General features: G+C 37.9%; 4 protein-coding genes across 5 annotated transcripts; 3 read left to right on the top strand and 1 right to left on the bottom strand.

Annotated features, from left to right (window-relative positions):
- Positions 1-2,311: 2,311 nt before the first annotated feature.
- On the top strand, positions 2,312-8,764 carry LOC140328308 (putative nuclease HARBI1). 2 transcript variants are annotated; one of them, XM_072407809.1, is made up of 4 exons: positions 2,312-3,295; positions 5,068-5,868; positions 7,494-7,856; positions 8,558-8,764. In XM_072407809.1, the coding sequence occupies exons 2-4, from the start codon at positions 5,088-5,090 to the stop codon at positions 8,560-8,562; spliced, it is 1,149 nt and encodes a 382-aa protein (XP_072263910.1). In that variant the 5' UTR covers positions 2,312-3,295; positions 5,068-5,087; the 3' UTR covers positions 8,563-8,764. The 2 variants fall into 2 exon arrangements, with proteins under 2 accessions (XP_072263910.1, XP_072263909.1); XM_072407808.1 differs by having other exon boundaries at positions 2,313-3,302.
- Positions 8,765-15,551: 6,787 nt separating this feature from the next.
- PPP1R7 (protein phosphatase 1 regulatory subunit 7) lies at positions 15,552-24,313 on the bottom strand. The gene is made up of 10 exons (XM_072407810.1): positions 24,179-24,313; positions 23,247-23,345; positions 21,598-21,653; positions 20,740-20,805; positions 20,331-20,461; positions 19,238-19,400; positions 18,427-18,543; positions 16,862-16,966; positions 16,639-16,725; positions 15,552-16,072 (listed from the first exon to the last, which is right to left on the bottom strand). The coding sequence occupies exons 1-10, from the start codon at positions 24,213-24,215 to the stop codon at positions 15,896-15,898; spliced, it is 1,038 nt and encodes a 345-aa protein (XP_072263911.1). The 5' UTR covers positions 24,216-24,313; the 3' UTR covers positions 15,552-15,895.
- Positions 24,314-28,975: 4,662 nt separating this feature from the next.
- On the top strand, positions 28,976-64,445 carry PASK (PAS domain containing serine/threonine kinase). The gene is made up of 20 exons (XM_072410120.1): positions 28,976-29,017; positions 30,030-30,211; positions 32,674-32,838; positions 33,400-33,572; positions 42,484-42,612; positions 43,306-43,437; positions 45,225-45,467; positions 46,537-46,669; positions 47,640-47,648; positions 47,768-47,923; positions 49,002-49,107; positions 50,108-51,144; positions 51,816-51,994; positions 54,631-54,798; positions 55,041-55,166; positions 55,425-55,559; positions 56,318-56,517; positions 57,493-57,626; positions 58,450-58,602; positions 59,350-64,445. The coding sequence occupies exons 3-20, from the start codon at positions 32,691-32,693 to the stop codon at positions 59,421-59,423; spliced, it is 3,435 nt and encodes a 1,144-aa protein (XP_072266221.1). The 5' UTR covers positions 28,976-29,017; positions 30,030-30,211; positions 32,674-32,690; the 3' UTR covers positions 59,424-64,445.
- A 2,276-nt stretch (positions 64,446-66,721) lies between these two features.
- On the top strand, positions 66,722-71,731 carry MTERF4 (mitochondrial transcription termination factor 4). Its single transcript, XM_072407807.1, has 4 exons — positions 66,722-66,849; positions 69,739-70,045; positions 70,402-70,586; positions 71,284-71,731. The coding sequence occupies exons 1-4, from the start codon at positions 66,847-66,849 to the stop codon at positions 71,713-71,715; spliced, it is 927 nt and encodes a 308-aa protein (XP_072263908.1). The 5' UTR covers positions 66,722-66,846; the 3' UTR covers positions 71,716-71,731.
- Positions 71,732-72,089: the final 358 nt, after the last annotated feature.

Below are 72,089 nucleotides of genomic sequence, written 5' to 3'. Positions count from 1 at the left end.
GGAGGAATGCTGCCCCCAAGAACACCATCCCCACTGTCAAACAAGGAGGTGGACACATTATGCTTTGGGGGTGTTTTTCTGTTAAGGAGACAGGACACCTTCACTGCATCGAAGGGACAATGGACGGGCCATGTACTATCAAATCTTGGGTGAGCATCTCTTTCCCTCCACAAAGGCATTGAAAATGGGTTGTGGATGGGTATTCCAGCATGACAATAACCCAAAACACACAGCCAAGGCAACAAAAGAGTGGCTTAAGAAGAAGCACATGAAGGTCCTGGGGTGGCCTAGCCAGTCGATAGGGGATCAAATACTTATTTCAGTCATTATAATGCACATCAAGCTCTGACTTTTGAGTACTGGGTTTTTGAGGGTTCTTTTGTTGTTATTTTGTCTCTGACACCTATAATAAACCTACTATTACAATTGGTCATTTCTTTGTCAGAGGGAAAACGTACAAAATCAGCAGGGGATCAAATACTTCTTTCCCTCACTGTAACTTATACATGCTTCTGTACAGGTATATTACGAGTTTCAGTATTTTTTGCACCCTTGTTTTAACAGATTTTTGTGTTTTTTTTATTTAAAGTTTATTAATAAATTTATTAAATATTGGACATATTTCGGCGAGTCATGCCTAAGAAATATAGGCCTACAATGTAAAATGCAAAACAATGTACTGCTTTTGTCATAAAAATACTGACACAAATAGACCACCAGGGAGGTTAATATTAAAATGGGTGGGCTCCGAGTTTTCTCTGAATTTAAATTTTTCTACTGCCTGCACCCCACTTATCACAAAATAATGTAATAATGCAATGAAATGCAACCTTTGTTTGCATTGTGCATACCATTGACAGGTTCTCTTTAAAGTATAAATAAAATCAATCTTTTATAAGATTATAAATGTAGTTTTCAGTCTTTTGAAATCTGAAGCTTTCATTAAAATACTACATGGGGTTCCTGCCATGAAAGCCCAATTCCTTTTGTAGGGTGACAACACCCCATGGTGTGGTTATTAAGGTCTGGTGTGAGGTTTCCTCACTATGGGCCTGATTTATTAAAGCTCTCCAAGACTGGAGAAGATACACTTTCATCAGTGATGCTGGGTAACACAGCAAACCTGGAATTAATCCAGTCCAGGGTTGAAAACATTTGCTAACAAATAGCAAATGACGTTTAAGAAATCCATTTGAGGTTTGCTGGCTCACCCAGCTTTATTGATGAAAGTGTATCCTCTACAGCCTTGGAGAGCTATAATACATCAGGCCCAATCTGATTACATCACAATCATTCTGAAATATCACTGGGACTGTCTGGCCAGGGCATGGTAGCAGGTTTTTAACACTGAACGTGCTTGCAGAAAAAAAGAATTATTAATATTACACTGTTTTTTTTTAGCACCATCATATTACACCGCGCGGAACAAAGTCCATAGTCATGTCACTAGCTGTCCCTCAAAGGGGCTCACAATCAATGTCTATGATCGAATGTCCCTACCAATGCGATATGTCCTTATTAGTCTAAGGACAATTTTGGGGGGTAGACAAATAACCTAACTGCATGTTTTTGGAATGTGGGAGGAAACCAGAGTACCCAGAGGAAACCCACACAAACACAGGGAGAAGCCACAAACTCCATGCAGATAGTGTCGGCAGTGTTGCATAGGCTAGACACTGAGCCGCCGTGCTGCTCATAAAAAGAATCATTTCATTCCCCCACCACTCTGGCTTTGATGAATGAAGAGTTCCTGGATGTTTTAGGTACTGACGACCTCATGTCCCAGTGCTAGCTTATGGGAACAGAGCTGAAGTCCTCAGCCCTGTGTAAGCTGCAGTAAAGGGCTACATTCTGGGCTTTCAATGCAGAACTTCTTGCAGCTGGAAAAAATACCAAGTTCTGGTGGAAATCAGCTTGTTATATTAAAATTTTTAGATGGAAAGCAACACATGAGAAACAACACAATGGGTTTGTTGAAAGGGTACATGGACTACAATTTAGTAGGTTGGACCTCGCTGTAAAGGTTGATGTTGTTGTTAATATTATTATTATTATTATTGTTTTTATTATTATTATTATTAATAATAAACAGGATTTATAAAGCACCAACATAGCATGCAGCGCTGTACTTTAAATAGGGGTTGCAAATGACAGATGAATACAGACAGTGACAGTGAAGAGGAGAGGACCCTGCCCCAAAGTTTACAATCTAGGATTTTTTATGCATTTAATCCATACCTATGACTTCAGTGATAATCTTACATATTTCAATAAATTAACTTGTTTTGTTAAAACAAATTGCAACCAAATAGCTTGTAAATTACTTTTTTGCCGGGGGCTAATCTACTGTCCCCAGGCAAAGCATCTCAAGTGCTGTCTGCAACAAGCATCCTGTGACAATGTCCTCTGACCCTGGCATATTCAAAAGTAATTCTTTTCCCATGCTTTTTTTATTTTTATTTTTTTTCCCCTATGATCTGTAATTAGGTGGTGTTGCCTCTCAAAAATAAACCCGCAGTCTAGTTATTTTTATTTTTTTTTTTATCCAGACAAAGTTGCCCCTGCCAGTTTCCACTCTCTTTGTCCCACTAAGAAATGGTGCATTAGTTGCACAAGATGTCTCCAAAAATCTGCTCATGCAGCTGAACAAAGTCGAGGAAATATGTCCTTAAAAGTGACTTCTTGAAGTACAAGGCTAAACCATGTGACTTTAACACTGCATTAACTGATGCCAAACAATAATTCTCATAAGCATCCAGACAGACAGATACAGACAGTGACACAGGGAGAGGAGAGGACCCTGGCCCGAAGAGCTTACAATCTAGGCAGTGGGAGGTAGCACACAATAGGAGGGGAGATATGGAATGGTGGGGAGTATTGAGGGTTTAAGAGACAGAAGAAGACAGGTAGGCAAGTTTGGAGTAACCACCTGGCTGTTTTTGGTGGTTACTAAAAAGCTAGGACACAATACAGGGGCACTGGACAGTTGGGAAATAATAGAAAGACGATGAAAAACTGGGACATACTAAGAGGTCGGGGTATAAGAAAAGTTGAACAAAATATAACTGGGGGGGGGGGAACACTGCTTGTTTTCAATAATTTTCTCTGCATTCCAGAAAAGAAAGCTGTTTTACCTAATAATGATGAGTATATTGGGATATTACTAATGATGTTGTTTCTGTGTCTTTAGATGGTCGGTCATCGCTAAATTTGTAAATATTGACTTTAAATCCCCCCTCAGTAACCGAAGCTTTCTCCAGTGTAATGCAACACAGAGACTCTCATCAGCATATATGTAAGTGGTAAGTCATTTACATTATACCATCTACTTTTTTCTATTCCTTTCTGTTGTATACAGTTATAGTACCTTACAAATGGTTTAGCCTATGGATTAGCCTATTTTTTTTTTTTTTATATAAAATAAATTTCCAGTATCAGAGTAGTTCTAATAATAATTATCTCTATTTAGGGCATTAGTGCAATCAGTGAGTTAAGATAAAAGAATAAATAAAAGAAAATAAGGAATGACAAGCTTGTATTTTTCTTGCATTGATGATCACTTGGGAAGTCAGTGTTTCAGTCTTTGGATTGGAGTTGTGCTTTGTTCTGGCAATGCTTCCAGTTATATTCCTCAATAGCCACAAGGACTATAAGTCCGCCGTGTATTCACCAAAACTCTTTTGATAACCAAGGTATCTCCTAAAAATAGCAGTGACACCATCATGTGTTCCACGTAGCCTGTGTAGAAAGCAGATTTGTGTTAGAGACCCAGCAGGCCCACTTACTGAAGGTTCCCTTATTTGTTTAAAGCAATGGTCGCCAACCTTTCAGACCTCACGGGCTACTAAATTTATTATTTTAAATCCCGCGGCCCATTAATATGAATTTTTTTTAAAAAAGATAAATACATTTGTAAAATAATGATCTTCCTAATGGTGCCTGACAAGGACTATGGAGGCTCTGGTTTATTGATCAGCTTACGGTTAAGTGAAATATTACTATTGTTACTATTATCATTAGTTGCATTATCTTTGGTATTACTAAAGAAATATTCGGTATTCGCAGAGCTGGGTGACTGTTGTAATGGTGGAAACAATACTGAAGCGTACGGCTCGGAAACAGTTGCCTCATACAATTTAAGACTACACTGACGTCTTGCTGCGCCTCCCTTGTTTTTTCTAAAAATTGGAAATAATGACCACCAAAATTTTATTGTGGACCATTGGTTGGCAACTGCTGGTTTAAAGCGACAGAGAAGGATATCTGACAGGTCTGCATAAAGAGAATGCAGCAGATAGGCTTTAGTAATCTCCATTCAAACTTTCACATTGGATCATTGCACAGATCTGGAAAAATGCACATAAACCCAGGTTAAAGCAGAACTATTGTCAACATTTACTTTAGAATTGCTGCACTCCAAGAAAGGGTTTTTTTCACTAAAAACTAAAAAAAAAGCACCTAAATTCTCATTTTTGGAGGATGTAAGAAAAAATAACTGTATATATAAATGTGAAGGGATGTAAAGGGGTTCACAGTTGTTCTCAAGTAAAATAGTCTCAATAAATTTATATATTGTGGACATTATTTTACAACATAGTGATATCTAGGGCTACACTTTCAATATTTGTTGGAAAGGATCTTTCACGATCCTTTCCAACGACAAAAGACAGAATGAGTGCTGTTCATACAGCTATATTGTGCTCTATGAAGAGCTGGATCTGCAAGGACGAATCCATGAATGTCAAGCACTTTACACAAGCCAGATTATTGTCCAATATCAGCCCTGAGGCGATAATCGAATTAGAATCATCCGACATATGTACATATCTTAACAAACACTTGTTTTTGCAGTAGTAGTGCACCTTTCATATATGCAAATATTGTTTGACTTTAGCACACATTTGTTTTTTCTTTTATAATGCAAAGCAAGTCTGCTCTGAAGAATGAGATAAATTCGCTTCTAGGCAGAGCTGGTGCATACCCCATTCCTGCAGCAGATGGCATTGTTTGTGTTTTTTAGCAATGTGTATCTTTTCTTTGATATTATTTGTGATTTTTTTTCTCCAGTTTCTGCTCTGTAGTGCGTCATGTTCTGGGAGGTGCCATACTTGATACTGCGGAGACTGAGAGCCCAGCGTGAGCATTTAGAAGAAGAAGAAGATGATGATCATTATGAGTCACCACCACGTCAGAGAAGAGAAGTTAAAAATAACATCATTAGTAGAAGGCAGTTCTTAAGACGACGGAGACGAAGAAGAATATTTCCAGCCAGAATTAATCTTTCTGAGATTGATGAGCGTGATATTCAAGAACGCTATCGTCTTAGTTCTGATTTTATAATGTCCCTCTATGAACTCATTAAAAAAGACTTAATCTCTACTACAAAAAGAAGTAATGCGGTTCCTGGAATTGTAAAATTACTCTGCGCCCTCCATTATTTCACCAGCGGTTCATTGCAAAGTACTGTAGCTGAGGCTGGCGGTATAACGCAAAGCACATTCAGCCGTGCTCTCTCTGAGGTTATATCTGCAATATTGAAGCTGCAAGATCAATTTATAGCCTTCCCCAAAAACCCAGCAGGGCAGCAGCTGAATAAAGCAGGATTCCGCTGCATCGATGGGTTTCCAAATGTCCTTGGCGTTTTGGGCTGTACGCACATTGCAATCTCTCCTCCCTCAGAAATGGAACAAATGTATCGCAATAGTAGGCACTACCATTCCATCAATGTACAGCTCGTCTGTGCACCAGATATGAGGATTCTGGACGTGGTAGCAGAGTTTCCTGGTTCAACACACAATGCAAATGTACTAAAACAATCCAAGATACATGAAAGATTTGAGAACGGAGAATTTAATGGCTGGCTTTTGGGTATGTGGTAGCTGGTCAGATGAATTCCTGCAACTATGAGCATTACATGTACACTAAGAGCATCTCTGCAGTAAAATGTGTATAGCCTAGTTTACCTTAATATGCATTAATTGATGTGAATATGGTTGGCTCCTCATGATTCAGTGTCATTCCCAGTTTGTTGACTGGACAGTGTGGGCTTATACATTATATATAAATATATAAATCCATCGTTGATCTTTTGAAAAAAGTAGATAACACTGTGCACTTAAAGCGGAACTAAACTGAAAAAAAAATCACTCTTGCCTTTAATCCCGGAAATTCCTCTATAGCGCTCCGATCTGGTCCTTCGTGGTCTTAGAATTGCTCTTCAACCTGGCACGGAGGAAGTGCTCGGCGCCGACATCTTCAATCTTCTATTCTATCTTCTTCACTGTGGTGATCAAGACAGAAAGGGGCAGTGCTGCATACATAAATAAATAATATATATATATATATATATATAAACATTTTTCCTTTACATATAAGGGTTATCTATCCTTTCATTTCAGTTGTTTCTCCTGGCCATTTCCTAATGACTGCCTAACTCAAGTAATGGGGCCCAAGTTGTCATACTGAAACAAAAGTAAATTGCTTGGAGGAATTGTGCAAGCGTCATATAAATACTTTGTGATTTTACAACTCAGCCAAGTGCTGACTGTTATTTGAGTTGGTGTCTTCATACACATTGTACATGACAGATGGAATGGCTAATGCAATCACATATGGTCAACCTAAACCACAAATTAGATTGATAGATCAGGCAGTTTTTAGCTTTCCAATTTATGGCATGATAAAATAAGATCTTATTTTTAAAATAATGTTATATAAATAATTTGACAGTCATCATTTGATACATTTGAATAATGGTCACAAAAGTTCTGTTTAGCAGTACAACAGAAACAAGGAAGGTGCAGTCTTTATCTGTCCTTAAAGGATTCCTATACCAAGGGAAATGTGGGGGCTTCCAATATTGATCTTCCAATATTGCTGATTGCCTTAGGCTTCAGTGCACAGTCCGTGTGATCGAACCTAAATTTTTCATTTACATAAAAGGGTGGACAACCTTTGTATAAAGTAAAATTTGTGTTTATTTATTTTAAATGCAACACTCTTAAAAAAAAAAAAAAAAAAGAGAAAGTGTGCAGTACCTCCCCTTTTCTAGAGCCTCCCGGGATACCTACATAGCACCTAATCTTGGGAATGTGCAGAAGAAGCTCTTTCTTTAATAGTATAAAAAAAATTGCCAATCTTATGCATGTGTAGTGAGATCAGCAATCTTTTTCCTAATTTACGTCACTCGATTTTGCGCCTGCGCAGTGCGAGATTGGGTGATGGATTGACAGATATACGGGATTAAAGGTAAGTGTGCTTTTTTATATTTTGACTACCGCTTTAAGTATGCACAGTCAGAGTAATTTATAAAGCATCAAAGTCTCCAGATTCAGTTTGGCAACCAGGGAACAAGCATCATAATAGCTGGAAATCAGCTGCTTTCTGTATGAACATATAGTCCGAAAACTTAAGAAAATAAAAGTATATGACTAGAAACAAATCACAGAGCCTATGTTCTGAGATGTTGTTTCACATGGTTGTGTCTTTTGTAGGTGATGAAGGTTATGGCGTTAAACCTTGGCTTCTAACTCCTTTTGACAAACCGGTTACAAAGGCCGAAGTTCGGTACAACATATCACACAGTTCAACCTATTCTTTTCTGGAGCGAGCTGTCGAGGTGCTTAAAAGTCGCTTCCGCTGTTTGGATAATCCTAATGGAGTTCTACTTTACAACCCCGAGAAGGTCTGTAAAATTATCCTGGTGTGCTGCATAATCCATAACATAGCAATCATGAAATGTCTAGATGTGGACATTGCACTGGATCTGAGATCACCAATCAAAGAGGAGTCTATAGAGGACGACACAAAGGAAGGCACAATACAGCGTGACACAATTGTAGCCGAGTACTTTTCTGGTAAGTTTGCCTCTCTTTCTGACTATTACTTACGGCGAAAACCTGCAGCAGAACCTACATATTGTACAATATGTTTAGTGCAGCTAACAATATACAAGCTACAATCTGATTAGTTACACAATTATTATTTATCCTTTTCTTTTCTGCAGTATATAAATGTAGTAAGGAGAAGGCCCTCGAGGCATCAGGATTCTGATTTGAATGAAAATATTTTGATTCAATGGGGATATTGATAATATGGGGAATGTAGAATATTTTTGTACTTGTTTTAGTTCTTTTTAATATATTCCAGGGTATATACAAGGGGTCTTCAAAAAGTTTCTGAACTTTTAGTAGTAAACTTTCTATTAATTGGTCTGAGATTGTCATGTGACTAGGAAAAAGTAAGGTGACTATGTAGAAAAGTGATGTCATTTGTTTTTGAAATTCTTAGTAAACAGAGTAAAAAGTACCTTTCCCTAGTATAGTGGAACAGGATTTCTGGTTAGATTGAGAAAGCCAACAAATATACAGGCAGTGCTGTGCTTTCATCATTTTTTTGCCGTCCTTGTTCCCAGTTGAGGAGATACACACACTTTTCCATTTCAGATTTCAGACAGACAGGTTGGACAGAACAGGCACTTCTGTGATATTTTAACAACCAGGCAGCAAGATACAGATTCTTTACAGCTTTTGTCACAATTTTTGTTTTTACATTACAGGTTGAAGGGACTGCAATCCTGTTCAAGTCTCAGATGCTGCTGCAAGTTTTTCATTTTCAATCCACAACTTTTTTGTAGGTTCAAAGGTTTTTTTTATAGCTTGCTCTATATATATAGGGTTGTATAGTTCAGTATTGTGGCGTACATCATCATGTTTTATCCTATTATTTGGTGTATTTGTTGGAATAAATATCTTGTTTTCCTGTACATTCATAATGAAGTAAAATTTAATTCTGTATATCATTTACATACTCAACAACTAATGACCACAGGAACAAGTTCAGCCCATTTTTATCTGAATACCAGAGAAGGAGAAATATTCCCTTGGGGATCAGACTGCACCTTTTCAGTTCTCTGTATCTAAATGAAGGTTAGTCATAGAACAGCAAGTACTTTCACAATTTTACACACAGTTCCTGTGGAATTCATTCAAAGCATATCTAAAGAATGAGACCTTCAGGTCAACAAGTTCTCTCTGCTGCTGCCAATAAAAAGGTAGGCTGAACAGAATGCCCTTTTTAATATGGGTTTCCAATTGGCTCCCCACCTCTCAGATGTGGCCAAGAATGGTTTCAGTATTTGTGTTAATCATGATTATACCTGGCAGACCTAAACACACAAGAAAAAGTAAGTGAATTCATCTACAGTGATATGCTAAAATACTTTGAGAAAAAAACTGAGAACTTCAGCATCTCATCCCAAATATATTGTACCAGACAGTATATAGACCCCATCAGGATTTTCAGTCTAATGCAACCAAAAGACTTTCTTAGCTCATTGGTTTGCAAAACACCGAGTGATTGAGAATCCTGGTTGAGTCTGTGTACTATGTTGGATGTCAAACTTATCTGTGTTTTACATTCTTTAATGGTACATTAGAAGGAATATAGGTGAACTACGGGCCACTGCACCCACAATTCATAGGTAGGCATTGGGCTTCACTAACTATTATTAATTATGGTAATATATAATAACAGACAGAAGAGAATAATTTTCAGTAAAAGTGGAGTTACACCTATAACATATCATGATTTTACAGATTTTAATGCACTTTTAGATTTAGCCTGAACATTTCATGGCCATGGATCATTTTTCCCTCACCCCTCTCTGCAGAACAAGTGTTAAGAAATATTCTTCCATCATTTGGCATACATTACACATTTGAAAAGTTCCCCAGACTTTGAAAAGTTATATATTTTTTTCAGCATTTTATTTCAAGATTTTTCCCATGCAAAAATCATATTGTTTAATGAAATGAACAGACTATTAGAGCATTGCAAAGCCATTTACACAAGGTGATTTTTTAAAACAAATCTGTATCGCTATGAAACCCAACAAAAGCAAATTAAATTGGCAAATAAACTGGCTAAGGTGAGGGACTGAAGTAATTTGGGCTGATTAAGTACTAACTTGGAGGTTAGATTTCACTTTGGATAAATTTGCTCCCTTTTGAGTATCCTAAGCAGGAAGATAAATGTGTTGATTCCTCAGTCTGATTACTCTTAAATAGATCCTACTTCCCCTAAAATTTAGATCTGAACTTTTATCCACTTTAAAATGTAGAAAATTCAAACAGTCGAAAGGAGACATATTTTCACATTAAACCCTTGCTGGGGAACATTTCATTTTACTTGAAGTTTTGTCCTTCGAAGGCTTTGATTCTCGTACCATAGGTAAGTTTTACAGCAGTGTTTCTCAACCAGGGTTTGCAGAGATTGCTATGGGTTCCTTTAGCAATGAGTAATTTGTGCTTCTCAGGTCAGTTACCAATGACAGACATTATCTTTTTGGCTATCTGTAAGTGTGACATTCTCCCCACTGACCACCATTGTAAGAGGCATTCTTCCCACTGACCACCACACGAATACACTGTGAGCTGTGGACATAGTAAATATAATAGGGGTTCCCTGAAAGTTATTTCAAGGGTTTCCTGTTAACAAGGTTGAGAGGCTAATTCATAGCAAGGAACCTACTTCAAGTCGTTTAGATGAGGGAACACAATTCATATTATTTTATGGGAAGGATTTTTAATCCTGCATTATATAAGTAATAGGTGGACTCTTATTTAGGGTTTAGAATGGTTATATTATATATTGGGGGAAAAGCTCATGTTATAATCCAGCAAGGCTGTGCTAGGTCTCATTTACAGAATTTTCTCTTTGGCAAAAGACATTTGTGTTGTGAGCACAATAATTGGTTTCGTGCAGGGCAAACCCTCAGCTTTGGAAGGTATAATTAATTACCTCTTTTTTATTATACATTTTTCAGCATGTATGCCAGCAACAATATCATGTAGATCACTAGCACCCTGCATATAATAAAATATCAGCACTTGAAATTTGTTGAAAGCCTGCTGGCACATTATTCAAGGTGAAAGCGAGTGTTCCAAATATTATCAATGTTTATTATAGATATTCACCTTCACCCACACTGAAAATAAACGTTGCCTTATATCCTTCCTAGAAGGCTGCATAAAGCTTGCTGAAAGCTCTATAATTGTTGCGGTACACCCTGCTCCTAAACGGGCTGTATGTACAAGTCATAATGGTAATATCTTCTGAGCAATATTAAAGTATATTTAAAGCCAAAATGATTTTTTGTGTTCTGTGGACATAACAAGATTTCACTTTTTTAGTTCTTTGGACATAACAAGAAATAAATGAAAATGATACAAAGTGTTGTACGTTTTCATATTGTTGTCTCCAGAACAGCTGTCTTCCTTGGAAAATGACCTTTTAATGCCTATCCTGGTAACAACTCAAAAGTCTTATCATCATAGTGGTTACTAGGACAGGCAGGGAGAATGAACCTCCATAGAAAAGACATAGTCAACAACCTGACTGACCTGAATGAACTATAGAATAGACATAGTCAACAACCTAATTTGGCTTGTCACCCTGGTGGTGCTACTTCTATTTTACTTAATGGTGAACTCCAGGCTATTAAATATTCTCTAATTTTTTGTCTTCTTAGTTTGCAGGAAAAAATAACTTTGTAAACGCTTGTCACTATGATTGCTTGTTGCTATGATTGCTTTAGGCAAAGTATGCCCGGGCACTATTGGGGGGAACTAATGATGCTCCCACATGTTTTTGATGTTTTTACTGCACTCCTGTAATTAACAATTACCCTGATGTAATAGGAATTGCAATGAGTGCGATTGCAGGTAGGTGTGTATATACTTATTAGCTTGTGTCCGACATGGAAGACAAAGGGAAGTGTTGGCCAGTGGCAGAAAATGAAGGTTGACTATAGGCAGGACAAGTGGGGTGATTGTTATCATCCCAGATATCCCATTCTCCACATTGTACTGAATTATGATTGTTTTCGGGAGAATGCTGTTTTGGGATCTACTGTAATTTGTACTCCATAATTAATAGGAATTTAGGTCCTTACATGGACTGATGTTGTTGTAGGCACATATTAAGTAATAATTGGACCACCTTAGATTTAACTCAAATAAGCTCTTAAAATTTCTACAACAGATACTTTTAATATGAGGGATAAAGCTTGGCCATAATAGGTTATTTAAAGGCTCTTTGCAGGAGTTTTCCAAATAAGGTTTATGGAAAGCCACATTTTTGACAATACATAGTTAAATTTTGATTTCCAACCAGGGTTCAGCTTATGCTGTGCATGCTTGTTTCACAACAATGCCATTCATTTTCATATGCTATTAAATGCTATTGAACTGTCCATACCAATAGACTGCCAGCTGGACAGACTGTCACATATAGAGATTGTTAGTCTCGTAGAGAACATTCTGTATCATTGGGACCTATTGCAGAGCCATACACAGAAGACTGCTAGATAGATACTGGAGAGTTTAGGTTCAGAATTTAATAAATGTTTGGCAAAGCTGTGTAGACAGAATATCGTGCAGGGAATGTGTGCTGAATAGAGCAATACAATCTTATTTGTCCTTCAAGGTCCCAACCTCCGGCATCAGAACTTTTTTTAGACAAAAATAAAGTGAGAACCAGATTTCCAAATGTAGGAAAAAAAACATCAAGGCATTTATTTTATTCTTGTACTTCACATCCTTAATTTTCATTTTGCATAATCTGCAAACTACAGGCCAATTGGCAATCCATCTTCACACATTTGTGGCTGTCAAAATGTAAATTGCAAAGCCTACAAATATATTTAGATGTTGGCAGTTTGGTTAAAGTAAACAGCATTCACAACATATTTAGTGCAGCTCATTTAGAAAACCTGGAGAGAAGCAATGTCTATGTGCCAGTAATCATTCATCCAATTTCAAATGCCAAGTTTTTGATGCGGGACAGAAAACATTTCAAGGAAAATTATACAGAGAGATCTGCACAAGATGCCATTACTGATCCCTATAAAAAATGCCTGGTTGTCATACCAATCCTGTAGCCTAATTATTTATTCATGAGTCGAAAACAAATATAATGATCAGGAGAAGGGATGAGGTGTGTGATTTTATGGATTGGAGTGGAACTTCACTGTTCAATGTTTGCTATTTCTGCAAACCTATATCATTAAACTTTAAAGGACCAATAATGCCCTGCCTGTTCTTCAATTGTGATCAGCAGTATTAGAATGGCCAATAATGAAGTCTTTGGTGTGTGCCACCCCCCTCTTAAAAATATCCTGGAACCAGCCCTTTGTCAGTGTGTTGGAGCAATGTAGGAAAAGTTACTGACAAGAATTAAAAAGAACCACCTTTAGCAGCAATAACTTGCTTATTATTATTATCATTTTTTGTATGACCTTCTTAGTCTTTTACATGATTGTGGAGGAATTTTATAGCTTTTGAATGCCTACAGCTGTCAATGAACTGAAGCAATGTTGCATTTAAGTCCAGTTCTCTTTACATCCCACCACAGTATTTTGAACAGGTGGAAGCCTGGACTTTGCCATTTCAAAACTTTGATTCTTCTTTTTTCAGGAATTCTGCTGTAGATTTGCCGGTGTGCCTAGGATCATTGTCCTGTTGCATGACTAAATTTAGTATTAAGATATGTGTGTTTTTAATATGTCAGCAGAACTTGCAGCAAATACATGCACAGTTAAAACTGCACTACAATTTGTAGCATGTCTGCATGGCCACAACTATAGATGTGTGGTGTGGTTATAATAGTAGTTGCAAACTTCACAATGTATAATGCAAGTAACTTTACCTTTGTAGTGCTGCTGATCAATGAATTCAATGCTGGAGTAAGCCAAGGAATTGCAGCTGATGGTAGCTAGAAAAAAAAAAAACTATGACAGTAGGGTGCCAATACTGCTGCTTACTTCTAGTTTTCTGAAGAATGGAAATGTATTTTGGATTGGGTGAATGGTATCTGCGTGTATTTTACTTTAGACAGGTAAGCTCTGGAATGTTCCTAATTGATCTCTTAAGTATCTACAATATAAGTCACTGCTACATACTCCCTTAACATATCTTTTACTGCTCTGTAACATGGCACTTGTGTTTGGCCTGGCAGTGGTTGGTTAATTTGCCACAATCACAGGTTTACAAAACTACCAAACAGTTTGCATCTTTCTGCATATTAATATAAAAAACCGTTACTGTTGTGAATTCCATCCAAAACAGTGTAATGTTAGGGAGGCTGATAAGTGACTCCAGCTTCAGGTTTGCACCTCTGGTACTGCAATGCTCAACTCATCACAACTGGAGGTAAGGAAAGCAAAGAGCTTGGCCATCTTCCCCAGTTTTAAGTTGCCTGCCTCTCTGAATACAGGAAGCAAAACAGGATGAAAGTAGGAGAAAGATACAGCTATATGGCAGAAGAGGGATTAGGGTAAATCAACTGTTCTGTTCTCTGTGGCAATTTGCCAACCATGGAACTGTGTGGTAGAGTTTTGTGTGTCTTATCAGGCACATGGTACCAAAGTGAACATCCATGTCCAGTTTTGTGTTTTGCTGGGAGATGTTGTGGATTTCACATGGTTTTGTAGAAGGTGAGTCTAGAAATACATGTGCAAAGATCAAAATCACCCCCCCCTTTTTTTATTATACATAAACCTTAGATTTTTTTTTTTTTTTGGGGGGGGGGGGGGGGGGGGATGTCCAAGTTCAATATTAATGTAATTGGCATTAGAAACCTTTAAAAAAAAAGTACTCTCCCCCCCCCCGACACAAATGTTGTTCAGAAGCACCAAACAGCAGTTATAATGAACAGGGGAATGGTCCAGCAACAATATTCCTTAGTAAATACCATAGTCCTATGTTTAGGAGACTAAAAAAAACAGTAAAAAATAATAATACATGTTAATTTTGAGTTCAGTCTCCAAGATTTTTAAAGCAATAAAAACTCAATCCAAAATAGTATTTTCATAACTGTATCTCCACTTTCCATTTACTTGGTGTGTTCTATGATGCCTTCAGGGTGTACATCACCACACTACCAGGGGTAGAACCAAGCCAGATAATTGTCGGTTACAGAAAAAAAGGGGAAACAGAACCAGGACTTTTCCCTTCTTTCCAAAGGCAGTTTATGAATAGTTCTTTAAAGGATAAGTACACCTAGGCGAAGCATTTTGGCCATTTGCACACCTATTACCTTCCACAATATATAGCATACCAGGCCTTAGATTAGATGAGAACTTGCTTCTTATGTTTAAGCCCATTCCAAGAGCTACTTCTGTCCTTTATCACAGTCTACCAAAGAAGAGCACATCTCTATTGGATGGTAACCTCTTCACTGAGAGAACAGAATGCAAGCTTAGAATTGCATCTCCCAGGAGAGAAGCAACACCTAGAATTTACTTTAATAATGATAGCAAGTCAGGACCTCATCACAAGATGTTTATCTAAAACAGTGAAGGTACTGTGACCAATGTAGGTGAAATAAAGACAGGATAAAATAAAGTGCAGGATACAGATAAAAAGCAACTTTTGTAAACAATATTCTAAGAGAACATTTTATCAAAATGTTACCCTGTGGAATATTACAAGAACAATTCTGTATGACATGTCAGATGAAGCCATAATGAACTTACATGGGATGGACAGGTGTGGAGGATAAAAACTTTATTAACCAGAAGACTACCGTCCAGAAATAAATACTGTAATGTGACACCGTCATAAAAGAGGTGATCTCAACTCATTCTGTAAATGTTTGTCTTGCAGGAAGACAGTCCAGTGACAAGCAGTATTATGGTTTTGGGAGGTAACAGAATGAGCAACGGACAGATTTTGATGAGAAAGAAACATGCAATGCACAGGGAAATAAGAGTGTGATGGGAGTGATTAGATGGCATACAATATAAATTCACACAAAAGATAGTTGTTTTATGACAGAATATTTTGTACTGTGCTGCTACAGTAGGAAGGAGACATCCTAATTCCCTCAAATCAACTCAGAACCGGACAAACGTTGCATCAATCTGGCGGACGCAGGGCAGCGCCAGCATGATTTTGCGCCTGTATTGGTTGTCTTTCTGTATAGGGTTCCTTTCTAGATACACGGTCTGCAAACCCTGGGCATTGCTTAATTCTTCTAAGTCTGCCCAGTTATCCACCAAATTGTCATTCATCTACAATAGGAAAAAAAATATATATAGTATAGTCAAATTGTCAAAATAGTAAAAGTCATTTAGGTTCTTTAAAGTTCTTTTACTAAACACAGCCAAAATTAGACTATTAAGACAACCAGCACTTTCAGAACAAGGTCAGTAAAGACAGCCTCCAAATCTCTGCCATGAGAAGACCCTATTAAAACAAAAATAAATGAATGGCTCAGTTTGGCCTGTTATTAGCCTGCTTTCTGCATCAGTGAATAAAATTGAACTTTAAGGGCCATTAAACGTTGTGCCTTTTCTTAAGACACAAAACTATATAAATAATCACATTATACCAGTGTGTTCTTTAACGAAAGCAAAAGATATCTGTATCTGATTTATTTACTCATACAAAGAGAACAACTATTGGTATAGGCTGGTAACTAAACCACAGACACTAAAGAAAACAAGAAGATATTAATTTCCCCAAAACAATCTATGAATACACTGCTCGCATTATTAGGGAAAAGGGTAAAGGTAATTTAAAAAAAAAAAATTTATAGAATCACCATTATTTCATGTCATTATAAGGTGAAACCTACCCAGAATTCCTGGAGTTCTGTCAAATGTCTTATGTTTTCAATTCTCTTTATTCTGTTAGAAGCAACGTCCAAGGTTGTAAGCTTTTTCTAAAGACAAGAGAAGAAGAAAATGTAAAAGTCAAGAGTCCTAACTGCCCTATTCCCACATAAAGTAATCTGTGACCAACTGACAACCTTTCAGCCAGGTGCCTATAACCACCCCAGTGCCCGTTCAGCAGCTTACATTGTTCTCCAGACCTTCCAAAACTTGGATGCCGTTGTCACTTAGGTAGAGCTCACGCAGATTCACAAGACTTTGAAGGCCTTCAATCTTTGTAAGGCGATTACTCTGATAGGAAAAGAAAGACAATAGAATAGTTATGCACTGCAATGACTCTTGTATGATAAACTGTTAAAAAAAAAAAAGTTAACTGGGCATCTTATTAACAAAGGAAGTTTGAGGTGTAGTCTAGGTGTTACCTGTAGCTCCCTACACACAGCAGAGGAGCGAGCATATTCACACAAAAACAGGAATTGTGTTATTTTTTTAAGAATACTAGGTGAACATAATGGGGAAAAAAAGGACTGGTAAGGTTTAATATTACATTTTTGTACTAGGTTTAGGTATGGTCTGGCTCTGGGTGTACATCCCATTTTCTGATGAACATGCAGGTACTGTCCTATAATAAAGGGCAATGCCCTAAGTACAGGACACTCTTATAATGACTGTTTTTTAAGCTGCAGTACAAGTACAAAAAATACAATAGATATAGCACTAGTTTTCTTTAGCAAAGACTCACATCTTAAGTTCTACCTGTTCTACTCTTTGTTGACATTTGTTAATTATTTTTTAGGCTCACTGAAAAGATGTTTAAGTCCTGCTGCTTGTTCCTGGAATCTTTGCTTTGACAGACAAAACAAACTTTACATCTGATATTCCAGTAATTGTGTCAGATGCCTCATGCCCCTTGTAGTTCTCTTAGCAGCCCCTACATCACTGCAGCACACAGTACTGATGTAGGGGCCAGTGGATTGAACAACATGTTGCAGGAGACACTTGCGAAAATGTCAAATGTGAAGACGTTTTGGCAGTCACATCTCCTAATCAGAAAGTAGACTCTAGAAATGGGCAGCAGAACATGAACATGTAAAATATTCAACATAAGGATTTGTTAAAAGACTGGGTTGCTTAAAAAAATGATCAGCAAGATCTGACATTTGATATACTAGTGAAGTATCTGTAGCATAATCAGATATTTTCCTTTAAGGTTTAAGATGTTGCTCATACTTTCTAAAGGCATGATTGATCCATGGAAAGTAAAAGTACAGTCCAGGTTATTAAAGCAAAGAAAATGTAAAAGAAAATCTGGAGTCCTAAAGTGGACATCCAATCTGCTTATATTTGTTTTCAGGGGGTCCTTTTCTCATTTATCAATATGTGGTTTACATTTTTCTTTCTACTTTCAAAGCCCAATGGTAAGGCTAGAGTCAAGTTTTAGGTACAACAATGGAATACATTTAAAAACAATATACCATCAGGTATTTTTTTTTTTTTTCTATGGCAAAGGCTTTCTTGTCATCGGTGGTGTCTAAACAAGGTAAGGTAGCTTTTTTTAGATTTATCTTATTCATGGATGGCCAGTGCAGATAAGAAAATATTTTGGACTTGGAAAAGGTAGCAGCAGTAACTAGAGAACTACAAGTAGAAGTGTTGTGCATACTTTATATACATTATCATAGGAGACCTGAACACAGCAATTGAGTTTAGTTCTGCTTGAAGTATTTGCTTTGTAAAAGATAAGAATTTACCTGTACACTTAATACAGTGAGGTTAGATAAAGTTTCCATGTTCTGCAGTTTGGTAATTTTGTTTTTACCAAGAAAAAGGCTGTCAAGATCTCTTAATGTATCCAGATTCTCAATCTCCTACACCGAGAAAAACAAAAAGGGAACATGACTAATATTTTAGTTAGATTTAGAAAAATGTAATGCAAAAAGAACCCATATACAGTAGACACTACTTGTTAGATATGTGTAGTTTATTAGAATTCAGATATTACTAAACTACTGACACCCATTTAGCATCTAAAGGAAATTACATTTCCATCCAATTTTTTTTTCTAGTTTTGGATTGAGTGGGGAAGGGTCTGTCTGTGTCAGACCAGAGAGGGAGAATCTTATTTTGTTTGTTGTATACTTGTACCAGACAACAATGCCAGGAGGGTGACACCATATCTCTGGTATGATTGTCACTTTCTTCTGTGCTGCATGCTCAACGCATAATTAGGAGGAAGCAACACACTAATAAATCAACTTAGTCTACTCATGTCTGCACATGTGTATGCTGGCTCCTTCCCTCCAATCCCTAGTCCTGCTGTGTAAAATGCAGATATCAAGATAGATTCAAGCAGGTATGCAAACAATGTAAAAAATACAACTTTACATTATATTTCTATCTGAAATTCAGCTTTACCCAACAAAGAGGAAAACAAATAACTTCTTCTGCATCTTCTGTCATCAGTAAGCGGAATTTAGCTAAAACTACAGTAACATTTTTTTCCCCTTTAATGAGTTCAGGCACTAAGCAACAATCTTTTATTATTTCCAGCAATTCACTTACTCTGATACGGTTTGAGCCCAGTTCTAACAACCGGAGTTGTGTTAAACTGCTGAGATTCTCAACCCGACTGATCTTGTTATTCACCAAGTAAAGACGCTGCAATGCAGTCAGCGACTCCAGACCTTCAATGCGTTTTAGAAGGTTGAATGACAGATCAAGAATTCTGCAAGAAAAAAAAAAAAGGGTCATATCTCAATGCAGTGCTAAATAGTGATGCTTGAAATACTCTAATGCAGTATATAAAAAAAATCTTGGAGTGGGATTCAAATTATACAAGCAAAAAAATAAAAAAAAATAAAAACACAGAGCGGAAGAAATGTTTTACACAAATGACAGAGGTTAGTGCACCAAAGACAAATATACCCATAAAAATAAAAACATACAGCACATTACTGGGGGAAATAGTCTTTTAAATACTGCACATGAGCCCACCATCAAGCTTATTTAATAAGTACTGAGCAGAAACCCTGTGACTGGGAGAACAGTTTCTATGGGTTACAGTAATCAAAAAGTTTGCTTTTAAATAAGATCACATTCCTTAAAATCTTGCTTGCAATGCTGCCCAACTATAAACTTTTCTGGGCAATACCTTTGTATGCAAATATTGAACGCCTTAGTTTTGATAATTTGCCATACAGATCCTAGCCCTGCCAAGTACATTCAGAACCCATTCACTGGTACAAAGAAGGGATTATGGTAATGACAATACACAAGAAGAGTATTAAGAAAAGTACTGACTGTAGTATGCAGTCATTTATTAACATGAAAGTTAAAAGCCCAAAGAATGATAAAGATGCTGTCATATCAGCTTCACCCCACCATATGCTCTATAATCTATGATACAAGAAAACAAACACAGTTTATTTGGTTGTTAAAAAGGCCATGTTCTGCAGCAGGCGGCAACTATAGCATTTGCTTTCTGGGTTCTTTATACAATGATATGATCTGTAAGTTGCAATTGGCATGATGCTACAGAAGGAAACATTTGAGACAATGAAAAGTAATATTACTGGACAGTGGTTCAATTCACAAAAGAAAGGAGAACGATGGAGCCAAAAGGAAAGAAGAGACTACCCTGGCAGAATAGACTCACTGGAGTTGACTCAGGTTCTCCAGGTTCTGGATAATACGGATTTGATTGTCATACAGGTCCAATTCATTCAATGCGACCAACTGTTCCAAGTTTTCAATCACCTTTATAAGGTTTTGACGCAGGCATAGGGTCTACAGGGTCAATGAGAGAGGGGAGGTTAGAGGACAGAAAATGATCATCACATGCAAAGAACAAAAAGGGTGAAACAGGTTATGGGAGCAAAGAGGGGAAAAAGGCACTTTAGGGGAAGCCAAACAATACAAGGGAGAACGTTCACATACGAGCAGAATACATCTTTTATATAGTATCTGAATAATGGAGAAGAAATCACAATAAGAATTAGTATTTCAGAAGGACATAAATTATTTAAGTTGTATTCTTACTTAAACAGAATCATGTAGATACTTACCTTAACTTTTCTGAGCACCTCAAATCCCTGAATCGTTCCTATTCGCATGTGGTTTAGGTCAACATCCTACAGCAAAAAATACAAGATTAACTGTGAAGTGGATATAAAACAAAAAGCTAAATGATATAATTAAGCAGTTTATTCTCCAACCATAACAGAAGGATTAACGTTTGTCAATAGTTTATTGCTGTGTGTGCCTCTTGGAAAGGTTTGCCTTTTGCTTTACAAAGTCCATAGTCATGTCCCTCAAAGGAGCTAACAATCTAATGTCCCTACCATATTCATATGTCTTTAATACAGTAAATTTTGGGGAAACCAATTAACCTAACTGTATGTTTTTGGAATGTGGGAGGAAACTGGAGTATCCAGAGGAAACCCACACAAACACAGGGAGAACCTGCAAACTCCATGCAGATAGAGCCCTATCGGAGATTTGAACCTTGGACCTAGCGCTGCAAAGGCCAGAGTGCTGACCACTGAGCCTCCGTATTGCCTACATTTAGAATCTTTGATAATGTTTGAATGCTCTCTGTATCTTCCACAACCTTCATTTTTTTACAGGTGTCTCAGAGATGAGAACAGAGGGAAAATCTCCTCAGTAGCAATATGAAGGTCATAAACCCTTCGTCAATAATATGACCCAATCAATCATCATTATTTACGGGTTTAGAATTCAGTCTCCAGACCACTTTGCAGTCAGCATTTTTTTCAGCAACACACAGCATCTCATCACTGAAGTTCATATATAAATATTTACGTGTGCAGAGCAATGCATGCTGAACGGAAGCTGGATGCCTGTTATATCTCTGTTGATCACAGAACATAATAATAGATTAGGATAATCAGAAGATTCCATACCTCAGCTTCGGGGTCCAAAATGATGGTCTCCAAGTCTACTGGTGTCTCAGAATCATCTAAGCAATAATAAATATGATGTAATAAGGAGATTATAGTAACAAATAAATCCACATTTATACATTTTTTTTTTAATTTACCAAGTAATTCACAGCAACAAATTGTTGCCAATCGTATTATTCTGACTAGACTAACATTTGGCTGGTTGATTTAGTTCTTTTTTTATCTTTGCACCAAATCCTAAATTAAATCAAAAACTATACACCGAGAAAAACTACAAAGAAAAAAAATGTTTCTCATCCAAATTTGCCGTACAATTTTAATCATTTTAGTTGTAAATACTCTGTGTATCAGTCCTCAGGGCTATCTTACATTGAAGGGTATACATAGGAACAGATTTATTAAAGCTCTCCAAAGCTGGGGAGGATACACTTTCATCAGTGATGCTGGGTGATCCAGCAAACCTGGAATGGATTTCTTTAAAGTCATTTGCTATCAAATGTTTTGAATCCTGGACCAGATCCTTTCTAGGTTTTCTGGATCACCCAGCTACACTGATGAAAGTGTATCCTCTTCAGGCTTAGAGAGCTTTAATAAATCAGGGCCATAGTGTGTAGTTGGTGACTCCATTGGTATGTGTTTGCTGGGAAGTGATTGAACTCTAGAACAAGTCTGCACACCTGGCGGGTATGCACCAAGCTAATTGGCAGGGTGGTTGAGAGTCAATTTGGAACTTTTCTGATTGATAGATGGCTAAATATATAGTGTGCAATTGAAGGTCTCCAAAAAGTATAACAAGAACAGATAAAAAATATTTCAGTATTTTGTAGAATCTGTAAAATCATCTAACAGTGTATATTTCTTAAGTGCTTTGTGTTTATTTTCCACATCCTGTACTTGTGACATTGCCAGTGCATGTTGGACTTTATTGGTTTTATTTCTTGAGACACATGCATCCTGGGTAGTGCTAGCAACTGTGAAAGGGCGATCTCTTAAATGTAATACACAAGCGATAATACTCCGTTAGGGGAAAAAAAAAAAAAAACACCTACAACATAAAGATGCTTCACGTCATGAATTGTTTAGGACCCATTCACAAGACAATGATTTGTGTTGCTTCTGTTCATAAAAAGTAGGCTCAGGCATACTTGAAAATAAGGCACAACACAATGCATGGAGTCACGCTATGTCGCTGAGGTGTTTCCGATGTGTGCTACTCACAATGAATGCATCACTTCATGCAACATAGTAATGTAAATGAGTCTTTAGAACAAGAGTAATGTGTGCTATGCAGGGTTACACAACGTTGCAGCAGCCACATCTCCATATTAGAGTTGGTGGGCTGGTGAGTAATTCCCAATAGAAAAAAAAGCTTTTCTGCATTCTTTATCTGCAGCCTTTCTCTGTCATGTCTTTGAGTGATGATGCATAGCATTTACAGAACACTTTTCTCATGGAATGGATTGCATGTCGCTGTAGCCAGGCTGTAAGCAAGGCACAGCAACATTAAAGCAACATGCAATATGGGTCACTTCTCGAACACATTTCTGTTTGATTCTAGTGAGGGAAAACTGGTACATAATCTCCTAATTTCCTAGCTCCATAAACATATTCTTGTATTGAATTAGACCGCTAAAAACCTGAGCATGTACCTGCTGCCTCTTCACCATTCTGCACTTCTCCATCTTGGACAACTCGCTTCTCTTTTATATCATCATCTGCAGATTCATCGGACTCTCTACGTTTATCAACTATGTCCATGGGAAAAAAGGAAAAGGTCAGAAAGAAAATGTACCATATGATGAAGTAACATAGGATGATGTAGGTATATTACCAAACCTATATAAACAGCATTTCCTATTTCTACATAAATGACTAACTGATGTGCTTTTCAGATCATTATGATCCAAGATTTTTATAAACCAGGAATGGTGTGCCAATCTCAGGTAGGTATAACATTTATCTTAGGGGCAGGCGGCAAGAGGAAGGTGAGCGGCGCCAGGCCGGCACACCAACGGGCAGGTGAGCGGTGCCAGGCCAGCTAAAGGGCCTGTGATTGATCCCAGGATGGCACCGAGGGGCTGTCAAACAATTCCAGGCTGGCACCGAGGGGCTGTTAACGATCTCAGGATGGCACCAAGGGGCTGATCATTCTATTTCACAATCACATTGCAAGGTGTGGCAAGCCATTAGTGGACAGCAACCAATGAAAAATCAGCTTTCATTGCTGTGAGCACAGTACACCGCCATCTGATAGGCTGCTGCAGAATACAGGGCTCCCTACATCTCGCTGGGGAATCCCTACAATTTGTCTGTGTCTGCCTTGTGCTGCAGAACCACAACTACCAGCATGCCCCGTGCTTTCACAAGCTGCCCGCAGCACTTCCCGCTTGTTGTGGCACTCCGGGTTTTATCACCTCTTGTCACACCTAGCAGGGCAGGGAACGCTGGATCTTTTAGTTCTACACCCAGAGCCCCAGGCTGCACCGACCGGGTCCTAGCCCTCCTGACACATTCCTCCCCTCAACCCGCCCTGACATTACAGAATGTGACACTTCCATTCCTAGCCCCCCCGTCATCCTACCTTCCATGTCTTGCACCTCTCCCCCGCCATACGCCATTGTATTGCTGCTCTCCTAGTTCCGGAAGCGTCCACCTCCACCAATCATAGGCCCCCGCACAACAGCCAATACTGGGGACTGCGGAGAGGGTCTTGTACGCATGCGCGAGCCCCGGTGATTGCTGGGAGTTGTAGTGTTCTAATTACTGTGTGAGCAGGCTGTATAGAATGGGCAGCCTGTGGAGTATCAGAAAGCCTGCATTGTAGTGCATTAGGGAAGAGATTTTATATATAACAGTGACTGTTAATCCAGGGAACATCTGATTGCTTCATGGAATCAGAAAGGAATTTTTCCCCTGTTAAAGCAAATTGTATTAGAGTTGTTGTTTTGCCTTCCTCTGGATCAACTATGTCTATAGGGTTTTATATCTGGGATATGTTTATCTCCCTACTTGATGGACTTATGTCTTTTTTCACCTGACTTACTATGTAACTATATAAGAATTCTGTACAGTTTCATTAATTTGAGGCTCATCAAGCATTCCAATAATTCCTAAATACAGTTTGCGGGTAAATGCGATAATGCCAAAGATCATATCGCATTATTATTAATATTATTAGAAAACAGGTTTTACATAGCACCAACATATTATGCAGCGCTGTACAATAAATAGAGGTTGCAAATGACAGATACTGATAGTGAAACATGAGGATGAGAGTACCCTGTCCCAAAGAGCTGACAATCTAGGGGATGAAATTAAGAATAGTTGTGTCCATCACATAAGGGTAAAAACATCTTCATTCACCCTCTAGGCTAAGATGATGCAAACAGTCCAGCTTTGAGTAGAATGGTAAAGTACATGTAAAGTAAAATTGTGGCCAGGCTATGGGATCTGGTAGATCAGCTCTGGTATAACAGTAATAGAGAAGTCCCCCAGAAATTCCTACAAGGGAGAGTGCTACAAAGTACATACTCAAAAACAAATGTGATTTCAAGCAAACCCTCAATTATCTCTTTAGCTACAGACACTCTAGAGGAAATCATCCTCAAATATTACAAAAGAAGCAATGACAGGTTTTTGACAAACTGCTCCCCCCATAATACATTAAAGCGGGGGTCCACAGACTTTTTAAACAAAAAGCAAGTTAAATGTTTTGGCATCAGTGGTCACCCCCCACCACTATAAAATTAGAGGAAATAGCAGCCTTAAAGCTGAACTAAGCCTAATTGCCAAAAACACTGTGAACAGGTTCTCTTTATTGCAAGATAGTCATACTAAGCTCTATTTATAAAGCAGGGAATCTGACATTCCCTCTAACATTCCCTGATGGAAATCTTTCAGGTCAATGAACCAGGCAATGTCTGAGGGAATGTCAGATTCCCTGTTTTATAAATTGAGCCTGTTATGTCTATTCTGCAGTATAACAAACTTACCTGTTTTCATTATTTTATTCAATGTACATTGTGTATGCATCCCATCTCATATGTATCTCAATGTATGCAGGGATAGAATACTGTCATTTAGTACTTTATTTCTGATTGTTCTTTGGTTAATTAGCCTCTTTACTGCCTTTTTTTACCTTCCAGTGGAGGCTTTTATGTCTTTATCTAATTTTGTGGTTGATTTGAGGTCAGCAGTCACTTTCAGCTGCTGTTCCATCAGCATTTTTTTTTTTGCTGCATTGTCTCTTGGTGATGCAGGCCTTAGCTGAGCAGTTCAGTTTCTTGAGCATATCAATGAATTTATCTTCCTATATACTGCTCTGACTTAGAGCTGCTTTCCCCCCGTCATCCTACCTTCCATGTCTTGCACCTCTCCCCCGCCATACGCCATTGTATTGCTGCTCTCCTAGTTCCGGAAGCGTCCACCTCCACCAATCATAGGCCCCCGCACAACAGCCAATACTGGGGACTGCGGAGAGGGTCTTGTACGCATGCGCGAGCCCCGGTGATTGCTGGGAGTTGTAGTGTTCTAATTACTGTGTGAGCAGGCTGTATAGAATGGGCAGCCTGTGGAGTATCAGAAAGCCTGCATTGTAGTGCATTAGGGAAGAGATTTTATATATAACAGTGACTGTTAATCCATGGAACATCTGATTGCTTCATGGAATCAGAAAGGAATTTTTTCCCCTGTTAAAGCAAATTGTATTAGAGTTGTTGTTTTGCCTTCCTCTGGATCAACTATGTCTATAGGGTTTTATATCTGGGATATGTTTATCTCCCTACTTGATGGACTTATGTCTTTTTTCACCTGACTTACTATGTAACTATATAAGAATTCTGTACATTTTCATTAATTTGAGGCTCATCAAGCATTCCAATAATTCCTAAATACAGTTTGCGGGTAAATGCGATAATGCCAAAGATCATATCGCATTATTATTAATATTATTAGAAAACAGGTTTTACATAGCACCAACATATTATGCAGCGCTGTACAATAAATAGAGGTTGCAAATGACAGATACTGATAGTGAAACATGAGGATGAGAGTACCCTGTCCCAAAGAGCTGACAATCTAGGGGATGAAATTAAGAATAGTTGTGTCCATCACATAAGGGTAAAAACATCTTCATTCACCCTCTAGGCTAAGATGATGCAAACAGTCCAGCTTTGAGTAGAATGGTAAAGTACATGTAAAGTAAAATTGTGGCCAGGCTATGGGATCTGGTAGATCAGCTCTGGTATAACAGTAATAGAGAAGTCCCCCAGAAATTCCTACAAGGGAGAGTGCTACAAAGTACATACTCAAAAACAAATGTGATTTCAAGCAAACCCTCAATTATCTCTTTAGCTACAGACACTCTAGAGGAAATCATCCTCAAATATTACAAAAGAAGCAATGACAGGTTTTTGACAAACTGCTCCCCCCATAATACATTAAAGCGGGGGTCCACAGACTTTTTAAACAAAAAGCAAGTTAAATGTTTTGGCATCAGTGGTCACCCCCCACCACTATAAAATTAGAGGAAATAGCAGCCTTAAAGCTGAACTAAGCCTAATTGCCAAAAACACTGTGAACAGGTTCTCTTTATTGCAAGATAGTCATACTAGGCTCTATTTATAAAGCAGGGAATCTGACATTCCCTCTAACATTCCCTGATGGAAATCTTTCAGGTCAATGAACCAGGCAATGTCTGAGGGAATGTCAGATTCCCTGTTTTATAAATTGAGCCTGTTATGTCTATTCTGCAGTATAACAAACTTACCTGTTTTCATTATTTTATTCAATGTACATTGTGTATGCATCCCATCTCATATGTATCTCAATGTATGCAGGGATAGAATACTGTCATTTAGTACTTTATTTCTGATTGTTCTTTGGTTAATTAGCCTCTTTACTGCCTTTTTTTACCTTCTAGTGGAGGCTTTTATGTCTTTATCTAATTTTGTGGTTGATTTGAGGTCAGCAGTCACTTTCAGCTGCTGTTCCATCAGCATTTTTTTTTTTGCTGCATTGTCTCTTGGTGATGCAGGCCTTAGCTGAGCAGTTCAGTTTCTTGAGCATATCAATGAATTTATCTTCCTATATACTGCTCTGACTTAGAGCTGCTTTACTTGGAATGTAAGTATAGTTATTGGGTCAAAGTGGTGTGCGAACCTCAGAGAACAGGTAGTGGGTATCTGTACCAGGGGTAACTTGGAGGGGCCCATGCACTCTGTGCAAAATGCTAATGACCCCTGAACTCTGTGTTACATACTTCATTACTGACCCTTGCACTCTGTATTACATACTACTGCTTTCTTTATATTGTGCAAGCATAAAAAGCATTTATTTTAGTTATCAGAAAGCCTATTCCCCCCACCCCAAGGTGTCTTCCAATTACAGGCTCATTAAAGAAATGTAAACATTGCTCTGGCCCATAAAGGGCATAGAGGTATGAGAGAATAAATAAAGCAGTTTTTTGAGTACTAGGTCTCGGTAGACTTATGTTTTATTTACCCATGTTGCTTCAAGCCCACCACACTGTTGGTGCAATCTGGCCAAACCCACAATTAACTGCAGTGTGCTACATGTGGAATATAATTTTTGGGCCCACAATACCATAATTATGGGTTATGCCTCCCCCTTTCCACAATCAAAACCTTTCCTTTTTTCTTTTGCTTGGGTTTATGTAAATGGAACCACAATGGGCCTCAGCTGTCAGTTTGACAGCCAGTCCTTCTCTGTGTATCTGAAACACTATGAGCTGCCAGCCAGCCTCGGAAATTACACTGGGAAAGGAATGCCGACAAGGGCCTAGTCCAGCCCTGCAAATTAAACTTGGTACAGGAGTTGTGACAACACATCCTGATAACCAGAGCTGGTCTACCAATCAAACTGACAGCTGAACCTTCAAATTACAATGGCTCTTACTGAAATTATCTGTTGGTCTCTGCTGTCAGTTTCACAGTTGGGTTCTATTCTATGAGTCATTGTTAACAGCATGTATGAAGGAATTCTGCAACTGAAACAGAATACTCCCAACAGTCCTGGTTTTCTAGTGACTGTTATAAGATTTGATCTAAACTCTGAGCTCCTTGGTGCCGTTAGGCACATTCACACATCTTGATCTCCTGATAGGCTCCTTTTCTCAAGTTCCAAAAATGTAAATTATTTAACTGTGAACAAATAATTTATATATATAGTTCATTCATAATTAACTATATTTAGTTCTTAATAACTACTTCTTCTCCTTGTTCTTCTTAGTACTTTGTTATCTGCACCATTTATCTGTGTAGTATACATTCATATTGATGATAATTATGGGTGTTGTATTCTCCCTTAAAGTGCAAGTAAAAATTTCCACTTTGAAAATGAGCAATCAGGCAGGTCCCCTCTGGGTCTGTCTCTGGGAAGGATGACATAAGAGGTGTGATGTGTGAGTAATGAGGTGTGCGGGGTGTTGTTATGTGAAGGGTGGGCAGTAGCAGCTTGCTGGGGGTTGTAGTCCGTCATGTGAGTGGCCAGGTACCGAGACCCATGCCTGCTGTGTTTACATATTACATAGCTGAGACTCTTTGTGTGCCTTGTTATTATGCTGGAGGATCGCAACTTCTGCACGGTGCACACTGATATTGTCAGACGAATGTCACAATTCACTCATATAGGCAGCTTTCTAGATCTAATATGTGAAGAATATTGCAAATGAATTCCAATAAAATCTCCTAATTGATATTTTTTCTATTTGCAGTGGTTGGTGTGTAAATGTTACATTGTTTCCTTCTGTATAGGATGTATAAATTAATAGATGTATAATCCAGAATATTCTATATTAAATTATGAGAGATGAGTGATCTCACCCTGCAATGGTGCTTTTATTATTCTGGGAAAACAATTCCAGCTCTTTTTCTAATATCTAGATCACATCAGAATCCAGAGCCTGCATGTTAACCTGGGAAGTCAGATTGCGGGTCCAATTCTCCCATCTGTATGTGGCATGTCCCCCCATCGTACTCGTGCCACGTCCCCCCCCCATCGTACTCGTGCTACGCCCCCCCCCATCGTACCCTTGCCACGTCCCCCCCATCGTACTCGTGCCACGTCCCCCCATTGTACTCGTACCATCATACTCGTGCCATGTCCCCCCATCATACTCATTCAATGTACCATACTCGTGCAATGTATCATACACGCGCAATGTTCCCCATCATATTCCCTATCAAACTAGTGCGGTGTTACCCATCATACACGTGCAATGTTCACCATCATACATGTGCAATGTCTGCATATGTATCTGATACAATCATAACTTATCTAAGTGATCTTATGTATAGGACTGATACAGAATGATTGCTGATTATAGCCATGCATAGAAAACATAAATACTAGGTACAAATACATGAGCACATATTTTCATTGTGCACATTGTTCTCCTTTTATTTCTGATACAGTCTGACAACAACAGCATGACACACAACCCCACGGCAGCTGTATATACATGTGATTGGGATGATGTTCTCCTAGTCTGATCATCACACTTGGCTCCTTATCCTGGCTGTGTGGGAGGATACAGCGAAGCTTTATTATTGTCATACCCATTTACTTACTATATCCTGATGCCAGAATGGACCCGGTAATTATTTTATGCAGATTATTGTGCATTTCTTTATTAGTGGGAGAGTTCTGATCACATACAACATGTATTAGAATATAAACGTATATTCTTATCCTATATTGTTCCTATTCTCACAATTGTTTACAAATTGTTTACAACTATGGCAGATTTTAGGTGCCTGTAGACATTGAGAAAACATTTAGCATACATACCTGGCATGGTATGTGAAAGTATTAGTGATTAATTTGGAAGTTCCTTTCAGAATAATTTGCTGTTGCCTTGAGATTAGTCAGGTGGAGGAGTCGTGAATGAGTGAAAGTGGGTTATGGTATCTCTAATAGTCCCAAGAGGTGAAACGCGTCAGGAAAGAGACCATCCTCTTGATTTTTACCGTCACTTCAGTCAAAGTTAGGAGTTTTATGTCTAATTTAACTAAGTAGTTTGTTCACAGGATATTTGAACGATTACTACTATTATTTCCCCCTTTATTTTTAAGTATTAACGCCTCTACCACTGGAGTCTTTATTACCTCCAATATTCCCTGGTGGAAATCAATTACTGCCATTGAAACACATGGACTAAGAAGATTCAGAAATGTTTGAGGGAGTGCCTGATTCCCTATTTTATAGATAGAGCCCTTTGTGATTCTGCAGTTTAAAGTATAAATTAGAGAATAAAGAGACAATAAAAAGTTACATAAATGGCAGGTAACAAATCAGCGTCCAGTTGGTCAGTTGATCACAATATTGTTGCATTTTTATCAGTGTCAATGCACTTAAATCGCTATAAAATATTAATAGCCCCCATATGTGATGTCTGGACATTTTTTGTTTCTCCGTCCTGTGGAATTATCATCCTTCACAGAGATTTCTGGTTGATTCTGCTATGGTGCTCAGTCAGAGCATACCACTCTATATACCAAAACTAGTTAAACTTAGAAGAAAATTCCTACAGTTCCTTAGAATTATCAATTGGCAGGCTGTGCTTGTGCCACATATATTCAGTGACTACTATAGTAGTAATCACTGAATATATGTGGCACAAGCACAGCCAGCCAACTGATCCGACCATATAATAATCATTCAATAATATCTGCTACAGTTGATAATTCTAAGGAAAGTTTTAGGTGCCACAGTGATTTGGGGGTGCTGACACTGAAATAAATATCACATTAGTGTGACCAACCAGAGAATTGGATTTGTTTCAGCAATTTGTGGGGGGGGTTCCACAATTTAAAATCCATGGGGTATTGTGGCTAGAACTGTACTATATATAATATATATATATAGTGTGTGTGTATCAGATATATTCTTTTCATGTGAACTTTGTAGCAGTAGGACACATAATATAGGTGAAAGATTGCCTTTGTCCTGCTGGTTCTATACAATTACAGGCTGTACAGAATCGGTATGGATCCCATGATGTGTGAATGACCTGATTAGTAGAAATCTACTTTACATGAGAAAATACATGCATATACGCACCTGGGCTTTGTTTAGTAATATTATTATTATTACTTGCCTTCAGACTCTCTCTCTTTTTTTTAAATTGTAATTTTTATTGGATGTTTACATAAAATAAACAACAAAAGGTAAGGGTAGTTAACATATAACACAAATAGGTTGGGAGAGGGATCATTTTGCCAGATGACAATTGTGTGGAGATACAGTGATGGGGGCTATCAATGCAAACATCATTATAGGAGAGAGGGCAACCCTCGTGACCAGTTAAGATGTTATAGTCCCATAGTATGGATCCCAATCATCCCAGACTTTCTGAAACTTGGTCAATCTAGTTTACAACATGGCAGTAAGTTATTCCATTAAACTAATATCCTGAATCCTGCTATAAAATGTCTCTTTAGAAGGGGACACCATGTTTTTTTTTTTTTTTGGTGAGAGGCTATAATAGAGCGAGCTGCTAAACGGAATTGTGAGATTAGTTTTTGTGGACCAGGTGGGGGTTGGGATATGGGGAAATCCAATGGGTGTGTCAATACGTCTAACAGCAAATCCAGGGAAGTAACATCAGCAATAAGCCTCCTTACCTGTGTCCAGAAACCTTGTATCACAGGTAATCCCAGAAGATTTGCTCCAAGGTGCCTATCATCCCCACACTGACAGCATGATGGGTCAAATTTAGGGAAGAGCCTATGAGATCTTCAGACTCTCTTGAACCTGATTTTTTACTGCTTTAAATTAGAACTTCCACACCCCGAAAAAGGTTTTGGTTTAAGTTTGGTTTGGAGTGAGTAAAAAATTAAAAGCCTTATGGCCTAAATATGCAGATGATTTATTAGAAAATCCCAGCGTTTGAGAACAATAGTGATCATTTTCAACCTGCTTTCTACCTTTTACCTGCTTACATGTTGTAGGCACCTGCTTACAAAGTCAAAATGAAACTCTAGTATGGCTGCAATAAGTTATTGTTACTGGTGGTCGAATGCTCTAAATCTTAATAAACATGTCTTCTTCTTAAAGGAGCCATTGTTCTAGAAATGCAAGCATCCGTTGTACCAGGATCCCCCAGTTCTCCTCTGCACAGTGTTTCTCTGCTAAGCAAATCTTTTCCCCAGCTGCCTAACCCAAGAAGGAGAAGACATGGAGGAAGGACCAGAGACCCCTGGAATACAGCCAGTCTTACTGGTAATACACTACCGCAATATAGTATAATTCTAGAAACATAAAAGCTTTGCTTCTATTAGGCATCTACCTGACAATGTCTTTAAAATACATTTAATTTCTCGTTTGTGTGAAAATGTAAATTAAAGTGCAGAAATGTAATGTTGATATCTGGCCCTCTATTTTCTGGTGTTTTTAGTTTTAATATTAGATTTTACCTTGTAATGCCTGACTGCAGTAATGATGTTGTGTAAATTAGAGAGAACCATTGCTGAATACAATGTGATCTGTGTTAAGGTTTGTGTGCTTTATTACTGGATGAAGTAGGCAGGATTTGTGTTATGCACAGAAATCATTTATGTCCATAAATTATTTGTAATTAACTTTAGAGTTCTTCCAGTAATTGTATAATGTAATCAGAATGCATTACACTCCAGACTGATAGGATAAGTGCAAGTTGCATAAGTGTAAATGTATTCCATAATGGATACATGTGAGGTTGTGTTATTTATTTAGGACTGGTGGTTTATTTTGTTTTGTTCCTGTTTTGTTATTTTGGTAAATTTTACAATATATTTTTCTTAGGTGATGATTGGAGCTCCTACAGTCTCTCTTCAGCTGCCAGCAACAACATAATCCGCTCACCTCTGGAATCTGGTAGTGGATTACAAACTCCAGATGATACCATCCACTCGTTACCATCATGTGTTCGAAGTTCGAGCAGGGCTGTGCTGACTGTCAGCACCAAGACCACACAAGTACATATTATTTCTCTTATTTTATATTAATGCACTGGGGAACGCATTGTTTGTTGAGTTAGATCTTACATTTTTTTTTTACAAATTTTTGGGGCTGAATCCAGAAATGACCCCAGATTTTTGCTATCACATCCAGTTTTTACAATACAGGGTACCCTCCATTTTTGTCAAAAAACATACACATTTTGCATTTAACAATGAAAAAATAACGAAATAATACCTTGAATGTACTGTTTATTTACATTTCTTTTGTTCTTACAAAGGATTTATTGTTACTCTATGACATATTTTTTTACAGTAAAACATTTGAAAATTATTCGGGTAAGCGGTTAAGGTAAATATTTACGCTTAAAGCTTTTGCGGGAGTGTTCAGTGTTAGGACAATCCTGCAGTATGAATCAACAATATTCAGCCATCATATGTACATCCCATCTACCCTGATACCAATTTTTCTTATTCACTACGTAGGACAGCACACAACCTCTGACCACACTGACTTGCATGTAAATGAATAGCCCATACAAATCCACGCTAAAGTAATTGCAACAATATAAGCGGTAGAGAAAAAATCTGACATGATAGAAGAAAACTAACTTCACTTTTTTAGAATCAGCATACCTATTTTCGTGTAAATAACCTTAAAAATTGTACTCAACAAAAAATTTGTTCAAAATTGTTCCCTAGTGTTCCCCAACTTCGTACATTATATAGGGTCATATTATGCTTTTTATATGTGCCTCATGTTATATGGGAATATCCAGAGGAGTAAAGGAGAACTGAACTAATAGATTGCCTATGATGACTACCTTTTGTAAATGCAAGTTGCCTAATGGATGACTCTCCCAGATAAAATATATACCTGCAATCTATGGTGCGTTAACATGATCATTTAACAGTAAAGCAAATAAAATGTGGTCTACCTGAAATATTTTGAGGCTAAAACAGATCATTTTACAAAGCACCCCCCTCCACTACCCATCAGTTTTAATTTTATTAATATTCAGTTCAGTGTCCCGTTATATTTGGTTGTCCATGGAGAATCCGCCTTATATTAGTGGTATAAAGAAATCTTTTTTTTTTTTATTTTTTTTATTTTTTTATTGGTGATCAATGGAAAAAAGTGATAACACTGGAAGTCAGTAGAAGGAATGTCTTGCTATATTGTTCACAGCTTAAAACACCCCTGGAGAACTCCCCGGGTTCCAGAGAATTCTGGTTGGCTGCTTTAGACTTCTTACCTACAGTTAATGCGTATGCCAAGGAAAAAAAGCAAATAAACATAATAATTACTGTAAAAATTAAACACTGAAGTACATGTACTTTTCCTTGTGGGTAAAAAAATACCCATTGATTTACCATAAATCTGGTGAATGGTACAAACCAGTTGATGATGTTAAATTACTGACTTGACATATAAGAGAACATTACTGGGACATGTTGTAGAGAGAGAAAATGAGGTTTGGAGGGGGTCAGAAGGGTACATGGTACATCTGGGTAGTTACCTGAACATACATAATAATATTTTATTTTTGTTTTATAAGGAGCCAATTGGAAGCTGTGTTTAAAAGGTAAAGGCAGACACAGAGCAAAGGTCTAATTACCTGTATTTCCTGTGGGTATTTTGCTTTCAGCTGATCACCCCAAATCGCCTTCTGTTGCACCATGTCTGTATAGAGGCAAAAAATGTGGTAGCGGTACAGCTTTCCTTCTTTCCTTCCTCATATCGGTGGCTCCCGCTATGAAAACTGAGCAGCACAGTGGTATCACCAAATCTCATTCAAAATCTCCTGAGACTAGCAATTGGAGGCCGCAGAATGCCTTAGATTTAATTATGCAGAAATACAAATATAAGGTCTAGGTACAGAATGCCTTTGCACCCTGGTATACCAGGAAGCGCTGTTATTCTTAGGAGACAAAAAAAATGTAACGCTTTTTGCATGGAAATACGGAGAGAATTCCCGTCCTCTGTCAGGTTTCTCCAGTGTCGATGCCCGCCTTCTCCTTCCCCTGGCTGTTGTAGTGTTGTCTTTCAGACCTTATGTTGATTGGCTTTTTTGGGTCCCCCTTTTCTTTGTTGAGAACAACCACCTAAAGAGCTACTTAAACTTCTGATGCTCTGGACAGTTTAACTATTCTGAATTATATCTATAACTATATTAAAATTTTTAATGTATTTAAACTTATTTATTTTATTTTACATGATTCTGTGTTTGGACATATTTAGGTAAGTTGCAGGTCCACAATATAAAAAAAAAAAAAAAAAAATTCATGAAAAACAGTGTACCGCTTTTGGTACAGAAATCCAGACATCAGTGAAATGCCCAGGAGGTTAATTTAAAAACTGTTTGTCTGTGGATAGTCTAAAAAATTCCTAGATGTCCTACTATAGTATTTGAGATTCCAGTGATGCGATATTGTCAAATTCCACAATCCGTTCCGACATAGTAGGGACAACTGAAGTGCCCCAATGTCTGGCAATTATTCTATGAAATGCCACAATAACATGACGCAGGAGTCCCCGTTTATTAGCCTTATTGGAGCCAGAAAGAATAACATCTTAGGATCGGCATAAATTTGCATTCATAAGTCTATTGTATAATGCAAAGATTGTTTTCCAGAGCTCCAAATATGCAACATAGAACCACAGATATGACCACATCTCAAGCAATTAGGTGCATATGTAGGGTCAAATACATGTATGTCCTGTGTACATCTATACCACCTGCTAAGAATCTTGTAACAGCGTTCTTGGTCTCTGGCGGATCTGGATAATTTATGTACATACATAAAGGACTTTTCAATTTTTTCAGGTTCTAAACTACATTCCAATTCTTTTTCCCAATACCTAATAAAGTGTGGACTATTAGGGCGGCGTTCATGCAGCAATATATTATAAATAGAATAAAGCCCATGTACCAGCTTGTCAGTTGGAGAATCAATCTTTCAAATTCCATGGGTGATCTAGTTAAACGTTTCAGAGATTTCAACGTGTGGACAAAATCTTTTAGTTGAAAATATACTGACCACCTGGATCCCTCTACAGTCAAGGAAGGTATATCTCCCTGCGAAGATATCATAGTAAGTCTAGGGTGTTCCTCTCTATTCCATATCAAAAAGAAGGTTGCATCTAAGGCCAGAGAAAATTCTGGGTTTTAAAAGAGAGGTGTTAATGGACCGGGTCTAAATGAGAGCAGTCCCTTTGCAATCATGTCATTCCATAGGTAAATAGTTTGGAGCACAGTGGGTGGGGTATGAGGCAGATGGGTTCCAGAATGTGGTTTTGTCGATGGAGCTAAAGGCAGGAAGCATGACGACATATTCTCTTCCATATTGATCTATGCCTTATGTTGTTTGTTATGGTTCCAGTCCACAATCCTGTGAAGTACTGCTGCTTGATTGTAAAGCCTAAAGTCAGGGACAGCTAATCCACCCACATTCTTTTTTCTAGTAAGAATTAACCTACTTTTACAAGCTTTCTTATTCCTCCATATAAAAAAATAAATTAATCGCTCCAATTTAGGAAAAAAACAGCCAGGAGGTGGGGGTGCGATGGTATAAAATAAATAGAGGGCCTTTGGTAAAATATCCATTTTGACTACATTCACTCTGCCTAGCCATGACAATTTTAAATAATTATAGGATTGATGGGTGGATTCATTTCCCTGTAATAGTGGTTTATAATTAGGCTCTGCTAGGGCATTTAAGTTAGGGGTTATTTTAATTCCTAAATATTTGATGCAGGTTGCCACCGAAACGGAAAATGACTTTTCAATATGGTTAGTTGGGTATCTGGTATAGAAATGTTTAATGCTTCCGTCTTGTCATAATTGACTTTAAAATTGCTTGAGGTGCCAAATCTTTAAAATTCTTGCAAAATCATGGGGATAGAGAGATGGGGGTGAAGATACATCTAGAAGGAGATCATCAGCTAAAATTGATGTTTGTAATTTTCCTCTCCAACAGATACACCTTGAATATTGGGGTTATCCCTAATAGCTATGGCCAAATGTTCCTTGACTAGGAGGTAAAGAAAGGGGGACAATGGACAGCTCTGTCGAGTGCCATTATTTATTTGGAAAGAGTCAGATAAGATACCATGGGTACTAACTCGAGCACTAGGACCGGTATAAAAGGCCTGAATCCGTTCCAACATGACTGGGCCTAGCACGATTTGAATCAGGGTTTCCTGTAAGAACACCCAATCCAAAACCCAGGAGATGTTAAGATACTTGAAACATATCAAGTCTAAGATAAGAATTATGAGCTGGGGAGAAATATGAATAGTCCTTGTCGTCGGGATGTGTTACTCTCCAGATATTGATTATCGAGTAATGATTAAGATCTGGTTTAAATTTAGAAAGCCTCGATTGGGAATAAGAGGAATCCAGAACAGGATCGAACACCAAACTGAGGTCGCCTCCGATGATCACTTGACCCTCTTGAAAATTGACGAGCTTGTGCAAAATATTCACACCATACAGAGCTGGATTCTGGTTGGGAAAATAGACATTTGCCAGAGTGTAGATTTTACCATGCAGCATTATTTTTAAAAATAAAAACCTTCCCTCGGAATCCCTCTGGTGAGCTAGGAGAGTGTAGGGGGTAGACTTATGGAATCCAATAGATACCCCTTTGGATTTAGATTCCCTATTAGCACTATGAGGCAAGTATTGGTTCCTAGTTGTAGGTACATGATTCAAACAGTAGTGGGTTTCCTGGATGAACAGAACACTCACTTTTTGTTTATGCAGAGCATAAGGTATTTGTGATCTTTTGTTAGGTACATTGAATCTCCAGGATGCCATGTATCAGGGTGTTGATAATAGATAGTATGCTAATAATTTATATATATGTACCAGCACCTCTATGTAGGGAGGGAAAAGGAAAAATGGGAAGGGGAGGAAAAAGTACAGAGAGAATAGAAAGAATGGAAAGTTTTAGAAAGTTAAACCAAAACCAAGTAAGACAGATACTTGTGAAGATATTCTGTCCCAAGGTATACAGTTGTATAACCTTAGATATCCCACAGATTAAGGGCCCTACGTGGGGGCGTGGAGGGCTAATAACCTGTAGTGAGAACCTGACACCTCCGTACTAGGTGTCACCTAAAAAAAAACTTTAGGAATACCAAATATACTCTATAAAACATAAAAGTGTGTTAAGTAAACTCCTGAGATATGTAGTACTGAGCAAAGGTATACCATGGAATATAGTACAAAAAACAACATTCTCATACCAGCATAAACACAGAACCATACAGCCCATATAAGATTCTTCTTACTGGATGGAGCGTCTCATGGTCAACTTGTAGATGTAGTACAATCTTCCATCACATGAGATCAGTACACAGTCAACCACAGACACCCATGGTATGCAAATGGCAGTTCAGAGTAGGAACTTCGTGCCAGATGAGGTAGTAAGCGTCCTAGAGACAAAATCCATCAGCACAGGTACAGGAGACAAAAAATAAAAACAAAAAACAAACAAACGGATGATCAAGATAAAGTGTAGGTAGACCAGGTGGTCAAATCGGATGGATCCCTAGTGCTGGTACAACCAGAGTCCATCATAGCTTGAAAAACAATCAAAAATCGGATGAATCTGTATTGCTGGTATAACTAGAGTCTGTCATAACTTGAAAAACAATAAAAAATTGGATGTATCTGTAGTGTCGGTACAACTAGAGTCCATCAAAGTTTGAAAACAATTGAACCATGAAGATTGAATAGTGATGCAGCGTTGCAATTTATAAGCCCGTTGCCACTTGGTGCCAATTTGGAAGCTCAATTGAGAGCAAACCAATGGTCGAGACAATCTTTGGAAGATCATCAGCATCTTTGAAGATAAAAAATTTTCCTTGAAATTTTATGTGGAGCTGAAGGGGGAATCTCCACCTATACAATATATCTCTGGACTTAGGTTTATCTAGCGGTGGTTTGAGAGCCCTTCGCATTGCCAAAGTGCGTCTGGAGAGATCCGGCAGAAAATACAATTGGGTACCATCAAAATCCAGGGATTGTTTGTGGCGAGCTGCCTTCAGAATATCTTCCCGAACATTAAATAATGCACACGGCAGATTACGTCTCGTGGACGCAGTGGGTCTGAGGAATTAGGTCCCAGGGCTCTATGTGCCCTATAAATAAGTCGTTCCGAAGTTACAGGCTGTCTTGTAACATATTAAAGTTGCCTTGAACAGTAGCCATGAGATCAGGAGTGGCAGTGGCTTCAGGCAGGCCCCTGATTCTTATATTATTCCGCTGGTTACGGAATTTTCTAAATCATCTATAGCAGAAAAAGTAAATTGCAACCTACGGTCATGATACGGATACGGTTTGTATGCAATCTTCCAGCTTGTGCACCCTTAATGATAAGGCAGTATGATCTTCCTGAAGAGCAGATACAGTGGACTGCGTAACTTCCAAATTTTATTTGAGCTCAGCGATTTCTTGCTTGAAAGAAGCCTCCAAATGACAAGTATGTGTTTCCAAGTCAGATCGAGTAGGCAAAGAACGGAGAGTCCTATTTCCTTTAAAGCAGAAGGGGAGCCTTGGTCTCTGGCTGAGAAAGGTGAGTAAGATTTGATGTTTTCTGTTTCCACAGCAAAGTGCTGTGAGAGCAGAGATGCTGCAGACTCGTCTGTTATATCTGCCATCTTGTTTGCCCTGTGATAGTGGGACCTGCAGTAAAAAGTCTGCAATATCGCTTGCAGCCGAATTTCTCGGTCCTCGCTAGATACCAGGTGCATTCCCCTTCTTGTTGGTATGAGTTTTAGGAGTCTTGGATAGCATAGTGAGGAATAATGGCGTGTCAATAGTACGGAGGTCAGCAACCTGCTTCTTCACTCCCCGGTAAATTTATTTAAAGTAAATCACTTTGGAGTTCTTAATGTTAGTAGTTTGCCATTATTTCAAGGCAAGTAATCTTAGTACAATCTTGTCACATTACAGGGAAATTATAGTGAGTACAGACAGTGTTAGAGCTTACACAGGGTGAATTTCTTTCTTGCCACCTCTCTTTGATAGTGTTTGGGTCTGGTGATTAGCTTCTTTGTCCCAGACACTGCCCTCTAGGAGGAATTGGAGTGTATCTAACTGGAGTATATACATTATGTGAGAAGCCATTGGAGTACTTGCCACTTTGTTCTCAGTTGGTAGAAAGTTTAGTTCTTTTAGAATTTTTTTTTAGAAGATTTTACCAAAGCTATATACTTTAGCCCTGGGCATTTCATAAAACAAATGATTGGCAATTTAAAGGGTAAGGTACAAATAGTTTATGGTCTATATTTATGTATTTGTAAGTAGTTTCTACACAGTGGACAACATCTTTAGTTTATAAAGCTAGAAAAGAGTCTGCTGTTTAATATTCAGAACCAAAACTGATAAACAAAAGGCTGCTTTAGAAAGTCTGTGCTTGAGTCTCTAGAGACCCACAATGTTCGTGTGAAGTGTTTTGAAGTGAAGATAATGCAGGCTTTGCCTTAGGGATCAGAACTTCTGTTCATTGGAAGTGTTAGATCTCTACATACAGCCTAAACTCGTCTTGAAAAGGACACAATGTAAAGACATTTGTAGAATACGATGGGAACACATAATCTTTTTATAAGTTTTCTTTGAGAAACAATAAGCAGCCAACTAAAAATCACATTTTGTGCTAAAATTTTAGGATGTGTCTGGACAATTAATTCTGACGGAGTCTTAAATTTAACTAATCATATGCAGTGTAACATGTTTTTTTTTTCTCACAGAATGGAAACTTCTAACCTTTTATTAGTTCTCTTGTTCATCCAAAGCACTTCCAGTACTATATGTCACCTAATATTTATTTAATATTGGAATATATTATTATGACTAATTATTATTATTATTATTATTATTAATAATAATATAATAAACAGGATTTATATAGCGACAACATTCTACACAGCGCTGTACAATAAATAGGGGTTGCAAATGACAGATACAGACAGTGACACAGGAGGATGAGAGGACTGTGTCCTGAAGAGCTTACAATCTAGGAGGTGGGGGAAGTATCACACAATCTATAATACATATATAATACTCAAACTGTCTATGAACCTTATGTATCCAGAACCATTTAGATTAGAGGTGTGAAATGCAAGGTTAAATACAGCATTAGTTAAAATAACTCAGAAATTAATTTGCTCTGGACAATTTGCTTTTAAACAAGCTAAATACTTTTCCTATAAAATATTTACCTCCAAGGAATTTTTCTATTGATCTCTGGATTGCAGTTAAAGCAAAACTAAAACCACAAGACTTGCTTACCCGTGTCTCCCACAGGGCCGCTGCCATCTTCTTTTCTTCTGCCCATCAATGATTTTTGGCCAACTTGATTGACCATGCTGGGGTAATGTAGCTCCTGCACAAATGATCAGGGTTTTTTTCCATACTTTAGGGTTATTCAGCAGTTGTGCAAAAACTGCCTGTACATTTTTTATGCCTGGAATCACTAAACTAAATATTACAAATGCCAAAGGGCTGTTAAGCAGACTGCACGTGACAGTCCGATGTTACAATTATAGTTGAATTACAAAGGCTTAACTAATCCTTCTATTTAATTATTATCTAGCGTTACTGTTGTTGGTAAATTCAAAGGCTTTTGTAGACATTGTAAATGTATTATAAAAGTTTTCTGCACTATACACCTGCACATCATATATCAGACTTTAGGAAATGCATATTAGGACCCCTTGCTGTCCCTAGACATTGGAGCATTACATTAAACCAGCAAGTTTACCTTACTGTTCCTGTTTTTAGTTAGTGTTACTGTTTAGTTACTGTTCCAATGCTTTTAGTTAGATATATAGGTATTGGATAGATATTTAGTTAGATACTTTAGTTGTAAAGCTTTTTTCTGTTATTGTATGATTTTTTAATGGTTTTGCCTTCAGGTCGAAGCAGTGCGAAATGGAGGAGATGTGATCATATTGCGTTTGTGGATACGCAGATTACAGAGCCAGTGTCTGTTGTTTCTGGAAACTGCACAGACTATTACAACTGTTCTATCATTTCGGCAGGATGTGAGTAGAATATTGGTGCATTATTGTCCCATATATTAGGTCACATCTGTGATTGAAATGTATAGGGCCTGATTTATCAAAGCTCCCCAAGACTGGAGACTGTCATGGGAGATGGGCCTAATAATCATTTGTTATTAGTTAGGAGGTGTTTTCAGTCCTGGACCAGTTCCATTCTAGGTTTGATTAATCAGGTTCTCCCATTAAAGTGTATCTTTTCCAGTCTTGGAGAGCTTTGGGCTCTTTGTGTGTTCTTTTTCTATTCAAATTTTGCTTATCTTTGTGCCAAATGAGTATTTTATTTTATCATATTTTACATAAATAACCAACTGTCTTTAAAGGTCTTGTTTAACTTAATAACTTCAGCTTTATTTATATACCCGGAGGTTTTTTACAAAAAAATTTTGTTGATGTCTGTGTCAGTTATGGAAGTTTCTTCTTTGTGGGGACACACAGAGCAATGCTATCGGACACAAACCCCAAACCTTTGGAACTCAAAATATAAAGGAGATATTCTGCCTGTAAGATTCCTTACTAGTGGTAAATCCTCATCATCTTAATACTAATACATATCCCATTGGGAGGACAGATGGAAACTAAAAACTGTAAAGATATGAATTAAGATATGAATAAAGAAATTCAGATTTTATGCATGCTCAGTTGTACTCGGGTATGTGATAAATGATTGTCTTCTAGGGCCGTATTGTTTCCTGCGATCTCCCGTGTGCTCAGCTTTATGGCTACACAGACCCGGAGGAGGTTCTGGGGCTGCACATTACAGACTTAATGCCATCAGTTCAAGTCCCCAACCAAAAAGAAATGTCACAGGTAAAAAAAAACTATTATAACCTTTTTTTTTTTTTAGATTTGGGTGTCCAACCTAAGACTGCAAAAGGGAAACTTGTGGTAATACCAGTGCTTAGAAAACTTCAAACATGACTGTTAAACTGGCTGCACACATGTGTAGAAAAATGTAAAAACTCCTTTAGGTTTACCAAACATGATATAGTAGAAGGTCATAACAGATGGGTAGGACTTTTCTCCTCATAGTTTTTGGTAATTAAAAAAAATAAGAGCGCTTTCCTCCCACATCCTTGATCACTGTTCTAGCTTTCTGGGAGCCCTTAAACACAGGGTGTTCAATTATACAACAACCTACTAAACAAAAGATAATAAAAAATTGTCCCATTCCCACTTTCTTTTGGTTCCTTGCTGTTAGTCCATTGTTGTATTTGTTGGGTCCAATGATCTGTTATTGTGAGATTTGAGAGGGGGATGGATCCAAGCTTAGTTTACCTTTCTGAAATCTTATAATAGAGTTTCAGGTACTCCATCCAATATACAATATGTAGATGATGGCTTGTTTGCAGCCATGCTTTTAATTTACCAGTTCTGACATTGTGACAGTTTTGCATCTCTTAAATCAGACATTGTCTATATTGACTGGAGTATTTTATGGCTTGATAAATTATAGCAGTGAGATACAGAAGTAAATAAAACAATATACTGCAGCTCCTTATACAGTCTGTAACAAAACAAGACATCCATGCTGAAATAAATAATCTGTCATGAAAAAATTTCCCCCTACAGCTTAATTCATTAATCAGGGGTAAACACTGATTGACATTTAGTTTTGTAAACTGCACATCCTAATCATTTGTTTTTTTAAATATTAATTTGTTTTTCCTTTTCCCCTTTGTTTTATCTGACACGAGCTGCTAATCTGCAGCATTTTTATATACACCTTATCTGTACTTGCTGGCATGTTTACAAGCGTCATTGCTGATGTTAATGGAAGGGCTGCTAACTGGTACTGAGCAAAGAGATTTTCAAGAATATAGGAGTATTAAGAAAAAATACACCTCTTTTGTAAACCTAAGATAAATAAATAAAATAGTATAGAGTACTAAAGGTTTAATACTACTATTTCTGAAATTTTGTATGGGCCTAAGTCCTATTCTGTGAACTTTCATCTTCTAATTTGCAGCACTAGGTCCAGGGTTCTAATCTCGGCCAGGACACTATCTACATGGCGTTTGAGTGGGTTTCCTCCCATATTCTAAAAGCATACAAAAACAATGCAAGAAAACAAGGGACAAGGCACAACCAATACATATATACATGGGTTTCTTGGAGCTGATGTTTTCACATTATTAGAACCATATTCATAGTGCTTTTTGTTTACCTGTAGGTTTATTGTGTGAATTAGATAAACAATGCACACAGGTTTTAGGAAAAAAATCCTTGATGCCTTCTGCACACGAGATGAAAAGATAAACAAAGTATTAGGTAAAATACTCTATGGCGTTCTTTTTTTTTTTTTTTTATATGTGTGTGCATATTGTACATCTGATTTAAACAATAAACCTATAGCTGAGCCAACAATGGTGTGGATTTTATAGTGTATACCTAAAGAAGTCAAGGTCTGGGATCTACAGAGGAGCTCCGCAGGATGGGGCTATAAAAGACTGGCTTCCTTGTTGCATCAGGAATCCGTTTGCTTCTATGGTGAAAGTTTGGACATTTTAGGTGTTTCTAAATTCTGAATTTTTCACCTAAATACTGTAACACATGTATGTGTTTTTCTGTATTTTTTCTTTTTTTTTTTTTTTCAGAGCATCCAGCACCAGAAAGTTGTGGGTGTGTCACGTGATGGTGTCACCTTCCCTCTAAGTCTGACTCTGATAGAGGACTTTGCAGAAGATGTCACTTCAGTGGAAGAATACTATGGTAGTATAACTGTCCTGTCCTCTATCAGTGGCCTAATTACACTTTTACCTGATGGATCGATCAAAGGTTTGAATGGAACAATTTCACGCTTTCTGTTTGGATATGAGAGATCACAGCTCCTGGGAAAGGTAGGAATCATAGTAGCACACTCAAACTATAAAGCTGTTTTTTTTTTAGGTATATAGTGATCTTATTTTAAAGAAGTCATAAAATATTGAATTCTTTTGAGCACATGCCTTAAAGTGGAACTAAAGCCCCACTTTGAAAAATCCAAGATCAGGCAGGTGGGTTTTGCAGAAAGTAACAGACGATGTCCTGCCTGCCTGATCGTCATCCAGCTTTCAAATTTTGCTGAGCTGCGCATGCAATCCTGGCTTCCTTTGCACGTACTGGGAAGATCATCTCCAGGAAGAAGGTAGATGGAAGTGCACTGCAATGGAACATGCATAGGTGAGTATTGTGGGTTTAGCTCTGCGTTAGGTCTAGTATTAAATAACATGACTTAACAAAGCTTCCTAAATGGGCTTTACCAGCCCTCCATAGCTCAGAATATCTTATTTGTTTCCTTAAATTTCAGACCTTCAAACACATCCACAGCTAACCAGTGTATGCAAATAAAACTTGTCTTTGTACCTAGATCCATGTGTTCTTCTATCAGTTTAATCTTTTAGTTTCTTCTTTTTTTAATCATTTTAAGACGCATATGTATTATAAGTGGGACCAGTATTAATGCATTTGGTATTATTTTAGGTAATATTTTCTTACCTGTAAAATATTTATAGTGTTGCTATTGGTGCATAGTACAAGAGAAGCAGTCTTTGTTCTACAAATAAACAGTATCACTAAGGCAATTGTTCTCTTCCAATAATTGGCTCGGCCGATATCTTACCAGAATCTGGTATATGTACAGCGCTCGTCGTCCATTGTCTGAACGACTGTACTGGCGGATCCACAGTTTATGGACAACGAACGATCATAATGGAAGTAAAGGGAGAGAGAGCGCAGTGGGGTGCAGTTGTTAGTTGTTGGAAAGGATGGCGAATGATCTGGTTTAGCAATTGTAAACCTATCATGACGTGCTTAAGTTATCTCTTACCCTGTAAGAAACTCCAAGTATAAACTATAACATAGGTGGATGCTGATTAGCTTCAATTTGTTTTATAATTGTTGTATTTTTGTTTGGGCTGCATGTTTCAGAACATTACTTTTCTGATTCCTGGATTTTACCACTACATGCGAAGTGCTGAAGAAGAATCATTGCTGCTGACACCTCCAAAGGACATACGAGCTCCAGCCAGATCCTGTGAGGTCCTCTACAGTAGTGAGCCTAGTAAGAGAATCATTATAGAGTACAGATGTTTTATATTAATTTTTTCTGAAGTGGAACAATTAAAACTATTCAAGCCTACTGTATGCACTAAAAATATTACTTTGAGTTTAGTAGGACTCTTTAGTGAAGGAAAGAAGGTTTCATACACCAGACAACCAACTCCCATACATACAGGGGCATATTTAAAAAGCAATGAATGTGACATTCGCCAAACATTTACAGCTAGTTGATCATTCACTCTTATTTAAAACGCAAGCACCAGAAAGAGTCACCTGCAGTGAATATTTTGTAAATGTTAGATTTGCATATAACCGATCCTCTTTTACCATATTCCATATTACCATACCATATTCTCCTGGCTTTACAATACCATTACTCCCCAAAGTTTTACATTATACACCCATCAATTATAAATGCAGTATTAAACATGCAATTGGTAAAATTGTAGTTAGTGCTACAAAATCAACAAAACAAGTTCCAGATCAGAAGATAAGTGCAACTGGTTTCTAATACCTAAAACTTCACTGGGTAACCACAACAGCCTGATTGAGTTCATATTGCCCCTGTGTCTTTGCAGTGTAGCTATTATCACTCAGGCACGAGTAAAAAATAAAATGATCTGGAGTTCTGGAAAACCTTCTGCTAAGCAACAGCACAGAGGGAAATTGTATTTGCTCAGAAATAAACTGATCCATTGACACATCAGTAGAGCTAAATATAAAGCAGTAAAAAAGAGTGAAAAAAAAACATACGATGTGCATCATAATAACAATAAATTATATTTATGTATTTTTTATACAAAGAAGAAGATTTCCACCTATACATATGTTATATATCACATAGGCCACATCCCTTATTGAACCCAGAAAAAAAGCTGTTATATGTTTTGCTCTGGTATCAATTTTCAATCACATCTAGTTGTTGTTACAATTCCTTCAGTTTTAATGTTATTTCTATTGGTCAATTTTAGATGGAACTTGAAGCAAACTATATTACCATACTGAAATCTCACAGCTGAGCCACACGTTTACACACCAGCTCCCCTGCATGCTGCAGTTGGCGAACATATAACAGCCTCACTGCCTTGACTACCGATCTGTTCCCCACCACTGATTCTAACAGAGAGTGTTGCTAAAAACACAAGCATCAGATTCTCTCGCCTCTCTCCTGTGGAAGCGGATATTTCCGCGAAACGCGTAGAGAATCAACCCGGAATGTATCCCTCACAGGGACACTCTGAAAGGAGAGATTATTGTGTGTAATAATAATGGTTTTTATGTATTGGAAATTAGCCTTTTAATGTAAATATTAATACAATTTTGTTATTTTTATATTATATGTTGTTGATATTAGCTTAAAAAATCCCGCTACAAAAATTGGTGTTCTTCACTGTATGTTCTTTTTTTTTTTTTTTTCTATGTATTTTTTATAAAATTATTCCTATTCAGACAGCCTTTTGTAATAGGGGACATCTCTTGTATAATGATGCAAGCACTCTTTGGAGTCTCTTATAACATAGCAGGGGTGAATGGTGGGTAAGGATATGTATCTTGTTCCTTATTTGAAGGTTAAATTGCTCAGTTTCCTAATGCAAATTGATAACACAATGTGCAATGCTAATAAATACAGAGTACAAAACAAACAAACATAAACTGCTAGCTCACCGTTATAAGAATATACAATACAATGATAATATGGTTTTCCATGAGTAATTTCCTTATTAGAAAATTGCATACCTCTGTTACAATTGAACTACAAGTGTGGGTATAGCTCCCTCCTCTTTGCTTTGTATGCTATGGAATTTAAAAAGACCCGTCCAGTGGCTTTACCTCTGCACATACTGTATAAGCTCAGTTTCACTTAGTGTCCTAAGGAGAATGGGACATTTTTCCCAATGTTGGTGTCATTGCCCACTGCTCATTTTTAGAGACTGCTTTTTTATGCCCCTTATGTTAGAGAATAGAGTGTTGGGCTTCCAATAAACGCTGGGAGAAAACCGTAAAGTAAACAGTACAAAAACAATCCTTTTTTTTCATTGTACCACTAAACGTTTATATTTTACTATTACGTGTGTGTGTGTGCCTGCCAACTGTTCCCTCTCTTCTCTGCTGCCTTTGTTGAACTCCACGCTTGCTCCACTGCAATATATCTGCCGGCTCTGTATTGCCAGTTCTTACCAACATGTAAACATTTTCTAGGGTTAACAAAGTGCTAAGTATACTTGTGTTGTTGCCTAACCTAATGTCATGTTTTAGAGACTATATTCAGGTAATTAGATTATTGCTGTGAAACATGTGAAATACATGTTTTTGCTTGTGTTTCCTATTGTTAGGTGCAGGGATATCTGTACAGAGATGCAAATCTGATGATCCTTTGGAAGGAGTTCAACATCCTACTTGTCGTATTGTAGTGAGTCCCTCATCACCTCAGTCTACAAGGTATGCTATTTCTTTTTTTTACTGCTAAATATAATCCTGGTCTATAACTGTCAGATACCAGAGTCAATAAAGTATTTGCTATGTGAAAGCTAAATGCCCACATTAAGGTGATTATAAGTATAATCTTGGTAATAGCTTGAGGCTCCTGTATACTTCCTTTCTGGATGCAAAATAACTGATCTGAAGACAATTACGGGTATCTCCAGTTATTAATTGCTTACACTTTGCAGTTTTCACCTAAGGAAAAACACCTTTTGAAACTATTCTGGTTGAATCAGAATCAGCCAGAATTTGTTTCCCTCCCTTACTGCATAATCACGTAGTAGGCTTAATATCATAGAGAATCTTAGTCAAAGAATGTGTATATGTGCTGAAGTTTTGAAGCCCTATGTGGCTTACTGAAGCTTCTTTGTATGCATGTAACAAAGACAGTACTGGAAGACTAGGTTTAGGGGCATTCAAAGTAAACATGTGAAGGCACAAATATTGGAGTTATCAGTGCTAATTTGTATTGAAAAGATCAGGCTCTGAGGTTGTGATCTTTGTATTGATGTCACTATTTAGACTCTGAATTAACACAAGTGGGTGCTAAGACTTTGTAGACTTCATTTTGCACATGTTTTTGGGTCAGTAACTTCATATGACAATCCTACAGCCTGTGGCTTTAAAAACTAGACAGGAATAGCAAATATCTCAGAGTTCTTTTTAATTCTCCTTAAGTGGAACAATATTATAGGTATTTCATGATTGGTGTATTCGCTTGAGGGGCAACTAAGATTTCTGTATAAGAAGTGTGCTGACAAGAACATTTACCCTTGATCCATGGGCCCATTCAAAAAAAAATAGGGATTCTGATTGGTTGGTATGAGCATCAGTACCTTTAATGAGAAACCCCTTTTCATATACAGGTCTCCAATTCCTTATTGCCTTATATAATGCATTGAACTATTATAAACAGCACATCATCAAGAATGACACCTTTTGTTTTTTCTTTCTTCAGGACAGCTGTTGGGCAGCATCAGTTTGCTTCCACGTCTCTTCCAGATCAGTGCAGCTTGGGTATGCCAGGATGTTGTCTGTCTCCTGAAACTCCAGTACAGGATGAGCAGTTGGACAGAGGACCAGCTGTTGGGAAATGCATGCTTCATGACCTCCTTCCAGGGGTGGATATGGAGCCACTTACCCACTGTTTGAAAGGCTTGAGCTTAACTGGAAATTACAATAAGCAGAAAGCAATGGATGTAAACAAGCCTAAAGATTATCTAGATGCCTGTCTTGGCTTGGAGTATGATGAAATTAGCTCCAGTCACTGTACTACTTCTATGAACAAAAAACATCCACCACCTAATTGTGCCCCAGTTACAGCCCAAGTAATGTCATCTTTCAGCCATTCTCTATTTCCAGCAGTCGCTCCTTCCAGTTGCACCGAGTCTGCTGGGATATTGCAACATGACACTCCTCTGCCATCTGTAGATGTTTCCGAATCCAATAATTTTACTTGCACAGATCAAGATATTCCCTGTATGTTGCCACTCACTTCACATCATCTTCCTTTATGTCACAGTAGCCCAGTAACCAGTAAACAATCATTTCCACAAAGAAAATCCTTTAAAAACACAGACCCTCCACCACACTATTCATCATCTGCAATACCTACACACAGTCCTGAGCATAGTGCTGAGGATGTGTATACAAACAATATCCCTTCTACCGACACAGAGACAATGTATTCTGCGCCACAGGGCCTTCTTCATGCGTTGGATAATGCTCGGCCAGAACAACATATAGATGGGTTAGACTGTGACTTACCCAACATATCCCAAGAGATATCTTCAAGCCATATTGGGGCAGAGACTCCTAGAGAAGAAAATTCCCAGTTTACCTCCACCCCTTTGAAGAATGGGTCTGTCCGTTCCTTGGCGCTAATGCCTACAATCCACAGCCATGATTTAGTTCTGCCAACCTCTTCTAATAATGGTGAAATTAAAGAAGGAAACTTTACTGGATGCTGTCATCACCAAGATGGCTCCAGACTCTGTAAGCAAATTTTTATTACTATTTTTACACCAAGACATTTATGACAAGTCAATTGATTCTTTTTTTTTAAGTGATAAAAAATGCAGAATAAAGCTCAGTTCTTTATTCATACACATAAGTTTATAAATCGTATATAAATACGTACATGTACATATGATGCAAAAAAAAAAAGTTAATCTTACTTGGAGTATACAGGATACTTATCCATAGTGTCATAGCACGAGATTCAGATTGTAACAAGGCAGTTGAAGATATCATGAGTATGCAGCACTCACTAGATTGAAAAATGATGGGATTAATTTTACTATTCTGTTACTAAAATACTACTACAACTGTGAATTATCCTTTTTTGGTTTATTCATATTTCTTTTTTTCTAGTTAATTTTTTTTATTTTGTATAGCAGTTACCATGTCCATGTCCAGTTAAACATTTTTATTATTGTTGGTTAAACACATCCTGGAAATGCATAATAAATATCTGCTTTTTCCAGTTTATGTAGCATATTGTGCTAAATTGTTCATGATAGGAGATACCTATAATTGATAAGGCATTAGTTTGAAACTAGAAAATTCCAGAGTGCCATTTGAAGCCATATAATATACATTATATATACATAAATATTTTATTTGAACCAGAGTCTTGTTTTTAATAGTTTTTCTCTATATTACAGATATTCAGTTTGAAGTGCATTCTGTCCTCTCAGATGGCTCGCCTTTATTCAATGTTTGGGTAACCAAGGATTTGATGCAGAGCCAGAGAGAAGCGATAGCTAGAACACAGCTTCTGCTCTCCAGTCTGGCAAGTTCTTCGCAATCATTGCTAGAGCAGTCTGAACGAAGTCTTGGAGAGGTTGGTGCAATCGGTGGCCTAATACTGTTAGCTGTCTTTTCTTGCTGGTGCTTTTTATAGACATATTTACTTTTCAGTTTGTGTATATTGTAACCCTGTAAGGTAGTTTATGCACAGTACTTGGCAGACAGAGTTATACGGCCAATATTATTAGCCAACGAGTGCAAGCCACAGCCAAAATTAGAATAGTCTCGAAGTTCGAGTAAGATCTTATGTTATAATATATTGTACCTGTAACCATCGGATAAAAGCTTCTGATCCCGGCAGCACACAATTAAGGTAGCCACTGTGTAAGTAGCAGTCCTCTTTTTTTTGTGGTTTGACATTGCTGCCCCACCAAGTTACAGCTAGAGCTGTACGTTTAACATATAACTTACTTCCTGTTCATTGAATCAGTCTAGCAGTGCTTGGTGAAGGGATCTCCGACCCCTGCATAGGGGGACTGCCATTTACATAATGATAATAGTGGTCCTCCCTGTATTGTGCTGCTGAGGCCTCAGAATTTGTTGCTGTTGCAGGTAAAAATATATTATTGGATAGTAACACAATTAAAAATATAGTGAATGTTTCCATGTACTCTATTAATAGGATATAGCAAAATATTTAATTTGAGATTAGATAAGATTTACAGGAAACATTTTAAACACTTTTCACCTACCTAAAGTCTGACATACATTATTTATTGACTTACAGGGCCTGATTTATTATTACTTATTCTTCAAGGCTGGAGAGGATACTCTTTTGTTTTTAATATTTTTTTATTATTATAGGTATTTTCAATGAGATTACAATTCAACATTTTTGAACATTGGGTATCAAGGCAGTGCTCAAGAAAAACAAAAAACAAAACATTAAATCAAACAAAGCTGTAATAAATAGTCAGCCAACACAGTTGTCCATCTTGTATCAGGAGAGTGGCGCTTAAGGTTGACCAAACTAACAAGGTCTAGGCTCCCAAGGCCCCAGACCATAGAAAGCATACACTTTTATCAGTGAAGCTGGGTGATCTAGCAAACCTTGAATGGATCTGGCCCAGGATTGAAAATATTTTCTAACAAATAGCAAATGACTTTTAAGAAATTCATCCTAGGTTTGCTGGATCACACAGATTTGCTGATGAATGTGTATTCTCTCCAAACTTAGAGAGCTTTATTAAAAATGGCCCACATCTTCTCATTTAAGTGACTTTGTAGTTTTTTATTGACATAATGTTGTATAAAGAATGGTAACAATCTTACAGGCATATTCCACAACCCTAGATGTAATAAAGACCCTTAACACCCTGAAAAAGTTCTGCTGCTGAGGCCAAATAAAGTGTAGTAAAAAAGATGAAGCATAACTTTGTGTTGTAGATAATTCTGCTCCAAAGTAGTCATATCATGTCAGGGGAGCCAATTTAAACTCTTCTTATCCCTTTCAAATCAGATGATGTTGAAAACAAGAAAAGATAAGTCACCAGAAGTATTTGTAGGGGTTTTAGTCACAATTCTAGTTGTACCATACTTTTTGATTCTAGACATGTAGTCATGTGCAATAATGCCATCACTAAAATTGCATTCATTGTAATACCAGCTGTTTAAAGCATTATTCTGACAGGTTTTGATGTGCCTCCAAGTCATGTCACTTGTTTATGTTTTGTGAAATCTAATATAAAATGGCAAATTTTGTAATCTCTTATAACCCAATAATCGCTATTAAAATTACATTTCATTAAGGTTTATATTGCTGATATGCTGGTATTTATCCCTAATTTACTAGAATTTTTGTAATATGTTTTGTAATAGTTTCTAGCCTGCTGGATATATATTATAAAATGTGTGTTTTATGGTACATCTTTCTGTTTGTCCAGCTGGGGTCATGATTGAGCTACATATTGGGCCTGATTTATTAAAGCTCTCTTCAAGCCTGGAGAAGATAGATTATCATGAGTGAACCTGGGTGATATAGAAAACTGAAATGGATTTATTAAAATTGTTTTCTTTTTTTGGCAAATGTTTTCAATCCTGGAACAGATCTATTTCTGGTTTTTAATCCCAGGCTTTTCCATCATAATCTATCTTCTCCAGTCTTGGAGAGATTTGGTAAATCAAGTCCCATTGTGTAAAGATGTATTTTATTCTATGCAGCATGAACATGGTTTATGGAAAGATTGTTTACCTGTATGTGTACAATTGATACAATGCTTTACCATGCTGGGAGTTGGGGTTTAACTTCCTCTTTTTTTTTTTTGTTTAGCATGGCCCAATATTATAATGTCTTGATAATATTACCATTTTGTTGAGTTAAAACTTGTAGTAGGAGTTGGAATAAAATGTCAGAATTATGATAACGTGAATTTATCTGACAAGCTCGGACTTTGTGTTGCTGGGTTTAGGCTGCTTTCTCAACTTTGTGATCAAATACTTGCAGAGGTTTACATAGCCTATGATGCTCAAATTATGCTACTTTAATAGAATTTGGATACTTACATTATATTCCTCTTATCTGCAACTTAGTGATATGCAATATCTGTGCATTATATCAACATCAAATAAGTTATTACCTATATTGCTAGAAGTACTTCTGAATGTTCATTCTAAAAGACAAAAACCTCACAGTTAGAAATGTGTAACCAGGACTTTGTTTTTGTATCTCAGCTGATCCGCAGCAGTGCTGAAGCTGGACACTGCACCGAGATCCAAGATCTGCAAACACTAGGCGCCTGTGATGGCGAGTATGACCAGCACTATGAGACGCTCTACCCTCTCGGAAAAGGAGCATTTGGCTTTGTATGGTCAGCTAAGCACAGGGAAGATGCAAAGGAGGTCAGTAGATTTTTCTTATTGAAGTTTTGCAGAAGTTGGTGTTTTTTTTTTTTTGGGGTAATTTTTAGAGCATTTCACAAAAGAAGATTGAGTGAACTGAAATTATTTCAATTAAAAACATGTTACAAAATGTAATAAACATGCTTACAAGCTACCTATTTTAGCTTTAATAATCTCTTACTTAAGGCGCTCTTAGTTAGAAAGTACATACATATGCCTAATACTATATAATGTTTCAATAGGTTGTAGTAAAATTTATTCGCAAAGATCGAGTGCTTGATGACTGCTGGGTGCAGGATTCTGAATTTGGAAGAGTAACACAGGAGATTTCTATTTTGTCCAGGTTACAGCACCCCAATATTATCAAGGTAAGTTTAATGTTTGTTTATAAATAAAGTTTAATTAAATTTTTGCTATGTCTTGAACACCAGTAATTAGTGCTGATTACTATATAGATGACATTAGGTTTCTGTTATAAGACTTTATGTGTAAATATCATCTTACATAGTTGTAAAAATATGGGTTACCATCCCTTTAATTTGCTAGATTTATTACTCAATAATGTTCTGTATAAAGGTATAAAGTAGTATAATGTTCATATGTTTACTAATTTCTATGATTTCTAGGTTCTGGGGGTGTTTGAGAATGAGACCTTCTTTCAACTAGTAATGGAACTGCATGGAGATGCTCTTGACCTCTTTGACTTTATTGATAATCAGCCAAATTTGGACGAACCTCTTGCCAGCTATATCTTTCGACAGGTAAAAATGCTTTTGTTTCTGTTACACGGACAAATGGAAAATACTGTTCATGTTTTTGCTCCATATTGCCTACAATTTTCCTGAGCTGTAAAAGTACCCAAATAATGAAGGCATAAAAAAAATTAAATAAAAATAAATAAATAAAAAATGTTTCACTCTTGGTACCACTTTTTACAAATTGAGACATATTAGTGGTAGTCGGGGGTTATACACTAGGGTGGTCTACAGTTTATGTTTTTGCCCATGTCCATTTTTTAGTTACGCATCTTTCGCATCTAGTATTCCAAATAAAATAAGTCCTTAAAATATGCATAAAGATATTTATGAGCAGATTAGTTGGAGTTTTTGTGCAGTAAATCATTACGTATTGATACTGCTAAATTTGGCATCAATGACCTCTGGTTACAAAAGGTTAAGATATTTAGGATGCTGAGGTTGTTAGATATCTACACTTTAACGTTTTTTAGCTTTTATGATTTCTGTTTCTGGTGTTTTGTTCTAAGTTTTGACAGCTTCCCTGAGATTGATGCTACATGTTTTCCCTAGTAGGTGTGGGTTTAAAGTTGAAGTGGTGTTGACATTCTGTTCCTAGCAATTAATTTCTTTGTACACAACTTGCTTGACACCTTCCCAATGGTTATGCAAAGTAGGCTCTAAAAAGAGATAACTGTATATTAGTGTAAAGTGAGTGCAGCCCTGATAAAAAATCATCAAGAAAAGCTTTATTTTGAGCATTAAAACCACCCCTTTTTTTGCAGTTGGTATCAGCAGTGGGATACCTACACAGTCACTATATTTTGCATCGGGACATTAAGGATGAGAATATTATCATTGCTCCTGACTTCACTATAAAGCTGGTTGACTTTGGCTCTGCAGCTCGTTTACAGCCTGGAAAGCTGTTTTCTACCTTTTGTGGTACCACAGAATACTGTGCACCAGAGGTGCTACTCGGCAATCCGTAAGTGTATTGTATTTACATATTTCCTATATAGGGACCAATAGGTAAATCATATTTATGTCAAGCTATTTTAAGGATTGTTGTATTAAATTACAGGGGACCATAAACAAGTACAGTCATTTGTCTTGTACAACTATTATTAATATTATTATTAGTAGTAGTAGTAGTAGTAGTAGTAGCAGTAGTAGCTTTGGACCTTAATTGGTTTACTTGGTAAGATTAGGAGTCGTGTACTAAATGCACTAGCAATATAATCAGAATTTATCCCTTTGTGGTCCAAGTATAGGAACCTAGATTATCTCATTTAGAATACTGCTCATTGCAGATCTATATTAACCACAACACTGTTTAACTTGGTAAGGTTTAGGAATCCGAATACTTTCAAAGTGCGTTGATTCAAAATTATGTTCCTACTGAGGCAATGGAACTAAACAATAAAAATAGAGATTTTCAGTTGATTTCTCAAGTGTTATGATTAAAGCTCTTAATTAGTGAAAAATTCCAGCATTTCAATTTACTGTTTTCTCATAACCTTCAATATTTAAAAAATGTTGAACAGTGCAATTTCTGAGCATTCGTCTCTGAACTACAGCCAGGGCCATACATAATAGACTTTATATTAGGCATCATGAGAAGCGAGGACAGGATGAAAAGAAATTCTAAAGAATGTACAAAGAACACCATTTGCTTTCTTTGAGGTCAGTCCAGCTGGACACAGGATTATTTTAGACATGTATTTTGGGGAACACAGGCTTCTTATATATAACAAGCATTGTTGTACTAGTTACTAATGGTTCAATGTTTAAAAAAAAAACAGTGGAGCAGAATATTGGAGAAATGTGTTTTTTTCATGAAACTGTTTCAAAGACACAACAAATATGGCTTTTAAACCTAGTAGTAAGACCTGTATCACAGTGTTTTGTTTGCACTATACCAGGTGAATTATTTTAAAGGTACATTTTTACACTATTTAAGGTATCCTGGCCCAGAGCTAGAATTGTGGTCTTTGGGAGTGACTCTTTATACCCTCATTTATGGTGAGAATCCTTTCTGTGAAGTAGAAGAGATCTTGGAGGCAGAACTGAACCCTCCATTTGCTGTATCCCAAGGTGAGGCAGATCCTTTATTGCAAAGTTTGATAATCTAATTGTACACACTACAACCTAAGACCTAATATGTACTATGGAAGACTATAACATAAGACCAAGTACACACTATGTTAGACTACAACCTAAGGCCTAGTACACACTATAGTGGACTATAGCCCAAGGCCTTATTATGTACTATGGTAGACTATATCCTAATTTACCCCATGTATATATTAAACATTTCCAAACTTCCATGGTTACCTACAATGACCAAAAAATACTTACCATCTACACTATCCAAGACATGTAAAAATTTCAACTCACATCTTCACTGCCACAAAAAAAGTCTTAAAAGATTGAAACTTGGTTACCATGGAATGATAATTCTAAGCCTTCTTCATTCAGTTCTTTGTCTGTCACATTGTAAACTGGATACATTTTCGAGAGCTTAAAGTTGTTCAGATGTCAACATTCCTGTACACTTTTACTCTTTGCTTCTTCATTCTTTTTCTTTCCTTCCTCAACCCTAAACTTCTCTGTCATATTGCCACAGTTTCATCATCCTTTCTTATTTTTTGAATTGCCTACATAGACTTACACTACCCGTCCCCAATCATCCAGTTTCCCATTTCATGGAAAACACTGTCCAATTTGCCATTTCATAGAACACACACACACTGTTGACGTAACTGTTAAGCAGGGTGAAGTCTGTATGCAAATCTTTCAGAAGAAACATAACAGCCAGTAAAATAATAATTCTAAGGCATTGAAAGCTGTTAAAACACTTGTTGAATAATATTTTATTTTGTTCACTAATTGCTAATTTTCTACCATTGAATTCCAGAATTGCAAGACCTCATTTCTGGTCTTCTTCATCGTGATCCTGAGATGCGTATGACTCTTGATGAGCTCCTTAGGGACCTTTGGGTGACACAGCCTGTAAACCTAGCTGAATATACCTGGGAGGAAGTATACCCACCTGCTAGCTCCCAGAAAGGTGAGAACTACATAGCCCGTGTTCTCCCCTGAAATTTTTTTCAACTCAGTGGGTGGTCAAAAAGTGGGCATGGCAGCATGTGACAAATTTAGTGTACCCAATTGTTGCCATAGGAATAGAGTAACCTCTATAATTCTGTCCTATTTTTCCCATCATCTTTGTAATATGCACCAATTGTTCAGTGCCTCTGTTTGTGGCCCAGCTTTTCAGTAACCACCCAACAACTGGGTGGTTACTGAAAAGTGCCAGGTTGTGCTCCCAACTCAAAAGGGGTGAAGAGAACACTGATTACTAACATTTAAATAGGGATCAAACATGGCAACCATGAAGATCCATCTGGTTCTACTTATTCTGTAGAATCAGAATCCGAGAACATGAAATCCCTATTAGATCAGGTCCTTTTGTGTCCTTACATTAGAGAGACACATTTTTGGTTTGCTTTAGATCTAAGCCTACATCTGTAATGTGATGTAAATTGTGGGGACAGCATCCATAAACAGTGGGAAATGCTTATGTAGGTGGCAACTGAAACTAAAATGGGTTCTTAAGATCAAATTGCTTAACTGGAAGGTTAGAAAACATTGTCCATTCTCTACTTCAAATTCCCCAGCCCATGAAAATAGGCTGTCCTTGTCCATTGTACCGGTTTATAGAGCCATATGTGGAGATTTTTCAGTAATATTTTTTCATATGGGACATGAGAATTTCTAACAAAAAACACTTTCTTTCTTATGGCTGTGTATACAGATGAAGGATTGGAACAGTTTCCGGTTAGCTACAGCACTGAATGGAACGGAGACTTTGGGAGTCGAAAAGACTGATCAGGATCGTTACAGGACATGTTTGTTATCCAGAAGAAGCCAGACTGTAGATTGCATTACTTACTAAGCACTTATCAACACAAATATACTGAAGTTTCACTGGATCCTAGCAAACAAGCTAAATGGGAAGCTATCGCTTAAAAATCCTCAGGCCAGATTACTAAATCACTTACTACAGTATTAACACGTAGCCTCAAACTGAACTTCTGGTGCTTTGTAACTGTAAAGCAGTTGGTAATTGATATGAAATATTTATAGGGATTTTGGAAAAAAACATGTTTTCAAGCAGAATGTGCTCCAGAAAGAGAATAGAATCTTCTGTGTCGATCTAGAGCAAAATGTCATTATATTGAAATGTAGAAAAGCTATGACTACACTGGTAAGCAGCCTCTTTTTGTACTCTCATATGATTGTGCCATACTGGTTTGTGCCAAATTAATAATAGGCTGACATCTTCAGTGTTCAAAGGATGCAGAGGTGCTGATTGAAGCAACAGATATTTATCCTGCTGTTATCCCTGCTGTTTAGTCAAAGCTGATGATAATCAGTTTCAATTAGAAATAGGATGGGGAACTCTGTACAGATGTTGGTACCATAGTTCAATAATATACAGATATTCCATAATGCAGTAGCTAATTTAGTCAGATTCATGTAAACTTTCTCGATAGTACATTCTTACCTATGAGCTTTGCTGTAACTTTTAATACTGAAAATCTGTAAGTGCCAGTTAAAATATGAATTATTAAAAGCCAGCACATGCTTAGAACGAGAACATGCTGTGTGTCATGTCAGTCATGATGGTGCACAGGCACAGCATGGCTTTTCTGGGTGAACACAGGCACTGTTTTGGGTACTTGGTTTAAGAAATCAGCTAATGTACATATAAGCAGATCCTCCAGCTTGAGAAATATTATTGGCAATAGATTATATTGACAGAGGATTTAAGCCGCTTTCATATAAAAAATTGCAGAAAAAATATTTATTTTAGGGGAAAGTGTATGAAACATATTTAGGTAAGTTACTTGTTTAAGGGACCACTCAACACAAACATTGCCTTCCCTGGCTGTCATACAGATCCTTTAGTTCAATCTTAGGCTTTGTACACATGTCAGAGGATTCTCACAGACTGCAAAGTCTACATACTTCTCTCAGTACAGGTTTCCTTAAAGAATTATGCACGTAGGTGTTTACTCTGAAATCTTGTGGAAAATTGACAAAATTTACTTGACAAAATTTTGTGGAATATCTCCCACTGCATTACCAAGTTCAACTTGTATTAGCTGCATGGCTGAGAATTTAACCGAGAATTTATTTTAATTAGATTACTAGTCCAAGTGTGATCTGTTGTAAAGCAACTCATGGTGCCCCCTGTAGAAAAGTATTACTAGTTTTAGGGTTTCAGTGCAAAACTTCTTACAGGGAGCTGTGCGTTGTTATAACTTGAAGTAAAATGTGCATTTATTCATGAATTATGGAGAGCCAGTTTAAAGGATCAGATAGATCAATTTCAATTAAAAGCCTGATTGAACTTTGAGCGTCAATTAATAGATACATTCCAGGTACATCAAAACAAAAGGAATGCAAGTTATGAGTGTTTCTCTTGCCAAGTGTCAGTGACACTTGCTTTCTGTGTTGAAGAAGTGTGCAGAGGTCTTATATAGCTACTACTGAGTCAGAGCTAAAGCTTTACAAGGTTCTCTTATATAGACGCAAGTAATGCCGGGAAGTGGGAGTTTCAGTGGCGGGCCACTCATAAGATTTAGCTCCGCATTGGCCACGTCTGGCATTTCCAGCACTCCCCCTCAGCTGTACTTTTCCTTGCTACTTCCAAGACATAGACTTGAATGGTTGGATTTTCATAGAAGAATATTGTTATTATTATTGTTAGCCTGTGCAAAAAGGTTACCATTGAAATTTTACTCGGAAGGCTACAAATAGAGAGAGACATAAGATTTTTTTCTTAAATAAAATAAAAAAAATGTAAATGCCCCTTTCTTTATTATAAGCTTTTTCCAGGTTGAATGTGAAGCAAAACCTCTTTGTTTCCATATGAAAAGAGTTTATATGTAATGAGAAGGAAAAATGTCCTCAATTTTTTCAATAAATTTTAAGGTTGGCCCTCGACTTTGTCTATGTTTTTAAGTTCTTTAGGCTCCTTGCTGATGGGGGAGCTCTCACAGCAGGTAGCATAAGCTTTGCTTTTGCAGAGTTATAGACTCCACATGGGGGATGTTGCACCATTGCAGAGAGACCACTGGTTCCACAGGAAGGCTAGAAGTCCTTCTCTGCAGCATGTTGGCAGGGAACAGGGCTTTCTACTCCAGCTGTGGCTGCATTCTAAAGAAAAGAAACTAGAAGACTTTGAACACCTCTTTTGATGCACTTTGATAGTAAATCTGTACTGAGAGAACAGGTCTGAAAGATCTGGAAAAAGCATCCAGAGTGTTAAGTCATATCTGCATATTTGTTCTAGGTTCATGACTATGGCATGAATAATCCTATTGATTATCATGACGGCCAGAGAACTAGTATTTGTTTTAGAAAGGAAGATCAGTAATGGCACATTGCCTGCATTTGATTCTTCTCTTGTTGGCAGGTGGATCTGTGTCAACACATTAAGGTCAGTGTATTGTAAATGAAATGAATATTATTAGTGGGTGAATATGAGGACCATGTATCATTAGTGGTGCCCACCAGCAACCGGATTCTAAAGACAGCATTCATCTTTTCCTATGGTGTTGCTCTCTCCATCCCTAAACCAGCAAGATATTACTCCATTGCTGCTCCCTCACTAATGAGCAAGGTTCTGCAGCATTTCTGTCCGCAAGGATGCCCCTTCCATTGGGTTAGACATCACCTTGTTGATGAAGTTGCTAGTGTGATGTGGTCTTTACAGCTGATCTATGTGGGTGATAAAAACTTGATTGGATAAAAAATAAACTACTCAGGTAATTTAATCTCATGTCACAGTGGTTAAATCTTTTGTTGAAATAGGTGTGCTGCAAGAGAGATGATTGCCATAAAAAGCTGTATTGCTCTGTGGTATAAGAATAAAATCTGTGTAGTTAGTTCCTATTTAATGAATGATTAATATGTCATTTAGTGCTTGAATTTCTGAGAATAAGTACGCCTTGAAAAAATAACAATAAAAAGAGAAACAAAAGCCCCAATTCACCTGCTAATTTAAACCACATCCTGTTATCCCCATAGGAACCACTTTTGTACAGATTGTTACTTTCCAGTACAGTAATCAGATTTCCATCTGCTTTTTATTACAGTTTCTTCAGCGGTACCTGTCTCATCCACATTGTTCCACTTAAAGAACTGACAGATTTGTGCTGCTCTGCTTTCTGCTAAACGATTCATTTGTAGCTTTCGCTGACAAATGGGATGTGATATTCAGACAGATGTGCTGAATTAACTTGTGCCAATCCTTTTTTACGTATTTTTTGACAATCAAATATTTTCTTTTTGTCGGTAGTTCAGCTGTCATTTTAAACTGAAAGACCCCAGCAAAGAGTACTTTTTCTGAGGCAGCACACACCTATAATAATTTCCCAGAAGGCCATAACTGAATATTCCTGCATGCATGGAGGAGTTTGTATATGAATGCAGAGGAAAAGTCAGTCATTTAAGGCAGTAGTCCACAAAATTTCTGACAGCAGGGCCCGGTAACATAGAATAAAATTTTGCCATAGCCCCGTATATATACAGCTTACACTACTCTGCTATTCTCAGCAGCTCGGCCTCCTGTCAGCACAATACCTGAGAATAGCAGAGTAGTGTAAGAGCTGGGATGCTGTCAGGTGGCAGAGCTGCTAGGAATGGCAGGGAAGTGTAAGCTTTACATACACAGCTCTGCCATTCTCAGCAGCTCCTGTGTAAGCAGTGTGAGGAGAGCCGCCCTGCGCTCCCGCTGGTTTTGTTCCTGCTGTCACACTGTCACTAGCTTTAGAGCAGTGTAAGGATTGCTGCCTGCAGCCGGAGCTTCTGCCTCTTGTCATTTGCAGCCTCCAACTCACCAGCTATGGGCCAGCATTGGTTGGGGACGTCTGATTTAAAGGAATCACAAAGCAAAATATCGTTTGGAGGTGTATCAGATCATAGCTGATATTTCCTTTACCTCTGCATGCTCCATTACTATCTCCAACCTCCTCCTCCGTTCAGCTGAAAGCTCCACTTTATTCTATAAAGCATTCCTGAAATTGACAGCAAAGCCAAGTGTGACTACAGTGCTGTGTGTCCATAATTCACATAGGCAGTTTATCAGAATGGTTGTACTTTTGACAGGTTCCATTTTAAAGGACTTTCCCCAGATTTGATTCTGATGCATTTGTAAAGCCAGTGCCAAAGGCTACAACATGGTTCTGGAGCAGAAATCCTCAAACTCTAGCAGTTTGTTTGCAGTGTTTGCTGATTAAACACAATGATCATATAAGTAAGGTGTTGGTGGGTTCATTCAAGTAAGTGTAAAGTATTTCCTATAGACAGTTGTTATGCAAACTAAAATGTTCCTGGCAGGTCCCATCAAAAGGGGTTTTAATATTCAAAATCGCCTTCACCTAATATGCCTGGATTTATTTCTCCTTTAACATATTTCAGCCAACATTAACACTCTGTTCTGTGGAGTCTCTTAAATGGGTATTTGAATTTCTGACAATAACAATATGTGACTGGTAGATATTATTGTATGTGTGAGCACTTTGGGAGAGGATATTTGGCACAGAGAGCCATTGTGGAATTAACACATGTTCTCCCATTGCTGGCCACTGTTGCACTTGTACTCTGTGAACAATGACAACTGAACTGCCGGAAAAGTGTCAGGATTAGTAGATGCTGGTTCTCCCAGCCGCCTCTGTACAGTGATAGGCTGAACTTGAAAGATGTTGTCTCACTTTATTTATTGCAGTTTCATTTTGTTCACTGTTTCTGTTTTTTATGGCTTGTTTTGTTTTTATGGCCTTTTAACATTTCTAAGTGTAATTCCTTGAAGGTGATAATAAATGCACTATTAAAATCAAACCTTGTGTGGAACCAGTGTTTTTGGAACGATGGGAGTCTGAAATTGTTTGAGACGCTTGAATAAATTAGTCCACTAGACAAGTCAAGTTCAAGGAAGGTTGGAGACTTCTTACCTAGTGTAGAATTAAAAAATAAATGAAAAAAGATATATATAGATATACAGATATATATATATATATATATATATATATATGCCCACCCCTGACTTGTCTCCCTCAGTCCTGGATAAGGATTCATGCTGCTTGTCAGCCATTTCGTCATGGATGTCTGACTGATTTCTGAAACTCAACCTGGATAAAACTGAACTCATCATCTCCCCCCCTCACATTCCAAATTTCCCCCTGACATATTCCCAACTGTTAACAACACTGTTATTCGGCCCTCCCCTCAGGCACGTTGTCTTGGCTTCACTTATGATTCTGCCCTCTCATATTCAGAACATTTCCAGGTCCTGTCACTTTCACCTACGCAACATCTCCAAAATCCGCCCCTACCTGTCCCCAGAGACCACCAAACTCCTTGTACACGCTCTTATCATTTCTCGACTGGACTACTGTAACCTCCTCCTCTCTGGTATTCCACTAACCCGACTCTCTCCTCTACAATCTATTATGAATGCTGCAGCCAGACTCATCCATCCTTCCCTCCGCTCCTCTTCCGCTACATCTCTTTGTAGTTCTCTCCATTGGCTTCCATTTCACCTTAGAATCAAATTCAAGCTCCTTGCCTTCAAATCCCTTCACAGTTCTTGTCCCACTTACATTTCTGATCTGGTAGAAAAATACTTCCCTAGCCGCTCTATTCGCACCTCCAATGACCTACTAATGACTTCCTCACTCATAACCTTGTCACACGCACGGCTCGAAGACTTCTAGAGCTGCCCCAGCTCTCTGGAATGGTCTTCCACGTCCTATTCGGCTTGCTCCTACTTTCTGCCTATTTAAAAGAGCATTTAAAACCCATCTTCTTCTGTCTCCTTAACCCTCATTACTTCCCACCACTAGATATCTCCCTCCTATTGTGTGTTACTTCCCCCCTACCTCCTAGATTGTAAGCTCTTCGGGGCAGGGCCCTTTCCACCTTTTGTGTCACTGTCTATATCTGTCTGTCATTTGCAACCCTATTTAATGTACAGAGCTGCATATTATGTTAGTGCTTTATAAATCCTGTTTAATATTACAAACAACAGAAATACCTAGGGACATAATTTCTGTCATACTATTGATTTGTAGTCCAATGAGCAGGTAGGTCACAGCAGATGGTGAAAAGCTGACCAAAATGTAATATGGAAGGTGTCTCCAAAACTTTATTAAAAAAGTTGGTGTTGGTGTCAGTAAGAAAGAAATGACTCCATCCCTGCAACCAGTGGGCTGTGGTTCAGGGTTTGCTGAAATAAGCAATATGTGCAGTTAGGGTAATTGGCTTTCCCCCAAATTGACCCTAGACTGTAATAGACATATGACTATGGAGGACACATTAGATTGCGAGCTCCTTTTAGGGACAGTTAGGGACATGACTATGGACTTTGTACAGTGCTACGTAATATGTGGGTGCTAAATAAATACTGTATATTAATATATGCTATAACCATGCACAAATGTGTATACATTTCTGAACAATCCACTACAGTATGGGTACATTTAGACCTGTGGTTCAGACCAGTGTCTGGCATCATTCCCTCTGCATTGCTGAGCTGTTTCCTGAAGAACCATCACTTGCACATTTGACAGCAGGAGGCGGTGAGCTATACTAAAGTGCTTACTGCCATCCCCAATCATTCTCTAGGCTCCTATGGGTGAGATATTGGGCTGACTTATTAAAGCTCTCCAAGACTGGGGAAGATAGGCTATCACAGGTAAACCTGAGTGATCCAGCAAACATGGAATTGATTTGGTCTAGAATTGAAAACTTTTTTCAACTAATAAATCCATTCCAGTTTGCTGGATCACCCAGGTTCACTTATAGTACTGACAGTCTTTAAACGCTGACGCAGGTAATCGCATTGTCAGTACTGTGATCACTTATAAAGGTGATGAGTGCACAAATCTGAATGCACTTCACATAATACAGAAATATCTAATGCTATACCCACCATTATACTACAGCATGGCAAACTACACAGCCAATGACAGCACGATGGTACACTATGCAGCAGAATTTCACAGGGTAAATGATGTGAAGATGTCTGGACCAGGCACAAGGTTTATAGTCATTGAAGTGTTTGGTAATTTTCTGTATTACAGGAAACTGCAGGTACCTCGGAACAATCATCACCTTCCAGAGAGAGGGGAACCCTTTAGCGTGGCTCCTGTTTCCCCGGAAGTGCTGTATATGACATCGCACAGGATATGGGATACTTGCTGTGTGTGAAGGAAGAACAGGTCTGGTGTGTACAGTAATTATGGTAAGTGCCTGTGTGTACTGTACTGTGTGCACGGCCTGTATGGTGTTATTATAGGAGGGTCCTCATTGTCCTTATACACAGGACAGAGTGATGAGGCGGCCTCTGTATTAGCGAAGCTCTGTCTCATTATAGGACTACGATTCCCAGAATGCACTGCGCTCAGAGGTCTCCACCATTGCAGTGTATAGAGGGTGTTCAGGACTACTAACCCCTCCCTGTAACCTCTCATTTACACTTCATGTACATTCTGTGTTATTATTATTATTATTAATAAACAGGATTTATATAGCGCCAACATATTACGCAGCGCTGTACAATAAATAGGGATTGTTCCTGCTGATAGTTTGTATTGTGCTCTTATAGTTTGTATTGTGCTACTGCCTTCACCTCCTTACATTAAGCCCTATTACCTGCAGCCGCTGCTGGCTCCCAATGGCTTCATAGCATTACTGAGGGGGCTTCCTTGGGGTGACAGCAATGGCCGAGCATGCAGAATGTCAGTATGGCTGAGGGAAATGTGACACAAAATACAAGGCCTCAGCGTTGTCTCCCTATAACAGAACCTTCATGGCAGGATCAATGCCTAATATTTGAATGGAATAATAAAAACAATGGTTTTAGTGGAAGTTTCTGGTTTAGAAATGACTCTCCAGATATTACCGTATAGAAGAGATTAGTAACCGGGTTTACTTTAGGTAAGAGTGTCATTCCTTATCAATGGGCTGAGGGTTCACGTGAGTTGTGTGCATTCCATGCAGGGTCACATTGTGTATACAGGTAGTCCCCGAGGTAAGGACATCCGACATACGGACGACTCCTAGATAAGAAAGGGCCTTCCCTGCTCACTGTGTGCAGGATGGAGGCTTGGAGGGGGGCGGTCTGCTCAACTCGCAAAAGAAATTTTTTGCAAAACATAGCTGAGGTTGTGAGTGATCTTAAGAACTGTGCTGATCTGTAACATATTATAACTCTTTAATGACCAAGACAAACTCTGAAGTTGTTTCTTTTTGCATATCAAAGCACAGCTTGCTCCAGAAGTTAATAAATGTCTAGGTGTTTTATTTGCTTTGTTTGTGATTAGCTCACAGTGAGGAGTTCATAAAGTAACTGACATAACACTGCCTAATAATATGTTGAGACAAACATCTGTCCTAATTGCATTGATTAAAATAATATACCTGTTCCGACTTACATACAAAATCAACTTAAGAACAAACATACAGTCCCTATCCCTTATGTAACCTGGGGACTACCTGTGTTATAGATCTTTCCTGGACTACAGCGCCATCTACAGGAGTCTCTATAGAACTAAAAAAGACAAGACTATGCATGAACATAGGGAGGTGACATAACTGGAAATTACATTCAGCGTACCAATACTGTACATATAAACTGTAATACACATGACTGAGAATCAGAAATACATTCACAGCATGTTTAACATAAACAGTGTGAATGAGACTTAAGGGACATATTTATGGAAAGGTAAATGTGACATTCACTATTCACTGCAGGTGAATAAATGACTAATTAAAATCATTAACCTACACTTAAGGTGAATGTCACATTCACTGCTTTATAAATATAGTCCTTCTGAGGCCACTCTCACCTACCATCATCACTGTGAAGTCATAACTTTAGATTCCCGCACACATTGAGCTGTACACAGAGCTGGGCTACATTCACAGGAATATTCACTTCTAGAAAAGTGCAATGAGTACCTGGCACAGTCATATCCCAAATAGACATTGTGGATAATGGACTTTCATTTCACAGATTTCAACAAAGAGGTATTTATTAATCATAATCACATTCACCTAATAACCGTGACTTATACCATGAACCTGCAGTGAATGTGGCTGTGTTTTAAACATGTCTGTAGGAGCTGAGACGTTGCCTGTCCAATCATTCACTCTTATTTTGTACCTTGCACTTGGATAACCGGAATTTTGTATTCTGTAGTAATATGTCCGATTACCTGTATAAAGTGATATCCTTACAGATTCATTATTCTACTTATCACAAATGACATTTCCAGGATCTGCTTTATGTTTCAGTTTTAATGACATTTATTAGAAAAGTTGAACTTTCATTGAAATATAATCCTAAATGGTCAAAATGGATTTGTGTGCAGCAGGTGCCTTTACAAACCCAGATATTACTGAGTACAAGCCGCAGTGAGATCATCAGGGGGCTGTACATTGCTTTGTAGGGGGTTGAGCTGTGGGAGGGGCCCAATGTGCCTCCCTCACTATAGCTTCAGAGTGGGCGGATACAAGACCAGGAGCAGCAGAGACCACATCTGTGTGGGATCTTTCCATACTATGTTCAAAGCTTTACATTAGATTATTTATTTTTGCTTTTTTACAATGTTGACATCTTCTGCAACTCTTTACAAACTATTTACAAAGTCCCTGATTGTGTCACTGTCTCTCAGAGGAGCTCACAATCCATTGACCCCCGTGGTCACATGTCTTTAACAATTTAGGGGGCGCCCATTAACCTAGCAGTAAGTTTTGGTATCGGAATAATGTAATGTGCCAGTTGTGTTTGGCTAAATCATTCTTCATTCCAGGATTTAGCTAGAATTTGTAATATTTTATAATGTGGAGTAGGTGGTAATTCTTGGGTAGCTGGAGTCAGGGTCATGAAAAATTTGTCAACTCTCTGACTCCAAATAAATAAATTGTAATGAAGTAATCCAATCTAATAACATTCCAACTTCACAGATCACAGCCAATAAAAAGCTCATGAGCACCAGATAAAGGAACGATGGACATCACTCTTCTCTCTATCTATGGCACAAGGAAAGATCAGGGGCTTGTACTATTGTTTTCATTTTCTGTGTGATTCATCATTGCTCATTCTCTTATCCTTGGCTTCCTTCAGGTATCTCTATGTCTCAGAACCCGGCTTATTATCAGTCGGCCCAGCTTATGCTTGAGACAGATATTCAGTGTTCCGGTGGCCAGGCAAGAGCTCTTAGATCTCGGCTTCTCAGAGACACAAGCTGAAAAGATCCTGTCCAAGAAATGCACTGCACACAGCACTTCAGCCATCAAGGAGCTGTTTTTTATAGGACTCAACCACAAAACTATACTGAGAATTATTGAGGAGAAGCCCCAGCTTCTGAGGACAACAGCCAAGGAAGTCAGGGACAAGGCTGACACTCTGAGGAGCCTGGGACTGGGTGAAGGTAACTGATTTTTTATATATATAAAGGTGATATTCCAATTCATATCACCAAATTATTACTTAGTTCCATGTAACAGATGAATGCCACAAATGCCTTTGTTTTATATTTAAACTCAAACTCCAGACATTTTTTTCTCTGATTTTGGGGGAAAGAAATGCTCCCTGTGTCCCCATAGTGGAGATTTCCCCTCTTCTTGTTCTGACACTCAGCACCTGGACAGAAAGTGAATGGAACTTTTGTATTGCGATGTACACTACATTTTCAGTTTAGCAGCAAATATTTTCTATTAAGTATATTGACTTCTGATATGTGAGTCTTGTGTACATGCCGGCTCCTATTTCTCTTTCAATGTACAGGTTCTCTTCAGAGCTCTCTGAGTAGATGTCCCTCCTTACTCTCCTTACCTCGCTCCCATCTGTTAGCCTCGGCCCAGTGCCTTAAGACCCGATGTCAGTTCTCATCTCAACAAGTACTGAAAATCCTTCACACCTCTCCAGAAGCCCTAACCCAAGACCCCAACCATCTAGAGGAGCTATTCCAGGTGAGTGCCACCTAGATTACCGTTACAGGTTATTTATTTCACCCATGTACACTATAGGCCCAGAAGTCTGTGGACACCTGACCTTCACACCTATCTGTATGACCACCCCTCCACATGATTGATGGGGATTGCTCTCTCTGGACCTGAACCAGGTTCCTAACAGTGCACAGAAGTTCTTCCACCTCCTCATTTAGATGTGCTACACACCTGGCCATATACTATTTATCAGGACTGTTCCACTCCAGTCATTGAGGGCCAGGATCTCTATATACACAGTGATTTTGTGACACACAGCAATAAACCCAGCAATGTGTATTTTTAGAGTACACATTGCTGGGTTTATTGCTGTGTGTTAGAGAAATACAAGAATTGCAGATTCTGCCCTTTTAGGAGTTGGAAAGCCCTGTTTTTTTTTTACAGCTTAACGTTTGATGGAGAACCTTGAAATTTTCCAGTTCCTTTCTCCTGGAGGAGCTCAGTCTAACTTCTGTATCACAAACTGAAGCTTTTTCTTGTATTGTGGGTGAGAGCTGGAGCACCCGTGTTAAAGCTATGAACATATACAAACTCCATGCAGATGGTGGGGATTGGACCCAGGCCCTTGTTCTGCAGCTTGTTCAAAATGTCTGCACACGCAGAGAATTTTATTTTCTTCCTTTATTCTACACACCTTACTCTAGTTTTCTCCATTTTACAGTATGTATATTTCCGTATGGGTGGGAAACATGGCGACATGCTTTCCTCAGGAGTTTTCCAAAAATCCCTAAATGAGGTTAAAGTTCGGCATTTGTTTCTGGAGCGTCTGGGCAGATTCCTGCCACCTAACAAAAATGGCCAATGCCCTCCTTCCAACCCGAAAATCAAGGAAGTTGTGCAGCTGTCTGAGGAGGACTTCTTATCACGAATTGCTCGCTCTTCATCTGAAGAATATGACATTTTCCAGAAGATTCTAGAACGTGAGGAAAGGGAAAGTGCAGAGGTAATGGAAAAGGAGCAAAATACGGATGATTCAGATAATGATGATTCAGATGATAAAGTTTCAGAGAGAGAAGATGATTCAGATGATGACGATTATACGGACAATGTTAAAGGTGATCAATCAAAGTACAAAAATTATAGGAATAAATAGATTTTTTGTAACGCAATCCCTTTCATTTTCTTATTCAGTGTTTCTGAGCATAGTGGGACAGGCAACCATTTAATCGTTCATGAGAGAAATAGTCTGCCTTTGCTGACCTCTCCTAATAAAATGCTACTTACTAGGCTGTTCTGCTGATTTCATGATTTAAAGGATAGAGATATAGGGCCGACTTCTATTTTCCTCATATTTGTTCCAGAAATATTATACATTACCAGATCACTAATATTTAAAGAGGAGGCCAGGCAAGGCAAGGTCACTGAATCTTGTTATTATGTACTTTTATGTAAACATTTTACATTTACCCTATTCTGACATGATCATCCACCAATACATTTCTGTCATTTGCAAAGACCTATTTTATT

Source organism: Pyxicephalus adspersus, chromosome 4 (assembly GCF_032062135.1).
Source record: "Pyxicephalus adspersus chromosome 4, UCB_Pads_2.0, whole genome shotgun sequence".
Lineage (NCBI taxonomy): Eukaryota > Metazoa > Chordata > Amphibia > Anura > Pyxicephalidae > Pyxicephalus > Pyxicephalus adspersus.
The sequence above is the reverse complement of the archived record's forward strand: the minus strand, read 5'-3'. Positions and strand labels throughout refer to the sequence as shown.

Coding starts and splice junctions, on each gene's coding strand:
- LOC140328308 (XM_072407809.1), top strand. CDS start 5,088: ATGTTCTGGGAGGTGCCATACTTGATACTGCGGAGACTGAGAGCCCAG. Junction 5,869..7,493: donor ATTTAATGGCTGGCTTTTGG/GTATGTGGTAGC, acceptor TGTCTTTTGTAG/GTGATGAAGGTTATGGCGTT.
- PPP1R7 (XM_072407810.1), bottom strand. CDS start 24,215: ATGGCGTATGGCGGGGGAGAGGTGCAAGACATGGAAG. Junction 18,544..19,237: donor TGGGCTCAAACCGTATCAGA/GTAAGTGAATTG, acceptor TTCTCGGTGTAG/GAGATTGAGAATCTGGATAC. Junction 16,967..18,426: donor TCACTGTATTAAGTGTACAG/GTAAATTCTTAT, acceptor TTTTCCTATCAG/AGTAATCGCCTTACAAAGAT.
- PASK (XM_072410120.1), top strand. CDS start 32,691: ATGCAAGCATCCGTTGTACCAGGATCCCCCAGTTCTCCTCTGCACAGT. Junction 32,839..33,399: donor GAATACAGCCAGTCTTACTG/GTAATACACTAC, acceptor TATTTTTCTTAG/GTGATGATTGGAGCTCCTAC. Junction 56,518..57,492: donor GAGGTGCTACTCGGCAATCC/GTAAGTGTATTG, acceptor ACACTATTTAAG/GTATCCTGGCCCAGAGCTAG.
- MTERF4 (XM_072407807.1), top strand. Junction 70,046..70,401: donor GAGCCTGGGACTGGGTGAAG/GTAACTGATTTT, acceptor TTCAATGTACAG/GTTCTCTTCAGAGCTCTCTG. Junction 70,587..71,283: donor ATCTAGAGGAGCTATTCCAG/GTGAGTGCCACC, acceptor TCCATTTTACAG/TATGTATATTTCCGTATGGG.